Source organism: Lontra canadensis, unplaced genomic scaffold (assembly GCF_010015895.1).
Source record: "Lontra canadensis isolate GAN:19392208 unplaced genomic scaffold, GSC_riverotter_1.0 scaffold108, whole genome shotgun sequence".
Classification (NCBI taxonomy): domain Eukaryota; kingdom Metazoa; phylum Chordata; class Mammalia; order Carnivora; family Mustelidae; genus Lontra; species Lontra canadensis.
In genome coordinates, this window is record NW_022631102.1 from 3,590,737 (window position 1) to 3,661,456 (window position 70,720).

The 70,720-nt window shown below is 54.8% G+C and overlaps 1 protein-coding gene across 1 annotated transcript; it reads right to left on the bottom strand.

Moving 5' to 3' along the window:
* Positions 1-3,377: 3,377 nt before the first annotated feature.
* LOC116856219 lies at positions 3,378-36,861 on the bottom strand. The gene is given in 9 exon segments (XM_032839540.1): positions 3,378-3,741; positions 18,105-18,180; positions 27,084-27,197; positions 27,199-27,230; positions 31,216-31,329; positions 33,077-33,118; positions 33,265-33,841; positions 34,054-34,157; positions 36,737-36,861. Coding segments are annotated over 7 exon segments (657 nt in total). The 5' UTR covers positions 33,392-33,841; positions 34,054-34,157; positions 36,737-36,861; the 3' UTR covers positions 3,378-3,589.
* Between the last annotated feature and the right edge of the window lie 33,859 nt (positions 36,862-70,720).

Genomic DNA, 70,720 nt, shown 5'->3' on the forward strand with positions numbered 1-70,720 from the left:
TTGGAGCGGTGTCTCGATGGCATGACTGATGATACCGGATTCTCAGAATCTCCTGGTCTAGGGATTCAGAGTCCTCACATGCAGAGACCGCGAATTCTCTCCTCCCGAGGTTGACACTTTCCATGGCTTCAACTCCATGGAGTTCTCATGGCTTCTGAGAAAGTCAATGTTTTTGGCCTGATCTCTTTCATTGTCATGTCTCTTCAGCTTAGCAGACAGTCTGGTGTCAGCTGAGTTCCTGAAGGACCACAGCTATCAAGGTCCTTGCGGCAGAGTCCCAGCCCACAAGGCAGCTCCATCTGGGAAGTTGCCATCATGTCCCCATGTACTTGGAGGTGCCCCTCACCCCACCCCCATGCTGTCTTCAAACCCATCCTGATGGCCTGGCCCTGTCTCAGTCCCAACCTCAATGGAGCTTCCGTTGCTAGAAAGAGGCAACCAGATCTGACCAACCCCAAGGTCACAGCTTCCTGCCGGTCTGGCGAGTGGGCGTTTAGCACCTTCCCTTGGGAGAGGAGCTAAGCCGCAGAAACAAGCTTGGGTTACATTCCAGGGTCCGGCCAACTTGGCAGCCCCATGGGTCAAGGCTGGTGTGCGGCCAGCCATGAATCCAGCCCAGCTACAAGGCATAAAACAGTGCTTTGCTGCACAGATACCCTCTCACGGGCAAGCTTCGTCAGCAGTAGCCACCCACAATCCATGATTTTGGCTGCCATGCTCTTCCTAACAATGTTTCCTCCTGCCAGGAGCCCCCACTCCACATCTTTCCTAATGTGTCTGGAACCCAGCTTCCTATGGGATCCAAATGCTACCTCTGGTGTAGTGAGGAGAGCTGCAGGCCATGGGTGGAGAGCAGAGTCCCCTCTGCCATCTCCAGTCTCAACACACCTAGTCCTGCCCAAGCAAAGTCTTGTCCAAGAAAGCCTTGAGGCTTTCTCACCAGTTCTGCATGTCTGAGCTTCATCAGAGGCAGGAGCTGAGGTTTCAACTCTGAAACATCAAGGGGACCCTTCATCATGGACATCTGAGCTTCATCAGAGGCTGAAGTTGGGGTCTTGGCTCTGGAACATCATGGGACCCCCTCACGCTGGCTGTCCCAAGTTTCATCGAAGGCTGGAACTGGGATCTCAGCTCTGGAACATCAAGGGGACCCTCCTTTGGTTGCATAAGCCACAATGGAGTCTGGAGCTGAGGTCTTGGCTCTAGAACATCAAGGGGGCCACTGAGCATGGACATCTGAGCTTCACCGGAGGTGAGGGCTGGAGTCTCAGCTCTGGAACATCAAAGAGACCCCTCATTCTGGACACCCAAATGTCATCAAAGTCTGGAGCTGGGGTCTTGGCTCTGGAACATCAAGGGAACCCTCATTCTGAATGTTCAAGTTTCACCGAAGGCTGGAACTGGGGTTTCAACTCTGGAACATCAAGGAGACCCTCCTTCTGGCTGCAGGAGATTGATTGAAGTCTGGAGCTAAAGTCTTGGCTCTAGAACATCAAGGGGCCACTCGTCATGGACATCTGAGATTTATCAAAGGCTGGAAATACAGTCTCGGCTCTGGAATATCAAAAGGACCCTCATTCTGGATACAAGATCTTCACTGGAGGCTGGAGCTGGGGTCTCAGCTCTGGAACATCAAGGGTCTCCTTCATCATGGACATCTGAGCTTCATCAGAGGCTGGACCTGGGATCTTGACTCTGGAACATCATGGGGATTCTTCATGATGGACATGTGAGCTTTTTCAGAGGCTGGAGCTGGGGTCTCAGCTCTGGAACATCAAGGGGGCCCTTCATCGTGGACATCTCAGCTTCATTAGAGGCTGGAGCAATGGTCTTGGCTCTGGAACATCAAGGGGGCTCTTTCTTCATGGACATCTGAGCATCACTGGAGGCTGGAGCTGGGGGTCTCAGCTCTGGAACATCAAAGAGACCTCTGAGCATCTAAGCATCACAACAGCTGGAGCTGGGGGCGGGTCTCAGCTCTGGAACATCAAAGGGACCCTTTTTCACAGACATCTGAGCTTCATCAGAGGCTGGAGCAGTGGTCTTGGTTCTGGAACATCAAGGGGGCCCTCCGTCATGGACATCTAAGCTTCATCGGAGGCTGGAGTGGTGGTCTTGGCTCTGAACATCAAGGGGGCCCTCCATCATGGACATCTGAATGTCACCAGAACCTGGGAGTCTGTCCACTATGGGCAGGACTCTCCTGGCCCCTTGGCCCCATCTTGGCTGGGATGGACTCATCTCAGTGGGACACACTCCAGAAGCCGCCTTCTCCTTGTCTCCACGCTGCCTGGCCCATACTCTGCGCCGTGGGTGTTATCATCTCCATCAGGACTGGAGTCAAGTCTCCTTGGCTGAAACATGGCCATGGGCACCAAGGTGGTTCTTTCTTTCTGCAAAGGGGCCATGCTCAGCCCCATGCACTCATGGTGTGACTCTCCTGTAGTTCTCTTGGGGCACCTCCCTGTGTAGGGGTGGGGAGGGGAGGAGGGGAGGGGAGGAGGGGAGGGGAGGAGGAAGAGAAGAAAGAGGAAGAGGAGGAGGAAGGAGGAAGAGAAGGTAGGAAGAAGGTGATGAAGGAGTTAGTAGGAGGAGGAAGAGGGAGCAAGAAGGTAAAGGAGGAAGGATGAGGTGAGGGAGGTGGCAGTGGAGACGTTTCTGATGTTGATGGTGGCAGTGGCAGAGGTCAGTCTCTCCTTTTTCCACTGGTTGCGTGTCCAGATCACCTGTTCCTTGGCAAAGCCTGGTGTGCCGACCCCAGGACTCGATGGGGACGTGGGTCCACGGCTCCCTTGCCCTTGCTCCTCTCAGTCACCACTCGGCCAACAGCCTGACTTTCCTGAGCTGGGTCTCAGGGGCACCAGGCTCAGTGCCCGTGCTGGTGGGGATAGCAGCTGCTTCTGGGGGTCCACCCCTGCAGCCTCCTTGGGTCCTGCTGAGCTCAGTAACCATCCTGTGCGGTGAGCGTCGGCCCCAGGGCATCTGCCAGCTGGCCGCACACTCACTGTCAGCTCGAGCAGGACCACAGCTCTGCCTGGCCCCGGCAAGACCCTGGGAGGAGCGCCGGAGGAGGGGAGGAAGAGCTGCAGCCTGGGGGCAGTCCCCCTGGGGCTCTAGGGACCCCAAAACTGCGCTCAGCTCCGACTTCCTCCACTCCCCAGCTACATTCCTTTCTGGAAAGGAAACTGGCATCCCATAAACCATTAAAGGAGGGGGACCCACCCGAGTTAGTTCACCCCAACACACTCAGCCACAGGAGTTCAGTGTGGGATCCCCCGCCCTCCCCGCCCGCCACACACCCCGGGGGGAGAGCAGCCCCAGCCAGACAGGACACCCGACAGTCACCCTCCTCATATTAGTAGCACACCCATCACTGCTGTTGTTAAGGCAAGAAACACATTTATTGAGAGCACAATAGGGTGTGCCAAGCCCCAGGTCAGGCGCTTTCAAACCACATCACTCGCTCCTCACAACAACCCTGTGAGGTAGGTGTCCTCAGGTGTGGGCCAGTGAACGCTCCGCGGTTCCCCCAAGTCTCAGGGCTCCTGAGGGGTGGGCAGGGGTCCAGCCCACGTGTCTGAGCCTCAGATCAGTGCAGTCCATCAGCCAGAGGACGGGTGGCTACGCAAGGAGAGGCCAGGAGGGCTTGCCCCTCCTCGCAGGGGGCGGCCCTGGTCCAGAGTCTTTGGGTCCGGCCTGTCCCGCGGGGACGTGTGCAGGGTGTCCCTGTGGCTGCGGAGGCTGAGAGAGACACAGGTGCAGATGAAGGGGCCCGCTCCCCGTCTCACTGGCTGACAAGAGTTCTCATGCAGACAGGCAGGCCGGGGGGGCGAGGAGAGGAGAGCAGCCCCGGGACTGGACGCCACTGGACAACACAGGGAGAAGGCCCCGGCTCCCCGCAGCCGTGGGGGGCCAGGGGAGCACCCAGGCACCTGCTCCAGCCCCATCTAGCTAGTGCCTCTCCATCTCTGGGCTCCCCCACCCACAGAGACTTCCAGAAGCGTAGCCTTAGGACCTGACACCTTCCTGCACCCGTGACCTCTGCAAGTCCTTTCCTCACCACCCCCGGATTCCAGAACACTTGGCCTTTCTGAACACCACCCAAACCACTGCCAACTAAACTTGGATATTCTCTAAAATATCAGCCTCTCCCTCCTCTGGGGGTTCCTGAAAGTTCTCCCTGACCCCACCTCCCCCACCCACGCCGCCCCCTATACCTTTGGCCTCAACTCCCCTCCCCCCGAGCCTTGTTAAATCTCTGTATTTAAAAGCCAACCCTTCCCTCCCTCCCTCCCGGCCTCCCAGAGCCTGCCGGGTGCTTCCCTGACGTCCTCCACACCACACACCAGCCACTCGGGTCGCCACAGTTCTGGGGAGCACAGGGCTTTGGTGACCAGTGCCCACAGGCCACAGGGCACTGTGGTCAGACCCAGGGCCCACCGGAGAACAAGGGGTGAGGCCACCTGTGTGCCAGGTAACAAAGCATTTATTTTCACAGAAACAATGTCATTGAATCCCACAGTAACCGTGCCAGGGAAATGTGACTATTTCCAGGGTACAAGGGAGCAAAAATCAGCAACACCCAAGAGTGGCCTCGAACCCAAACCCTGATTCTCTGAACCAGCATACGGGGTGCAGCAAGGCACACTCTGCACTCGGGGCTCACCGGTGTCCTCTGAGCGGATTCTATTTTCCGTACCCATTCTACGGATGGGAAAACCAAGACTCGGGGTACCAATGACCTGCGCAAGGCCACCATGCTGGCAAACGGTGGCACCAGGACCAGAATTCAAAAGAGCAAGACCTAGAGAGTCCCGTCCCTCAACCTGTGCCCAGGTACCGTGCTTTAGGGAGTGAAAGCGGATGAAAGGAACCTAGGTCTGGAGTCCTTGTTTTGGGGGTGCCTCCAGCTGCATATCAGACTTGGCCCATGCCTTACAAGTTAATTGTCACCCACGGTGGGAACAAAGACATCTCAGGGGGAGACATCCACAGTCCCAGGGAGGGTGTGGGCATGACCAGGGCTTCCCTCCAGCCTGGGCATTACCCAGTGCCACGTTACCAGAATCACTTGGGCCACAACACAAACGAGGTCACTTGAGCCTAAATGAAGTTTTATTCTAGACATAAATACATCCAAAAATGTGCAGAAGACAGACATTTCTATCGGGAGGAACCCTCCTCTGGGCTGCACCTTCCCTGGACGGTGGGGGGAAGACCCCCAGCACACGTGGAGACCCTCAGGATTTGCCCTGAAGAGTCTTTGCCAAGAAAACACACTTTCCCCCTAAAGAAACAGTGTGGACTCAACTCGCCTATTAGCTGACTGTCAATTCAGTTCTTCCCGCCCATGAAAAACCCTGCCTTGTCAGTCCGTGAGCGTCTATTAGGCGACTACTAGTGCCTTGAAGGGTCAAAGCAGCACAGATCCTGCCCTCAGGAAATGGGGACCCAGCCCTGCCCATTTCTAGGGGTGGTTGGGATATCAACAATGGGTCACACAAAGGCCTAAGCTTCCAGGAGTCTGAGGCCCATTGGGGAGCAGACACCTGAACACAGACTCAGAGTCCCCTGGGAGGAGGGCCCTATCTACCTGTCCTCAGGAGCCTGGAGGCAAGCCCCACCCCCCGGCCCTGCTCAGACATGTTCTCAAGGATGTGGGATGTCCACGGGCCAGATGGCAAGAATGATACAGTGCGAGCCCCCACAGCGAAGCCCAAGGGAGGGGAGGGTGGGGGAGCTGGTCCTAGTGCCCCCAGCGGCAGGTGCAGGTCTAGCATGAGGCCAGACCTCACAATCAAAGGCTAACAGAAGGGGCGCCTGGGTGGCTCAGTGGGTTAAGCCGCTGCCTTTGGCTCGGGTCACGATCTCAGGGTCCTGGGATCGAGTCCCGCATCGGGCTCTCTGCTCAGCGGGGAGCCTGCTTCCTCCTCTCTCTCTGCCTGCCTCTCTGCCTAGTTGTGATCTCTGGTTGTCAAATAAATCAATAAAATCTTAAAAAAAAAATGCTAACAGAAGTGGCCAGGTGGCCGGCTGCGAGGGCCATAGAGTGGCCAGGTCCTGCCCACCGAGGCTGTGCAAGCAGGAGGCAGGAAGAGAGGGAGGCCAGTGAGGCTTCTGCTGCGGAAGGCGGGGCAGGAGAGAGGCTGGGGTGCAGAACTCCAAGCCACCCGGGCGGCAGGACGCTGCTTCCTTCACGCATCAGACAAGGGCCAGGCGAGAAACTCAGGGGTCTCCTGAGATAACCCCCCCACCTCAAATGACTCCCAATACCTCATTTAATGCGGCCAAGCTTCCCAGTCCCACTTGGAGCCAACCGAGCTCTGGAACACAATGGACCCCTGCCAGGGGTCAAGAACACGTGGGCCTGCAGAGGCTGGCCTCAGTCACTGGGAGAGCTTGGCTGGCAGGGTCAAAGGGCACCGTTCAGCCTGGCTCTGTTCCCCGCCCCCCGTCTCTGATCTCAGCTACCTCATTGAGAAACTGGGCCCACACTCCAGTCAAGCAGGAAGCTTGTGGGGTAGAGCGGTTAACAGCCCCGCCCCCAGACCAGACTGCAGACTGACTTCTCCACCTTCCAGCCAGAGAAGGAGGGAAGAGGGGGTGTGAGGAAATAAGGAACACAAGCCTTTCCCCTGCAGAGCAGAAGATGTCCCCTCTTCCTGCCTGGCAGACTCGACCTCAGGCACACACGGACATCTGCAGAAGCCGCCACAGACATGGAGTCGACAGGTACAGCAAAGCCCCAAGCAGTCCTCCCCAGGCAGCAACAACCTCCATGGGAGAAGCAGCAGCCAGGATGGAAAGTGGGACGAGGGGGGAGGTTCCAAGGAAGGAAAAAAGCCGTCACTCATTAATCAAACCAGTATTCACCCTGGGCCAGCTCCCTAACCACTTGCAGACCGCTCAGCCTCTGTCTTACACGTTCCATTGACTGCTGAAACACAACCGGCAAAGGTTCGGAACTTTCCAGACAACCCTCAGCATTCGACCATTCCCAATGAGAGCCGGAGTTTGGTCAGCTCTGTTGTAATGGACCTAGCCCCTGGCCTCACAACCACCCAGTGGAAGGAGCTTTCTGGTGACCCAGCGGAGAAAAAGAGACTGAGGGTCAAAGAGGAGAAGTGATTCGCTCAGCACTGCCCCGTTCGCTAGGTGCCCCCCCGGGGGGGGGTCTGCAGGTTCTAATTTGTAACACAGTACACGGACGGCTGAAGTTTCATCACACGGAGCCCCAAACGAGAATCCTGGTTTTCCGACAACACACGTCATACAGAAGTCCGTGAGATACGGTACAACGATTGTTAACAGGCTAATCAGGAGTGAAATATAAGCTCTTGGGAAGGGTTTTAACATCTGCCACTGGCGTGTGGTTACAGTTCACGGTGTGGGTGAAATGGAAGGTGACCCCTACCACTGGCTTGGTACTGTGTTAGGCACCCGGGCTGCTGGCATTTGAGCCCAAATGTTGGTAACTGAGAGAGGGGACGTGGCCGTGTCTTTGATGGCCGGTACCTAATATTCCGGTGGGCGGAAGCGGGGCGGGGCAGGGAGGGGGCACTGCTAAGGAGATCCCTTATGGAAACAGGCATGTGTGTTAAGTGCCGCCCACAGGCCAGACACAGCGGTAGGCAAGACCCAGTGGGTGCTTCCAACCTTTTACAGAGGTGAGCGTGAACGCGTACCCCAGGGGGGCAAGGGTGTTGCCCAAAGAGGCCCCCATCCCACTGGCATAAAGGTCCCTGCCAGAATGACTTCTATCGAACCCACGACGCCATGCCAACTTAGCACCCCATCCCACGATGCCCGCTGCCCATCTGGCGAAGCAATTTCCCGCTAACCTGCTGAGTCAGGCTGTCCCCCCCCCTCGGCCTGCCATCCACCCCCAGCAGCCCCCCGGGGGCACGCACACCGCCTGGTCAGAAACCCAGTTCAAAACCTTGGTTACAAGAATCCTCACAACAGCCCTGCGAGGTGGGTGCCGTTGTCCCCCCAGAAGACAGACTCAAGCTGTCACGGTCAGTTTAAACCACACACGTTTGTCCAGCTCCGGGGTCCTGGCTTTGCTCACTACGCCCTCTCTCCAATGCAATGAATAAACCGCAGAATTCTAAGGAGAGGCCCCAAGACTTCTGCCTTGTTCCATATGGGCAGCAGTGAGCTAAAGGGGGCAGGGGTCCCCCCCGGCCTGGGACCCGCGTCAACACCGGGGCCGTGTCCAGGTTTGCGAAGCACCACGTGTGTTGGATGCCCAGGTCTGCCAACAGATCATTCCAAGCAGACCCCCGCACGGGGCATGAACCCGGTCACCTTTGTGTGCAATCATCTCTCCCAATTTTCTCTAAACAGAACCCACCATTAACTAATTTTGAAAGGGACAGGAATGGCTCTAGGATCACCACCGGGCAAGACCAGGGTTCTTAATGACTTAAAAGCCAGCTCACGGCCAGAAGCAGCCGTCCATCTCAGACCCCCTAGCCGTCACTCTGGCCTCTTAAGGACACAGGTTATGATTTCTGAACACCTGGGTACACACTTTGCTGATTACCAATCAACCTAGTTTTGTAAGGAACAAAGTCAGGGAGGGCAATCAAGCTTCCCATGGAACTTGGGTCTTGAAGTTGGGGGAGCTGAGCCAAGGGTCAAGCCTTCTGCTGACACAAAGACGCGGCCCCTTGCAGACGGGCTCGTCTTTTCTTCCAGAAGGAGATCACTGGGATGAGTCCCTGGGAGCCAGCTCCAGTACAGCACCGGCTAACTTGGAAAAAATGGGGTGTGGACTGTGACGGAATGAAGGGATGAAGGAATGAAGGGGTGAGTTACAACCACTGCCGTCTGGTGGAGAAGCAGGGACGCTGAAGGCAAAGCTCGTGGCAGGGACCATGCACCAGGCAGGGCGGCCTGGGGAGGACTCCTCCGCTCACCGGCGGGGGGCCCTCTCGGACCCCGGCCCCGGATCCGCCGCGGTGGGTGATGCCTGGGAAAGCGCCATGGGGACAGAAAGCCGTGTGGGTGATGGTGGCAGATGAGTCCAGCTGGGACGTGCTCAGAGCAGTGACCCCGGAGGAGAAAGCTCTAATAAGGGTGTTCGCTTCATGACCACAGCCCAGGGCGCTGCACAGCCCGCCTAAGATGAAAAGGCTTGCTTTCAGGGAAGGGAGAAGCCAAAGCACCAGGTCAAGAAATGGAGGCCAAGTGCGCAGATGAATGGACGGATGGGTTCAATCAACGCTGGCAGTCACCGCGGGCCTCCCAAGCCTCGATGCTGGGACCCACAGGTGCGTGACTCATTCTGACGCAGGCAAACAGCGCTCAGTGCTGTAGTAGAGGGCTCTGCGGGAAGCAGCAGGGCGTGTTCTGGGAGGGAGGGCAAGCCCTCCGAGGGTGACACACCCTCCCCAAATGGTCTCGATGGCCTTTGAGCCCAGGTTAGTTTGTGGTGGGGCATGAGGGGAAACCCGAGAAGACCATGGGGTCCAATCTGCTCCTTGGATCACAGAATTTAATCGCCCCATTGAAGAAAACCTGAAGGGTTCTCCACCAATCCTGATCCAATATGTCCCATCCGTCTAAGGACTCAGGGACATTTGCTGACACATCACAGGACACTGGGAATGCTAAGGACAGCAGATGGTCTCTCCTGATTCCCTACGAGGCGGTAAATGACGGTCCAGGGGGCTGGCTCCCTCAAAAGGAAACAGGGCTGGGTGTCAGGGCTGGTGGGAAGTCACCAGCTCATGGCCCGAGATGCTAGGCATGGTTCTCTGGACCTCGGAGAATCAAAGAGCTATTCCTGTCCCACGAGAGTTCCAGAGGGTGCGGTGTAGTTTATAAGTCATAAATGCATGAACCCACCCAGGGGATACGATCTTAAATGTTGTCAGGCTGCCAAATGGAAAATGTCCCCACCCCCCATCTCCAGGAAAAAGCAAATCCTAGTCAAATAGACCTCCAAGACCATTTAGACCCACCCCCACACCTGCTATGTGAATCCCCTTTAAACTACCCCCATCAAGGGTCTGCCCAGCCTGCCCCTTGAATGCCTCCAGTGACAGAGGGCTCACTACATCCCCTCCCATTCCATCCTTGACCAGTCTCACCAGAAAGCCATGACCCAATGGACTTGGACAAACAGTTCACAGAAGAGAAAATACAATTGGTTAACAAGGATACGTGAAAATGCTCAACCTTCATTAGTAATCAAAGCAATGCAAGTTAAAATGACAGAAAAGCACTGTTTAACAGAGAGAAACTAGCAATATCTTAACAAAATGCTAATACATTGCTGGACATTATAAAATGGTCTAGGCCCTCGGAAATCAGTCAACACCCACACAAACTCCCCGGCCTTTCGCTCGAGCAGCTCGACCCCAGGAAAACCAGTCACATTCAGCACTCACGCTTTCACCCATCCGTCCACCATGCGCCATCCACACCATGGCAGGCACTGGGGGTACAAAGATCAATCTGGCAAGCTCCTCGCCCTCTAGGGGCTCACAGTCTAGCAGGAGAAACTGGCATGCCATGAAGCAATGGTCATTTCGGGGTGAAGGAAAGCAATTCGTTAAGAATGAGAAAGAGTGGATGTGCGCAAAGCCATTCGCCGTGGTGGGATTCAGAGCATTAGGGGAAGAAACAAAAAGATGAGTTATACGTCACAGTAGCAAGTAGGCATTGCAAATGATGACCTATAACCGCTCAATGGGACGCAACACAGCCAGTGAGGCGATGATTTTTTTTTCATGGAAAAAAGAAAAACGCTGATGACAAAAACATTGCATGGAAAATGCAGGATATATGTGGTGAAGAAGGCATGGTTTAAAGGTTTCAAAACTGAATGCTTATTTAAAAAAAAAAAAAAAGATGTCTATTAAAAAAAAAGTATGCCCACAGACAAGAATGCGAAGGGGAAAGAGACAGAGGCGTGACGTGGCAGCGTGATGGGTGACCTCCTGCTCTAGGTCATGTGCCATCCACACCGTTTACATTAGGAACACGAGGGGGGCCTTGGCCTGTCTGCCCCCTGAGGCCCCGCCTCCAGCCTCCAGCCTCCAGCCTCTGGAAGGCCAGCCCTGGGGCTGAGCTTCCAGAGGAGGGAGTTGGGAGTCACAGAGGAGTCTAAGACGAGCTCCCGGGTCACCGGGGGAAGGATCTGTGCACGGAGTGCATGCAAAAGTCCAAGTCCAAGAGAGAAAATTGGCTCTCGTTTTAGTAAGTTAAAAGAAAGAAAAACACACTGAAGATGTGCCCTGATCAGAGGGGAGCACTGAGATCCCAACTCGGAACTGGTGGGTGGGTCGGGAATGATAGGGGCCCCACAGGAATCCCCACTCTGGCTCCTGCAGCCGCTGGTGGGGTGGTGGGCACCAGAGGGGAAGCCCTGTCCTGAATCTCAGCACCCCAGAAGTGGAGACCCTTAGAACATCAGATTGAAAACTCTAAAGGGCCAAAGATTCTGAGGGTCTTGACCTGACACCCCTCACGCCCTCTGCATTCCCAAGAACAGACCATCGCCTGGATCCCAAACCACACACCCATCAGGGCACCCGCGGGTCTCCCTGGACCTTCTCCCATTGGCCCGTTTCCAGCCCCTGGGACCCCTCCACAGCCCCTCTGACACGGGGAGAAGGCTCCCCCAGAGGTCAGTTCCTCTTCCTCTGCTTCCCCCAGGTGTTTGGCTATGGCCCCCTTCCCCTCCTCCTCCTCCTCGTCCTCCTCGTCCTCCTCGTCCTCCTCGTCCTCCTCCTCCTCCCTGCACACCCAACATTTTAAAGCCTTCCTGCACCTCAACTGACTTCAAATAACCACAGAAAGGTTCCCCTGCCCTGCCCCCACCCTAGTGCCCATGGTGACATGTGGGCTGGTCAGGGAAGCTCTTTGGGGGGTCCCTGGGTTAGCAGGTGCCTCAGGCTTCCTGAGTGTAGGTCCCCAGGCTTCCAGCCGGCTGAGGCAGAGCCCAGAGCCCCCGGATTCCTAAGGAGGAGGAGAGCAGAGCCCTGCTCCCATGGCCCAGGCAGGTGGTCCTGGAGGCACAAAAAGTGGCTCCAGATGCATGAATGCCATCCTCCATTCCGGGCCACGCGAGAGGCGTGGAAGTCACCCTAGTCCCCCTCACTCCCTCCTCACGTCCTATCTTGAACTCTACAGCTATGAATCCTGAGCCCCGCTTCACTGCCCCAAGTGAACACCTTCAGCGTGGCTGCCCCACCCCCAGCAGCAGTACCCCCACCCCTGCGCCTGCTCCCACCCAGTGTCCAGAACCACTGCAGGCCTTAGCCGCGCCCCGGCCCTGCCCCAGCCCTGCCCCTCTGGGGGTCCTGGTGCTCCCCGCCCCGCACCTAGGCGGTACCTCCTGCTCAGGGCACTTGTCACAAATCCAATTTTGGTTTCACGTCCCAAAGGGACACTGAGAGGTCAACAGGGACTTGGGTTGTAGTTTTCGCAGACAAACAGGCACGTAACACACAACTGCACAAATCCTGTCCACTACAGAGAGAGAGGAGACCGGACAGACCCCGGAGGCCCCGGGGTCAGAGATGTCAGTACACAAGACCTTCCTGACCTGCCGGGGCCCCCGAGGGCAGGTCAGGAGGAGAAGGACAACTCCAACGCACATCCCAATGCAACCGCTGCCTGATACAGAAGACATCGGAGAACAGGCGAGAAGACAGGAGGCCTTGAAACGGGCTCTGGGGATGCCATGTCAAGGGGGCCGGGATCCCGGGACCACATCTGTACCCCGGGCCGAGGTGCACCTGCCCCGCACTGAGAAAGGCAAGCGGCCACCGCTAGACCAGGCTGGAGGGCGCGTGGGCACCTTCCAGAAGGTTTCATGAACAAGGTTTCTGGTGACCTGCCCCTGGGCACCTGGGTCATGGGGCTCCTGGGTCAACCTCCGCAGGCGCTCCTGGCCCAGTGCCCTCCTTTCCCCGCACACCCCCCTGCAGCCCAGGGGCGGCCCCGGGGCCTCCTGCTCCCTTGCCCTCTGCTGCCCCCTGGCGGGAAGAGCCTCCCTCACACGTGACCCAGCCCAGGGAGGGGCCGAGACCCCCACCTGGCGCCGCACCCCTTGTTCACGCAGCCTTCTGCAAGGCCCCCGCCCAAGCCTGCCGCTTCCCCAGGGCTACGGACAGGGCACTGCCCAGAGGCGGGTCGGCGTCTGCCCCCACAATCCATCCGAGCGGGAAGCTGAGGCCCTTCCAAGGTTACAGATGGGGACACTGAGGGTCGGAGGAAGGAGGTGAACTGGCCCTCGCGGCCAGGACATGCCCCAGCACTCTGCGGCCGGGCCCTCCTGAGCCGGCCCCTCCTGGCCAGGCCAAGTGCGCGCAGCAAGCACACAACATGCCAAGAGCCATCCCTCTCCCTACCCTCTCGCTCCGCCAGCCGGACTCAGGGCCCAAGAAACCCCTGCCTTCCTCCCCTTCCTCCCCTGCTTCCTCCTTCTGTGTTCCTCTCTTCCTTCCTTCCTTCTTCCTCTTTCCTTCCTTCCTTCCTCCTCCCTTGTTCCCTCCTTCCTCTTTCCTCCTTCCTTGTTCCTTCCCCGCCCCCCTTCCAGCTCCTCCTCTGTAGTCCTCCGCAGACAGAGCCTTGGGTGTGCAGACCCCCCTTCACAACCCTTAGCTAGGTGCTCACCTCGCATTTTTTTCCCAATTCCTTTCTCTTATTTCTTCCTAAATCTCACCTTCCTGACTTTCTATCACTCCTCCCCGCAGGAAGACGAATCCAGTTCCCCCATCCGGGGCCCTCCTTTCCCTTCCTGGTCCCCTGTGAGCCCCCTGCCCCGTGCACACCAAGCACCATGCCCCAATGCCCATCCGCAAACTCTCTTCCTGGCCCTGAGCCAACTACTACACCTAGGTATTTGTTCTTTCCTTTCCGAGCCGCCATTGCATCTATTTCATTAAGGTGAGAGAAGGCGCAGCCTTGTCATCGGGCGAGCTATTTCCTTTATTTTTCATTTATGCTCTGAGAGGAGTAATGCATTTATCTATTTAAGGAGAGTGTCTATAAACTAATTATAATCCCTCGTCACACAAGCTCTCCCAACTCTCCATTTGTCACTGTGGTTGTTTTCATGTTTATTATCTTCCATTTTTGGTCTTTTGCTTCTTTTTCCACTCCCTCCACTTCCCTTGTTCTAGAAACAGGGACTGATCAATCTCATGGACCTTTAGGACCAAGAAGCTCATGGCTAATCCTAACAGAGCCTGCTCTTTCGGACACACCGGCCGTGACCTTCTCTGGGGTCTTCCCCTCTGCCTCGGCTCTCCTCCTCTCTCTTCCCCTCTGTGGCTGGGTCCCTGGGTCTTTTTGCTCTTGGGGGGCGGGGGGGCTCAGGTGCCCAGAGTCAGATGAGTGACAGTCCCAAGGGCAGTGCTCTCCTGGCAGTCCCGCGCATCTCCATTTCTAATTCAGTCATCCCTGGGCCCATTCATTCTTTCTGTCACCCTTTTATTTCAATATTTATTCTTTTATTTATGGACCTCAGGTGCACAGAATTGGATTAGCCATAATCTGTGACTCCCGGAGCCTTCGCAGCGCCCGTGGACGTGAGGCTTCCTTTTGTTCATTCATTCCTCCCACTGGTGGTTCGGGTCAGGATTTACTTCCCCATCTCCAGAGCCCAGTTTCGCATCAGTCGTAACTCCGGGCTCGGGCCGCCTGCTTGTGTTCTTACTCTGGTGTGGGCTCTGTCTCTCGTGGGTCGTGGGTCGGTCTCTTTACTGATGGTCACGTTTTTATCATTTATAAACTCTGGGACCCCAGGTCTGAATGAATGTGGATGATCGGTGCTAAGCCAGTTCCCTCTCCTAGACCTCATTGTTTGACCTATTGATTTATTACTTTTTATAGTTGTTTTTTTTTTATTTTAACTTTTTCCCCTTCTTGATTGTTTTGTTTTGTTTTCCTCCCACTCTTTTAATCGTTCTCACTGCCTTTCACTCAGCTGGAAATCAGACACCTTCCTCACTGGGTATCATAAACCTTTTTTCTCTTCTACTCCTTCCCTGGAGCGCTCCCGTATCCATCCAGGCCTTCTCCCTAATGAAGTCACTACTCTTTTGCCCCTAGAGTTAGGTGTGTCTACACATAACTGCGTACCCGCTCATCTACTGCCCACCGTCCACCCCACCCCCAGCCCATTCTCATGCTTCTCTCTGCCTCGCTCCTTTCTTGCGATCTTTTGATCTCTGACACTCAGTCGCGCAGACCCCTGAATCCTAATGCCTCCTGCAAATGGCCATCCCCAACCTCTGTGGCTCCGTGGTTCCTTCCTTCCTTCTCTCCTTCCTTCCAACCATTCTCCCTTCCTGTTTTCTTTTTCTTTATCAGCTACTTGTTCCACTACTAATGGATGTAAGTGCTCAGACTGACCTATGACCGTCCATGGTTCGAGCCCACCCCCTCCCACGGATGTCTGTCCTGGCCCCCATCTCTCCGCCCTGGCCCCCATCTCTCTGTTTGGTTGCCAGCCACCCTGAGAGCTGTCCTTCCCTCCAATGCCAGCTTTGCTTCTCCCCTCCACTTGCCTGCCTTCCTTCTCCAGGGGCTTCAGGGCCCCAATGAGATGAATGACAACCCTGTTGCCGTTCCCGGCTCCCCTTCACTCTGCCCCCTCGGGTTTCTCTGGGTCCTGAGTTACTTGTTGATTTACAGACGTCTTACTTGATGGACAGCACCCTGGCTTGTGGAACTGGACTCACTCTAACTTCTGCTGCGTGACAGCCCTGCACCCTGAGTTCCACCGCCGTCTACCCGCATGAGTGTACACCCGTTCCTGGACTTCTGGACCTGCTCCTTTTCCTTCCATGCTTCTTGATTTTTATTTGGATATTTTACTTTATTCTCCCTTGTATCCTTTCATGGGACAGATTCAGCTCCCAGGACTGAGGGACACCACAAGCCCCTGCCACCACGCTCCCATCCGGGTCTAGGAGTTTCCACCAGTCACTCTCTCTTCTTGGCTTTCTTTCATTTGGTATTTATTCATTTACATGTGCCTGGAGTTAGAAAACTTCTGGTAAAAGTTAACTCACTTCTTTGGTGTCCTGGGTTCTCCCCGCCTCTTAATATATATATATACATATTTATATATATATAAATAAAATATATATGTGTGTGTATAGATATATATATATATATATATATATATATATATATATTTTTTTTTTTTTTTTTTTTTTACCTATCCTTCAAACTCTTGGCTGCTAATTTATTTGTCTATGCCAGGAGCCCACCTGCGGACTCGTTGTAACGCCTGGTCTGCGATCACCTGATGTACTCCTCCTTATATACTTGTGCATGCCCTAATTTAAGAAAATACTAGTTCTTCCTTTCATTTACTATTTACTTTTTGCCATGCTCTCCCCCCACCAATTGCCTGCTCCATCACACCCCCTCTCGTACCTGTTTCATTTTCATGGGACTCACCCTCTCGTTCTCACCAGGGCTTGGGCAATCCTTTCAGTGACCTTCTCCTTAGGCTTTTTCATTTTAATTGTGCTTTGACACACAAAAAGCCATGTACAGAACCCCAATGAGACTGGAGGGAAGTGTGCACCATGAACCTGTCATTGAGATCCTTGTTCTAAACCTACCCATCACCTCCAGAAGCTTCCTCCCGCCTGGAAGGATCGTTATCATCACCATCATTCATGATCAGAACACTTCACAGAAGATCTAGCCTCCTAGAGGGTGTGTAAGCACACGACACGGCCCTGTGGCTACTGGCTTCTGCGTTTCCACCTCGGGTCCTTGGCTCTCCTATTTCATTTTATTCTTTTACTGGTAAACTTCAGGGACTGTCTATTTGCATCACACCTATGTCTGGGTCTATGGTGACTGGGTGTCGGCTCGTGAGTGGCTCTCTTTACACACTGACTGAACACTTTACTGATTTAGAGATCGACGGCCTTCGCATCGAACGGGATCTCGGTCATGGCACTCTCGTCCCGGCCTGCTCCCTCCTTTACCTAGTTATGTGTTCATCCACTCCTTCCTGCTTTCACTCATCCAGCCACGGGCCCTTATTTGGATCAGGTAACAGATACCCGTGAAATGCCCTCCCAGTAGGAGAAACAGAACACCCACCGTATCTTAGACCCTCCTGCTTGCTCCCACCAAGCTGACCACCAAGGCACAAGCCACAGTCCCTAACACATACACATGGCAGACGCAGGGACAGGCAGAGTCAAGGTTAGTGCAGCCGGCCCGCCCCCACCACCCGCCGCCCCCCGGGCTCACGTCCTAGACCAACGGGGACAGATATAGAATTAGGGCCGGCTTCCCCAGATCCCCTCGGCAGGGCAGACGCATCCCCCTGGACCCCGGTGAATGGCCATCCCCATGAGAAACCTGTTTCAAGACCCCAGAGTACACAGAGACACACACACACACGTCGTACACAGTCTCCCCGGTGGGAAGCGACAGACATGGCGTTCTTTTCTAAACAGACGGCTTTGTCTGTAGCAATATGAAAATATTTTGGCCTTTCAAGGCAAATACAAAAGAAACTACCCATTACCATTGCTGAGTGTCTCAGTCCCAAACAATAAAGAACTTGAAGAGGTTTAGCCGGAAACTTTGAAGACAGAAAATCTGCCCATTCTGTTTTCCAGACATTTCAAGGGGGTGAGCGAAGGTCATTGGAGCTGGAAGCCCGTTTGAGAGGCTGGTCCCTCGGCCCGCGTTTTTTCCTTGGCCCTTTGAAGGGCCCCCCAGCTCACAAGGGCACTTCCATCCTAGTCTGCCCTGGGGCACAAGAGCCAAAGGGACACTCAATAATGAAAGGGCCATTCATGGAGAGGAGCTAGAGAGAAGGAATTCTTTGGGGGTCCGGCACTCGAAGCCGCCTATAGAATTCTTTTGCCACAGAGACAACACAAGGAGGCTGGGGGTCCTGCCTTACAACACAAGCCCCCCCCCAAAGGTCTGCAATCAGTTTGCCTCACTGGGCACCCACCTCCCCGTGAGCGCCCCCTTGGCCAGCGCTCACCAGGCCCCCCCCAACCCAGGCCTCACCTGGCCATGTGCTCTGGGCAGCAGCCCCCCACCCTCAGTGACGAGCCCACAGATGTGTCCCCCACACCCCAGCAACTTACGATTTGAACACCGGAGGGTGCTGGGTGGCGTGTCAAGGTCTCTCCTTCCGTGGACGATTCCGGATGGCGTCTTCAGCTGGAATGAGAGAGCGCAGGGTCACTGGGTGGAAACTCACCCAACTAAAGCAGGGACTCCCCAACTCCCCAGCAAGCGTGGAATTGGTGAAGTCAAGCATTTCTCTTTTCCGTACATGCTCGCGTGCTCACTCACCTGCCAAGCTCCCCACCCCAGCCTCAGCGGCGGGCAGAGTGGATGGGCGCAAGCCCAGAGACAGGCACGCAACTCCTAACCCAAGAGCCCTTGGCTTAGTGCGACGCATGGAACTAAGTGCCAAAGACTTTGAACGTGAATGACAGCTGATCTGAACACCAAAAGGGTGCGGAGCAGACTCCCTGGAAGGGCATCCCACCACGGAGGAAGAGCAGCGCTGAGACACAGCGTGTCCTCGGGCCGAAGTCGACAGGGCAGGGCGTGAACGTGGGTAGGACTAGAGCGGCAGGCTGGGGATCACAGACTGTGGAGTCTTGAATGGACAGTGTGTCCTAAAACTGTGGCACACAGTCAGGGGACAGAAGACCGTGGTGCCTGGAGAGATGCCTCCTCTTTAATGATTACGTGCACCTTTCAATCAGCACCGTGACAGGCTGTGTCCAGGCACATCAAACCTTATGTTTCAAGCATTTGCCTTAAAGTTAAAAAAAAAAAAAAATTGAGTTCAGTAACAGAAGTTACTACAGATCTGTCAAAACACACCAATGGTACAAGAGGAAAGAGGAAACCCAAAGAATGGCATAAGTGCTGGACTTCAGTCCACAGCAACGTTATCAACGACTGGCCAACCAGCTAATCATGTGCCACACAACGCCAGCTGTTACAGCTGTTAGTGACAGGAAAACTCGGGGACGGGGACAGGTATAGGAATGCTCTGTACCTGGCCATTCACTTTTTCTATAAACCCGAGGCTGCTCAGGAAGAAAAAAAAAATCTATTTGTTAAAACAAAACAAAACAAAACAGATTTTTCTAAGTGAGTTGACTTTAAACACACGTGCCGTGGAGTCTAGGGAGGGTGAGTAGCTGCGGCGGGAGGGCAGTCGGCCCGATGAGGTCTCTACAGCTCTGTGAGTTGGGTGAGGGCACAGCCAGAGGTCGGGGCCAGAGAGCGCACAGGCAGGGAGCTCCAAGGTAGGGAGGCAGCCCTGTGCAGCTCCCCCTGCCCTGACGTAAGCCCTGTGGGGTGCCCTCCACTGTCTACACCTCCCCAAGACTTGGCCGGGACACTGCAGGGTACGCCTCTTGCTTCTAAATCCTCATAAAAATTCCTTCCCTGGCCTCGAGCTTCCAAAACCCTGTTTTTTCCTAATCGGTTGATTTTATAACCAAAAAAACAAAAGTCACTAAAAAAATAAATAAATGTTAACTGAAGAGTCATAAGCTGGTGGACGGCCAAAGACAGTCTCTGGTGATACACCAGCTCCATCTGGAGCTGGAGACCACCTTAGCTCGTTTCCAGCCCTCCCTGGGAGCCTGTGAGCACCTGGGGTGGCCCTCTGCTCGTGATCACAGTCCCAAGGTGACACTGGGACTCCAGTGTCTGGACTCCAGTGTCTGAACACACAGCCAGACCCTCCTCTCCCCCAGCACTGCCAATTCCCGTGGGAACAAGGGGTAGGAGTGGGGGTGGGGGGAGGAGTACTTTGGTGTGTTTAATAGGACCAAGGAAATCAGGTCGCTTGGGGCATCTGTGTTTTTTCTCCTGCTTCTGCCCCCGGGGCTCCATGAGTGCCCCCCTCCCCGCCCCCAACCCCTGGAGCGCCTGACAGTCCTGGATTAACTTTGAGGCAGACCCAGGCTGCCTGCAAAGACATGGCGCTGGCCAAGTCAGACCCTGGGTTCAAAGCTGCATGCAGCACAGCCCTGGGTCTGCCGGGATCGAAGATAACAGAGCGTGGGGCTGGAAGGGTAACAGATGTGGCGGGGAAGCCACAGGGATGAGTCACTGTCTGGAGCCCAAGGAAGACACAGGGCTTCCTTATGGGGTCCAGAGACACCACGGCCACCAGCATTTGATCTCATCTCCTAAATGCCTGCCCTGAGCTCCTGATCCAGGAAGCCCTGGTGGACATCCCAGAAATATCCCAGTGGCTTCCCGGGATTAGCCAAGTCTAGCTCCAGGGGCGCCTGCAGGGCTCAGACGGTTCAGCATCTGCCTTCGGCTCTGGTCATGATCCTGGGGCCCTGGGATCAAACCCGGCATCGGGCTCCCTGCTCGGCGGGAAGCCTACTTCTCCCTCCGCCCCTCCTCCCTGCTTGTGTTTCCTCACTCTCAAATAAATAAATTAAATATTTTTTAAAAAAGAAAAGAAAAATCTAACTCTTCACCTCAAGATTTTAAAAGAGGCCAGCGGCCCTTTTCCAGCGGCCAACAGGACCTAACGGGTCTGGCATGGCATGCCTTTGATACAAAGAACTTATGGATGTTTAGAGCAGGGAGAGACACAAAAGGATTATTTTCAATCAAACGGTGATTTCCAGAACTAGAGCCCGTAGTTTATACAAATAATCAGCCTCGCCTCAGATCTCAGGCTTCCCACCTGTTGAGTGAAGACCGCCCTCCCACAACTTCCCTTACAGACACAGGCTCTTCGCAAAACTAATTTCCTGTACCTTTGTGAAGACCGGGCCCTGGACATTATGGACCCATTTATGAAAATGGGAGCGGTAATTGGGACATCTTTTGAAATCACGTCCCCTCTCTCGCCGGCCCCCGTCAGCCCTCTAATTTCCCTTGGCCGGACCACGGAGGATGTTTACATATGCCTGTTCCTGGAACCCGCTCTCTGCTACAGGAGTGGGCAATTAGAGAGAATTAGGGCCTATTTGGTGTATGTTTACGGTTTATGGCTGGAGTGGTGGAGGCAGCCTCAGGAAAGGCGGCCGCTCGTCTAATTGAGGCTAGCGATTTCTCGATTCCTCATTTCTACTCCCAGGTATTATATTAGCAACCAAGGTCACGAAACAAAGGCCGCAGCCCACAGTGGCAATAACCAGGCGCGGCAGCGGCCCAGGGCTCCGGGGATTTATTTACCAAGCACAGGCGAAGCACAAAGGGCTACCTAGAGGCAGCTTCTAAGTTGGGTCAGGGACAGGCAGCTGGCACAGGCCTGGTTACTGAACACTATTCCAGAAGTTGCCACCCTGATGGCTTTTTCAGTTCTCAGCTGAGCGGGCGGAGGCACCGGCAAGAGGTGTTGCCCAGCGTCTCATGACCAAAGGGCACGGGGTGAGCCCTAGGGGCTGGCACGGCCAGCCGCATCCTCCTGGGACTGCCGCCACGGGGCCCGTCTCGTTGCACACTGACCACTCCACAGCCCAGGGAAGTTTTCCAGGCCTGGCCAGCGGCCCACCCGTGTGGAAAAAAATGCTCCATAAAATGCCATCCTGGCCCCAGAGTATGTCGGCAAGCCCCTGGGAGCTAGCTTGGGGCGTGAGCGCTGTGGTGATCCTGTCCACGAAAAGCTGACCGTGGGGATTGACCCATGACTATGCTAGTCAAGCTGGTTGCTACCAGCAGTGGGTTTCACACCCAGGGCCTGCTATCCGAGACAGGGCACCGGCCCTCTCTACTCTCTGTGTCCTCTCTAAAGCAGAGGGGGTGGGACAGCAGGGCACCAGCGAGCTCTGATCTCCTGACTTGCAAACCAACCAACCAACCAACCACAGAGGACCAATGAGGCACCTGAAAGGATCCTAGAGCTTCAGGGGCCTCGGCTGATGGCGATCCTGCATTGCCCCATGTTACAGATGGGAAAACTGAGGCCAGAAGGCTAGAGACAGGATCCAAAGTCACACCCAAAGTTGGGGCTGAGCACGGGCTGGAACCAGGTCACCAAAAGACCGTGTCCAGAACACTCATTCAGAACCTTCTCCACTGAACACGTCGCGGGTAGTGGGGGTGTGCCCTTCCTCCAGTCAAGAGGCAAGTGGGGGCCCTCTCTGGGCACACCTTCCACCTACCACCCCCTCTGTTGAAACAGGGCCCTTGCCTTTCCCAGACTGACATCCCATGTTCCTTCTGCCTTAGAGAATACACAGAGCTGACTGCCCCATTCTACAGATGGGGAAACTGAGGCCCAGAAGCCAGCAGCAAGAGGCTCCGACCAAGACTGAGACGGGGACTCCTTTCCTCTCATGGCTGGGATTTCTACCCCAGTCACCCCAGAGGGGCCAGAGAGCCCTCAGGACAGTCAGGGGTCATGCTGGCGCAAACTCTGCCCTCCATCTGGCTGGGTCCCCTTGCTCAATGCTGCCCCTGGGCCTGTGAGCCATGCTGAGCCCCATCATCCTAAGTGTGGACACTGGCCCCCAATTCATGACTGCCTCCAGCATCAGGTGGGCCCGGAGAATGGGGAGAAGGCGGGGGGCAGGGGGAGGGAAGAAGGAGCAAGCAGCCTGACCAGCTGGTATAGACACACGGTCAGCCTTCAGCCCCTCGGACCCTCCTCCAGGTCCCCTCCTTCCCACCCTGGAGTCCTGTGTCCCCAGCCCCATCTGCTGGTCTGGTGTTCTCTAGGGCATCAGGCCCGGTTTGATCCAGTTCTGGTTTAGGGGCAAAGGCACAAGCAGTCTGCATCCTGAGACACGTGCAGAGAAGCCCTAGACCTGGGGAGCAGGAGCATGTCCAGGGTCACGCTGGCGGGGTGACTGGCTAACCGTGTCATTGTGCGGCCTCTCGTCTGCGTGGCGCAGCCCCCAAAACACACACACACACACACACACACAAGGAAGGGGCCACCATGGCCCCAGAAGGAACACACACACACACACACACACACACACACACACTCTCCAGTACAGGGAAGGTGACTGAGCTTTTCTCCTTTTCATCTGAAGAAAAGGCACCTTCTATTGAAAGAATGTATTCACAGGACCTGGGAAAACTCCTGTGCACTCAGCCCTCGATTATCCCCAGGTGGCTGTTCTCCACGGGGGGCGCCCCCACATTCCTTTCTGCCTGCGCCTTTGTTCCGCCTCAAACGGCCCTGGGAGCTCCCAGGCTAAGAGTTTCCTCCTTAAGCCCCTGCCAGAGGCCCTATTCACTGCTGGAGAAGGAGGCAAAGGTGGTGGGCAGCCTTCCTCTCCCCCGACCCCCAGGCTGGGAGGACTTAAGAACTCTCCATCTGGATTGTTTTTAAGCCCAAAGAAATTGGAGAGCAATTAAGAGACCCGGGGCTACACCCCGCCCCAGCCTCCTCTCCCCTGATTAATTCCCCTCTCCCACCCGCATCCCCAAAGGGGGAGGGGGGCGCCGACCCCAGCCTCAGCTCCTCTGCACCTGCTCCAGCCCCAGACCCTCGTGAGCCCGGGCCTCGGGGGAGGGGGCAGCTGAGAAGACAGAGATCTTTCTGCAGGCTTTCTCATCAGTCAGTTCCCAAAACCATGGCTAGAGCCGTGGTTTCCACTGTTTTTCAGTGAAGACTGGGATATGGGACTATGGGACAAGTGTCTGAAGAAGGCGCTAGAAATTCCAGAATGTATGGGCTCCTCAAAGATGGGTCTCTCACCCTGGCACAGTTGGGGAGTCCCCCACCACTCCGCACCTGCTTCCGCTTGGTCCAACTGAACTTGGGACCCCTCTCGCTGGTGCTGCTCTGTCCTGCTAGGGTGCAGGGCGCCGGGACCAGGGCGGTTGGTGGGGGACACCTCTGGGGGCAGATCTCCCAACAGAGTCCCCAAGGGCTCTCTGAACTCTTTCCTAGCTCTGAAACACAGACTCATTTCACATGCCCCTGCAACACCTGGTCCCTCAGACTTCCCTAAAGGGCCCGGCTTCTCAAGCCACTCAGGACGCAGGGCTGGTTCCCCTGGGAACCAGGCCCTATAGAGAGAGCTGTCCCTCCTTCCCTGCCCATACTCGTGTCTCCCTTTCAAAACGGGAAGATGGCCTCGTTTGGAAAGATACAACTCTTTTCCGGAATTTTCCATCTGCTCACACCCTAGATGGGAGACCAGGCGATGCTTCCTTGTTCTCTCCTATAGGAGAGAGGACAGGGGTTAAAGTCGTGGAGGGAAGGGGACTGCTCCCTCCCGGGATGGACTCACACTGTGTTAAACATGGGTTTTCTAAAAAGAAGCTGCCCCAGGACCGCAGGCCTTTCTCAATTCAGCTGACAATGCTAGTCTCGCCATCACCCACTGCCCTTTAACCCTTTGGAACCTTAATTTGTCTCTCTCCACACCCCCTTCTGTCGAAAGCCGCCTCCTTCTTTTCAAGGAAAAATTCATTAGCAAGCTCATTATAGATGGGTCGATTTTTTTTCTCTTTCTGGAAGTCAGATTGCTCATAAAAAACACATTGAAGTTACTTCATGTAAACGAATAAGAAACACATGCACCCCGTTGCCCGTTAAGTCTTGCCAGGTTTTGACATTATTTGGAGAAATGTGCTTGGAAATGCATTTGGGGTTTGAATCACAAGTCAGGAGGCATGAGGTCGGGGGCCCCAAAAGCTGCAGGGAGCCCCCCCACAAGCAACCTGCAGGTGGGAAGACGCAGGGCCGAGGGGGCACTCTGTGTCCTTCCACGAGTACAGAGGCTGAGCTCTGTTCTAGGCTCCGTTTCCCACCCACTCAGGGGGACGCCAGTGGGATGGGACCACCAGCTTCCAGACAAGACCACCATCTCCTCCACGCATCTGTGCCCTCCTCGGAGCATCCACTTAGAGGCAGGACAGAGAGACCCCCTCCCGCCACACTGACAGGGCCCTCTGCCCTCTGTCTAGCCTGTCTGGGACTCCAACCGATACCCGACTACTCAAGGGTGGGCCAATCCCTCTACAAAAAGAACTTTCCCAAAAATGATCATTTCTTTCAACACTTAATAACGCCTGGAATGTTCTGCCGTGAGGCTGATTATTGATGATGTTCTGTTTTAACTCCTTTAATTGAGAAGAATACTTGATCTAGTCTTTATTTTCTGCTTAACGACATGCAAAATGCAAAGTAACATGTGACACACACAAAAATGTATATTTGCCTGAGACGGAACGTTCACGAGTGTACCTGAGACACAGCCAGGCCCAAAGAGACACCATCCCACCCTGCTGGGGACGTTGAGGGGCAGGGCTGGCAAAGGCTGGGGGTGGGCTGGACACCTGCCTAAGCCGTGACTCCGCCCCTCAGCTCAGCCCACCTGGAGGGCCTGCTAAGATGTCCCTCCAGAAGAATCCAGAAACCATGGGCACTTGGCTCAAACTAGCTCTGTGGATCTGTCTGGGAAGCTCCAGATACGACACCCAACTCGACCCCCCCAGGCCCCCGCCCCCCGACCTGCATCCTGCCCTGTGTAAAGCTTCCCTCCCAGGCCTCTCTCTCTGCCACGTCACCCTGCTTGCTAACGGCTCAGCAAATGCCAACTATGCAGTAAATATCACAGGGCAGAGCCTTCCTGGTGCCCCTCCTTGGATTCAGCCCTGGGCACACACTCCCCGCCTCTAGGCAGCCCAACTGGCTCTCTAGGGAACAAAATCAAGCAAAGACAACGGTCCCTGGGCTCGGAGGCCTCCACCCCTCCTAGCCTACACTGACGGGGTCTGTGGAAAAGTAATATCCGCAACCCATTTCCCTTTCAGGGGAGAAGGGCAGGGCAGACCTATCTCTGAAACCTCCATGCGATGAGAGGGCATTACGGAATCTGCGTGAGAGACCCTGGGGATCTGCGGCACCTGGAGGAGGCCCCCCTCCCCGCTCTGCTCATCGCCGGCCCTCTCACAGACCCTGGGGACCCCTGGGACGAAGGGGGACACTGGCATCTGGCCCAGGGACACTGGGGGACCCACCCGAGGCTCCGGAAATATCTGTGGGCTCGACTTAGCCTCACCAGGCCATTCCCCATCTCCCACCTGGACCACCCCAGGAGTCTGACTGGCTTCATCTATCAGCCTAGGGGCTACCCCAGGAGCATGAGGCGGGAGATACAGCAGACACGGACGGAGTCAGCCTCGCTAGCGCGGCCCCCTGCTTTGCTGACTCTGCCAACAGCCCCCACCCCCAGGCCCCTTCATGAGACTCGGTTCCTGGGATCCGACAAAGGAAAAGTGCCCTCCGCCGAGCTTCCTTTCTTCCTGCCCATCTTGCTCAGAGGCCACGTGGGCCAAGTCGCTGCGTGGGATCTCCCAGGGAACCCTGCTAGACCCTCTAGTCCCTAAGACAAAGCTGGTCTCAGGCACCCCAGCAGAGCCCTAGCCCTGAGCCCCAGCGGCTCCATCGATGCGTCTGGAATAAGGAAAACCAGATAAACAAACGACTCGTTCTGGCGTGAGCCGCGCGGCTGTAACCCTCCGCTTTCTTTTCCCCACCATTACTGATCTTATTTAAACAGACACAAACATTCCCATCTCGTTGCAATTTCAGGGGTGAGGAAAACGGGCCAAGAGAAGAACTCACTCAAAAACAACTCTGTGATTAAAGGACATTATCAAAGCCTGGTGTGTAAGAGCTCACGAGGACTGACATAGCTTTGGATTTCAGGGAAAAAAGGTTTTCTACAGACAGACAAGCTTTCCTGTTTCCACGTCTCCATGCTGGCCCTCTGGCCAGGCCTCAGAGACCAGAGAGGGTACCTGTACCGTCCCTCATTTCCTTCCCATGCTTAGCCACGCTGCACTGGGGACCTACTGTGTGCCTGGCCCGAGCTGGTTCTTGGGGGCCCGTGGTCAGAGTTGTGGACACCCCTCACTTACCGTGCCCGGCCCACAGCATGCCACGGCCCCGGGGTGGGCCCCACGTGAGCTGGCTCCATGTGGCCACGGTCCCAGAGGCTCCAGGAAGCTTGCAGACCCCCGCCAGGCCGCAGGGTCGGTGGAGCAGATTTGCTCTTGGTAGTAGCCCCCTCCCCAGGCTAAATGTGTACCTTCTAGAATCGAGATGGGTGAGCTGAAACTAGTGAAATTCTGGTGTCGCGAGAGAGCAAGACACTCACCCCAAAGTGGGTGGAAGTGGAGAGGCACGGGACTGGCGACAGGCAGCTTGGCGGGCTCCCTGGTGCAGGGCGGCTGTCCTCTGGGGGCTGTTCTGGCCTCTTCCATCGGGTTCTTCCGCCAGCCCAGGCGATGTGCCGGGGACAGGGCTGACCTTGCAGGAGATGCAGGAGATTAGGGTTATGACAAGGCTGGCACTTCAGAGGAGCTACACACACACACGCACACACACACAGGCAGCGAGCCAAGTCTCACCTGCCGCATGGTTTTCGGTGGAAGCAGGTGGCTTGTGGAGATGAGCAAGGACACGAAGAGGTGAAGAAGCAATGGGCCAGTTGGTAGCCCCCATACCGGCTGTGAGGCCTGGGGCACGGCAGAGCCCAGGCCTCCCAGGGACAGGCTGTGGGCTAACACCCAGTGGGACGAGACGAGGGGCCTGGGGGATGGGGAGGGGCAGGACAGAGGTCTGGCTGCAGCCACGGTCACTTTGAACCCCCACCCCCACGGGAGGAAGCATCCGAGGATGGCTGCGGGAGGTGGCATGGCGGCAGGGACCTGTCCCGTGGGCCCTGGGGACCGGTTCTCTGGCCACACAGGGAAAGGGGCTCCTTAAGCTGGAGAAGGGGCCTTTACACCCTAGAGAAGGCCAAGAGGCAAGCAGGCAGGAGACGGACGAGGAAGCAGGCAAGACCAGGTAACCACAGGCGCGGGCTCAGCAAGGAAAACCAACCAGCTAGGCGGAGGGCTGGACAGCGGAGGCCCAGAGGATCAGGAGCCCAGTGATTCAAGTGCAGAGAAGGGGCAGATGGGTCGGGCCAGGTGACAGACACACTGTGGCAAGCAGAGGGTCAAGGTGGCCACCAAGACAGAGCAGAGCAGTTAGGCAACCGGGCAGAGGGCAAGCCTGCAGAGCTCCCTGGAGGTTTCCAGCCAACGCCTGGTGCACAGGGGCTGCATTTGGCCCCAGGACAGAAAGGTCCGGGTCACAGACCCCGACTCAAGAGGGAGACCTGGGGGGCCGGAGCCCGAGGGGCACACACACCCCACAGCAATTCCTGCGCCCCCGCGTCCGTCCTGAGCTGTAGGGCGGGGGGCAAGGGCAGCTGTCAGCACTCAGCTACGGGATGGGGGGTGGGATCTCCGGGAGGCAGAGAGGGCAGGAGGGGGCAGAGCCCTGGAGATGGGCACCTCCAAGTGTCCCCCAGGGCTTAAATGAAAGGTCACCGGGGCCAAGTGGCCCAAGGCAGGCCTACCCTCCACGCCTCTCTGCCGGCCTTCTCCACAGAGCCAGAGGCTGCTGCTGCTCCAGCGCCTGCGGTGGCACAAGGCCGCCCTCAGCAGAAGAAACCCCCCGGCCAGCCCTCCCAGGGAGGCAGAGGCCATCAAGGGACACGCTAAGGGACGCTGGGGCTGAGCCGGGGCCGGGCCATGGGCTCGTTCAGTAAGGATCAACTGTTGGATGACGGGATGGACGCCTGAGTGAGTGAAGGGGCAGGGCCAGCAAAGCCCGGCTCAAATGGGGCTTGGGGGCAGGGCAGTGCCCACGCTCCCCTCAGAGGAACTAATTCCAGCCTCCTCCCGTTTGCCTGATGCTCCTCGGTTCCCAAAGACTCCCGTCTAGCGTCTGGAGTACGGCGGTTCCTTCACTGACTCACCTGTCCAAACAGACAGCCCACATACTCTTACTGAACCCCACTTAGTGCCAAGCTGAGGCTGGGGCACCCAGAGGAAGCAATGGGCTGGCCTAGGGCACCCCCAGAGGACCGAATCAGGAAATGGGTGTTGGAAGGAGGAAGAAGGTGGTGGACACCAGAGGTGGGCAGGAAAAGGAGAAAAACAGAAACTCAGGATGGGGTGGTGGGGGGCGTCTCCTGGCCTCAGGCATTCTCTGCTTTTCCACCTGGGGAAGCCACCTCTTCCTAGAAGTCCAGAGCCTCCAGGATTGACTTAATGAGGGATGTTGAGACCAGTAGGTTTTGGTAGGATCCCTACTTTCAGAGGTGCTCAGCCTCACCCGGCCCCCTCACCCAGGCAACCTCTGGGTCCCTAGGACAGCCTCGGACGTGGTTCAGGTGCTCGCCAAGTTGGGTTTGCGGATTTTTAAACGAATTCTGGGCGGTGATGCCAGAGAACCTTTAGCCAACAGAGAACCGTGAGCCTCCTCCCCTCGCTCCCATCACCTCCCTTCTCCTTTAGTTCTCCATCTGGCTGAAGGTCTGGCTACAGTCTGATGCTTAACTGGGAGTGATCTGATCTTGATCGGTCTTGGGGTGAGAAAAGCCCAGAACTTGGGACACAGAGGGGCAGTGTTCAGACTTAGGGGGTGGGAATACCTGCTCTAAAGATATCGATGGGCTCTGGGGAGTTCAAAGATCAGGACAGAAGCTTGGTGGGGGTCCTTCCACTGGGGCACAGGACATATGGAGTAGGGCGGTATGAAGCGGGTAAAAGCAGGGGCTGTGGGTTCTGCTGCCAGATCTGAGTTGTAATGTCCCCTCTGTGCACTTGACTCCGAGTGATCCTGACAAATCCCCGGGCCTCTGAAGTTCACGTGCAGCAGTACATGGGAGGCAAAGGTGAACCCCAAACCTCACTACTCCAAGGGCAGGGGCTGGGGGGTGGGAGGGGCACCAGTATTTCTTGATGTGGATGGGGCTTTCCAGGTCAGTGTCAACCTCGGGACAATTCCATGGGTCCTACAGGTAGATTATGAAGTCTTTAATGATCTGTGAGCCCTGAAACAAGCCAGGGCCGTGCTCTAGCAGGAAACACGTACCCCTCCATTCCCGGGCTTCTCAGACAATGAATCCACGAGGCGCGGAGGGCTGGGACCCCTGCGACATCTGTGTGTAGTAAGGGTCGAACAAAGGAACTTTCTGCAAAGCAGTCCTATCTGCGGCGGGCTCCCCAAAGCAGCCTTCAACTTTCAACCCCGCTCAAAGGACCCCTGACTGGGACAGAGGCAAAGCCTTAAATGAGGAGCACATGAAACCCGGGCTCCAGCACCAGAATTAGAAGCGTGGCCTCAGCCCCGGTCGGCCCTGCCTGCGGACGCCGGCTCACCTCATTATGATAATCAGTGTGTTTTTCCTCCCCAGACAAAGAAGGGCTCCTTATGAGACGAATATTGGAATCCAGCAGCTACCTCATTAAGTCCGCGGCCTCTTCCTTGACAAGGCCCAAGATTAGCCCTGCGTTCATTAAGGGGAAAGGGCGGAAAGTGGAATAAAACAGAAAACCACCGCTGGGGGGGACAGGGAGGGCGCTTTCTGTGGGCCATTCATCCCTGAAAGGCGTCGCGTACCTTCGGGACTTAATCACCAGCGAGGGGGGGCTGGGGGAGGGCTTAGCCAGGATGCGGGACCTAAAGAGGTTCAACTTGATAGAAGGAGTTAAAAACCCAAAATGGGGCAATTTGACTTGAAAGCTTCCTGGGATTTGTCACTGGGATAATCAATTTAAAGCCTTTTTCCTGTTTACTTTCTTTGAGCCAGACCCGACCCGAGAGGAAACCTTTCACTGGATGGGTTTTTGGTAGAGTTCAGTATTTTTTCTAAGGCTCCCTTCCCCACTTTTGGGGGCCACTAGTGTCTTTTCTTACTTTTTTTTTCTTTGCTACGCTTCCCCCATCTCACCCCCGCCCCCCACGTCTTTCTTCTCTCTCTGGTTCTCCCCGTGGGAACTTAACCTGTCAGAAAAGCGGACGGGGACTCCAATTTTCTCACGAACATTTTATTGACCTTATTTCAAGTCCCTCGACTAGTGTCTGGTTCTTCCCTGTGACACATCCACCTGACCTGCCAGGTCAAGAGTAGTAACTCTATTCCAGAACTGAGAAAAAAGTGGCTTGGAAGAACTGACTAACCCCTAGGCCTCAACACGAGGCGGTTCAGCAAGGCCTTGAACCCTGCAAGACGGTAAGAGGCAGGCTCCCAGACAGGAGAGCTGTGGATACCCCAGGTCCTAGGAGAAGCGAAGAATGAGGGAAGCCAGGAGCTGCTGGTTCTGTGAGGAGTATAGGCCAACAGGAGGGAACCAGAGCCGAAAGCCACATGAAGGCCAAGAAATGAAAATGTGTCCATGTGTCCATGAGCTGGAAACGTGTCCAGAGTCAAGTGACAGAAAAGTCATTACCTGAGGTAGGGTCGTTCGACGGAGCAGAACAAGTCAGGAAGCAGTGGGTTGAAGAGGAAATTGGAGGTGAGGAAGGAAGACAGCAAGTGTAGACAGGCCTTTCGAGAAGCTTGGCTGCGAAAAGGAAAGAGACAGGCTGTAGTGGCTGGAAAGGGGGGACAGTGAGGGGGCCTGGGAGGCTCCCGGCTGTGGAGAGAGCAAAATTAGGAATTGAGAGGAAAGAACTAGTGAGTGCCAGGAGGGACAGGTAGGCCTGAGACAGGAGAGACCAACGCTGTAGACACCTCTCTTCCTTCACTACCCAAGAGGTGATAGGGGTGCAAATGTGCCGTAGGACCCCAACCTGGAAGAAGACCTTGATGACCTCTGTTCCCCTTGGAGGTGGCAGGCCAGCCCCGGGGTCGGGACAGGGAGTTGTGAGGTTCAAATGAATCATGATTATCAAAAGGCCTTTGCGGACCGCAAAGGGGGCCGTAATGTTCGCTCTAATTACTCACTGGGAGCAGGACGCGCAATCGTTAGGCCCACTCAAACCTCACGGGGCCTGGGTTTTCACTGACCATAAATTATGCGTCCTTACATTAAGGATGTAAAAACCAGTGGTAAAAGCTCCCGGCAGCCCCTGGAAGACAAAAGGTTCCCTCCTAATAGCCTGGATTAACTCAAAGCGGCTCTCCGCCCACTTCATTTGTCACCTTCCAAGTCACCCTTCCACCTTCTATTTGCCACATAATCCAATCAGGCCCTTTTAGATGCCCGGGAGCTATTGTCTCCATGGAGCCGGGCGTCTCTAAAGCGCCCGAGTTGTTTTTGTCTTGTCCGGACAAAACTGGTTGGCTTAAAAGGGGACGAAAGAAAGTGCGGGTCGAAGGAAGACCCCAATTAGCTTCCAGGAGACTTGTTTTCATCATCTTTGGATCACATACCAGGCCTGGTGTGCTGGGCATATTGTCGGCGTTCCAGAAAATGTTTGTTGAATTAATTCTGCTTTTATTTACTCTGGAATTTATTTATTGAGCGCAAACACATGCAGCACCTACTGGGTGCCGTTATTACTGAGGGAGAATGGGGTTGGGCATGTGCACCACGAGGCACTAACGCTGGGAGTTAAGTATCTAGCAATTTCCACAGCGATTTACAAAGCACTTTCACGGTGGTTACATCATTTGGTCTTCAAAAGCGCCCTGTGGGGTAGATAAATGCGGGTGCTTTTTTTTTTTTTTTTTTTTTTTTTTTTAAATCCCCATTTAACCCATGAAAGGGACTGGGGCTTGGAGAAGTTAAGTGACTTGTTTAAGGTCACACCAGTCATTGAGAGGTGGAACCAGCACATGGCACCAGCACAGGGCCACCCAGATGCCCTCCACCCCCCACCCTCCCCAGACCATGCTTGACAGCTGGGATTTCTAAGAGGCTATCCCACTGTCAAATGCCTGATTGGAAATCAAAAGGCTCTTAGTACAACTCTGGGCCCAGGGGAGGTAAGGGGCGGCCACAAGGGCACCCAGGGTCCAACTCTGACCCCTTCTCTTGCCAACAATGTGACAAAACACTTACACTCCTCCAACCTCAGTGTCCCTGCTGTGAATGTGAGCGTGTCCTGTGCTGTGGGAGGGGGCACTTGCTTCTCCTAAGTCCTCTTCTTCCCCCACCCTGCCCCCAACCCCTCACCCTGACTCTTTTAAAATCCCTTCAATCAATGTCAAACCCATTCTCATCTGTAAATGCTGCTTCATTCATATGTGTGTACAACATGGAAATAAGACACTCATAGAACATAGAAAGTGCTCTGGAAATGACCACATGTGAAGTTCATGTTCGTACTCAGGTCTGCCCAACGCCCATCTCGGTGGACCCCTACCTGCTTCAAGGAGAGCCCTGCGGACAGGGGCTGCCTGGAGCGCTGTGGGAGAATAAATGAGAAGTATGAGACGAGAGTGACAGGGGTGGGAAGGGACCGACCTACCAAACTTTTTCAACAGACATTTGCTGACCACCTCCTCTATGCCCAGCCCTGCCTGAGGTGGTTTTATATCATTCAATACTCACAACAACCCTGGGAGGCTGCTCTTCTTGTCCCCATTCCCCAGAAAGAACAGGGAGATCTGAGAAGAGGTGGGGAGAGGTGGGGAGGCCCTTGGCAGTTCGGTAGCCAGGCGTCAGGGCACATGCTCATTCCAGAAGCCCACCCCGGGCCTTGGAATTGCCAGTGAGATGCTGGTCGAGCCCTTGGCCCAGGTCCCCCTCCTGAGAAGTTCCCAAAGGGATCCTTCCGTTCAGTACATCATACAGGCAACAAGGGGGTTGTCATCGGAGAAAGACTGACAACTCCTTGGGGAGGGAAACACTCCAGGTGGCTGGCAAGTGAACACAAGTAGAGACTTATACAAAAGTATTCATAGCATCAAGGCATAAGCATAGCAAAGGTCAGAGGTTAATGACCAATGCCCCCTCACTAGGGCATTGGCTTAAACATTCGGCCAAGAGGGAAGAGCTGGCTGGTCGGTTCTGGTCCTCTTCATCCTCAGTCATCCTCGTCCTGGTGGTGTGGGCGTGGGGGGGTGGTCTCTGCCAGTGGCTGCTTTGTATGCTGGTGCCATCCAGGGGTCGGAGCTCCTAGTGGCCTCTGCAATTGATCAAAGGTTAGAGGCCCCACTTAAAAGCCCAAGTCTACGTAGTAATTAAATTTAAATGAATTATAACTAAAACTAATCAGTTAAAATTTAAAATGGTCTTTTAATTGCTAATGGGTCTGGGGGTGTGCAGGGAGGGCGGCAGGGGTGGGGATTCTGCCCGGCAGGTTGAGTTATACAGGTCCTCAAAGAGGGGCCAAGGTACCATCAGGGGGAGGTGATCAGCGAGCACCTTGGCAGCAGCGTGGCATCGGGAGGTGGTCCTTGAAGACAAGGAGGTGAACAGGTGATGTCATCCCTGAAGAGACCCTAAGGCACGGGAAGGGGGCCGGATTAGAAACCATCTTGATGACCTCTAACGGTCAGCACAGGAACAGCAGAGAGAGGGAGGGGGCAGTCAGAGGGAGAGGGAGGGGGCAGTCAGAGTCGGAAAGGGAGGGAGCAGTGGGAAAGAGGGGGAGGAGGAGGGAGGAGTTAGGAGGGAAGAGGGAGGGAAATCGAAGGAGGAGGAAAGGGAGGGGGAGGAGGGGGGAGGGGGGAGGAGGGAGGAGGGAAGGGGAGACAGGAAGGGGAGGGGAAAAGAGGGAGGAGGAAAAGCAGAGGGGAGGAGGAAGAGGAGAAATGGGAGGGGTAGAAATGAAAGAACTGAAAAGGGGAGGAGGGAGAGAAGTGGGAGGGGGTAAGGAAGACTTGATTGACAGAGCGCAAGTGTTAGCAGTGTGCGCATGCGCAACCTGGAGCCAGGTCTAGCGGGCCGCGAGCCATTTGCAGGCACAGACCGCTAGGGGGCGCGCGTCCAGCACCCAGGACTCAGGAGCGCAGCCACCTGCGGCGCGCGCGCGCAGCAGAGCCTCCCGCGCCCCCGCAGCGCCTGGCCCACAGCTGCCAGGGGCACAGCTGGCATAGAACGGGGGGGGGGGGCGCCCAACAGGTCTGGGGCTGGGGTGGGGGGAGGCCCCAGCCCACACCAGCACATCGCGCAGGGCCACTATGTCCTCGAAACACTACACCCGCCATAGCATGCCAGAATCCACCTGTGGACATCGATCAGCGCCCCCACAACACACGTCCAGGGGACCTTCGGCACCCCCAACTGTGAGGGGGGTCACCCTGCATCAGAGACACGTAAGGCTACCGAGAAGGCACTCGCCAAGGATCTTTCCAGAACACGATTCCACTTGTATTAAGTGAAAACACAGAAATCTTGGCTCTGACCTTCGGTAAGTCCAATTAAACATAAATTAATTAAAATTATAAAGACCCAGTTCTCGACACACCGTTTCCACTCATTCGCGGGGCTTTCTGGACACACGATACAAAATACTATCGCTAAAAAATAATACGCAGGCAGCCAAACCCACCTAAAATCGTCCAGAGCACCACCGACCCCCCCGCCCCGTGATCTCAGCTCGCCACAGCAAGAACCTCAAGACCGCGCGACACCTACTCCACAACCTGTCGACCCCTTCATCTTGCTCAAATGCGCCACATCCTCTTGTTAAGACCCCCAAAACCAAAGCCCGCTAAAATCAACTAATCTGCGTCCACGCTCATCCACGACCCCCTAAGTCACACAGCCCGCGCGAATCACGCCATCTCCACCCGGCGCCAACGCTCCAGCGGCTGCCCAGGGAACCCCGGGATCTTAAAACATTTCCCCCTCAGGTAAACGAATCCAGAATTCTCCAGTAAATCCCGCGCTCGACCCCCTCCAGCAGAAGAACAAAGGCCACCTCCCCTCGCCACCCCGCCCCCCAAAATTCCGCAGTGCCACCAGCGCCCTCTGGCGGCCAGCAAGAGAACCTTCCAGAAACCTGCCACGTAGCAACCCGCTCGCGCCCCCCCCCGCCCGAGGCCGCCGGCCCAGAGTGGGGAGGGGGCGGCGTGGGGGGGCTTGACAGGGACAAAGGAAACGGCAAAAGACGACTTTATCAAAACTCAAATTCCCGCAACATGTCAGAATCTTGTAACGACCATCATGCAATGCTAGAAAGACCCCCGGCCCCCATTTCCCAACTCCCAGCGCCTTGACAACCCCAACACGCCCCCTTTTCTGTATTTCTCTCTTCCCTCTAGATTAGCCTCCCCCAGACCCAAGAACACGGCCTTCTCTGCATCCCAACCCACCACCCTGCTATTCTGCCAGTGCCCCCAGTGACTTGACCTTCCCCCCAGCGGCCCTTCTCTACGGAACTGGTCCTAGGGGGCTTCTGATGGGTCTGCACTTGGGCGCCATATCTTTCCACTAATAAAGTGACTGATCGGGGGAACCAGATGATTAACAGTTAGCAATTTTACTCTAAATTTTGACTGTCTGCTCTGCACGAAACCTGGGTATTTGGATTCGCAATCCCTTGCGGACGGGAACCTACACCCCTCACGCCTATGGGCCACCAAGAACCTGGCCAAAAATTGGGGGGGCATCTACCTGGGAGACTCTTCTTTTTAGGTGCTCTTCCCCCCCCCCCCGACTCGGGGGCATGCATAATGCACCCGCCGCCATAGCTCCCACCCACCGGGATTCTAAAGGTGCCTTCGAGCACAGAAAATCGGGGTTTTGGACCCCGGTGACTGCGGTACACTGGATTCTAACGGGGATCTGATCGGATTCGGGCTTCATCTAAACCCCTACCACCCAGCCGACCCTCAAGCTGAGGGTCTGCACGAGAAAAGGGCCCTGATTTCCCCCCCCAGGAAAATGTGCCTCGAGATCTTTCTGCCTGACAGAATTTTCATCGCCGACACTCGGGGACCAGGCGAGGTGGCCGCCTTCGAGAGAAGGTCCCCGGCGTCTGTCATTGGCGTGTCCAGGAGGACAGAGCCCAACCTCGAAGGGGTGTCGTCTTCGATTTGCACATCCTTCCAGGCAAGGATGGCCAACCACTCACCAGGTGGGGAGATTCTCGCGTGGGCGCCCCGATTCTCCCGAGGAGCTGCAGCCGAGGCCAGCGGGCCAAGGCGCGCTCCATCTCCGCTCTCCGCCGTCTGCGCTAGGGGCTGGCTGGGTGGGGTTTATATGGAAGCGCAGAAGGGGTGGTCTCTGACGTCAGCGCATTCTGCTGCAATGCGCTCATTTCTCCAAAAGTGATTGGCCGGAAAAATGAGCCCCCCAGATTCTATGACAAATTGCTCTAGCCGCACCCAGATTGCAGCAAAGAAGGGAGGAAAAAAAATCTGCCGCAGTGCCCCTCGCCGCCATGACCAACACCCTGTGTTCGCTGGTGCTTTTTGCCCTACCCGAGCCCCGCTCGCCGAGCACGGCGATCTGGCTGCACAATTTGCTGGGAGAACGGGACAAGGGATGGTTTTCCTCAGGCGGGCCGAGGGTAAAGCTGGGGCGCTGGGGGCGGCACATCACACACCTGACTGTTTCGGAACCTCTACCAGAGGATGCGTCTTAGGGAAAGGAAAATGATGCTTTCTGCTTATTGTCCCGGAAAATAAAACGCCCCGAGCAAGAGAACCAGTACCCACATGTAAGTGGTGGCTGTCACCCCCTTTTAGCCCACCCGTCCATTTCTGATTGGTTATCTTTGACATGGAAGACTCGGCACAGCCTTGCATCTCCGAGTCAGGGAGGGAAAAAAAAAAAAAAAAACGGGTTTTGAGTCCCGGGCTTTGCCGCTTACAACCTGTGCACGAGAACCTGGCAATGTCCCTTCCTCTGTCAGGGGGTCCGTTTCCTAGATGTTAACAAGGGGGTACCCCCCTCAAACCGGGGTCGTAATAATAATTCAGACATGAACCGTGTCCCTCTAGGGAAAGTACTTTTCGAGGAAGATCGTGTCCCACGTGGAGACGCGTGGGATACCCCCCAAAATCGAGGTGATTTCCCCCGCACGGACACTTTGAAAAGCCAGCCCCCCTCCCTGTGCCGCCCCGGGGAAACAGGCAGCGACACATGTTGCGGCCGAGCATAGCTGCACGGCCTCGTGCTCCGGGACTTGGCACATGAGATTTAATCCGTAACAGGTGGTGCCTTCAGCAGCTCTGCCGGGCACCGAGTGGCAAAGCGGGCAGGGCCGTCAATCAAATGTCCTCTCGAAAAGGTCAAAATGCTGTTGAAAGGGACTGGGGATCTATCTTAGGGTGACAGGTGGGTGGCAGCCGGGAGGGCAAGGATGAAGCGCCTAGTGACAGAAGAGGGGTGAGAATGAGCGATGGGTCCCGAAGGGGAAAGGCAGAGGGGCCTGCGGGGACTATCAAGTTAGAACAGCTCCGTCCCGCACTACTTGGCGGGGGGTGGGGGGGGGGCTCAGAGCAGCTTCAGAGCGACCCCCCTCCGCCCCCCGCCGTGCCCAGCGATCCTGCGCGGTGGCTTTCACACACACAGGAGACTCCGGGGCTGAAAAGAAGGGACGGAGCTCTGCGTAAGGGAGGTGGAAGTGACCACCAGGTCACGAAAGACCCCGAGCCTTGGGTGGGGGGCTCGTTTATAGGTGAGCGGTTGCGCCGCTGGGGAGACGAAGACAGAGCGCGCTTTAGGGGCATAGCGGGGTGCCAACCCTAAAGTGTCAGATAATGTTGGGGGGGTAGAACACCCAATTTACAGCCTGCGGAGCACGCCAGGAGTCCCAGAGACTAGCGTCCCCCATCAAAACTCGCGAGACAGAAAGGCCTGCACCAGCCGCAGACGTCAAGAAAGCTTCAAAAAATCATGGCTCCGAGCATCCTTGTCAACAGGAGAACGCTTATTAGCCTCAGTATTAATAGCTAGGAAACAGCCGGAGCGGCCCGGGACCAATCAGCGTCCAGGAGCCCCTGTCGTCAGGCCTGCGCAGCCAATCAGACGCCGGCAGGCCCGGTTGCTAGCCTCTCGGGGGCAGAGGCAAAGGGGTGCGCATTGTCACGGGGGCTCCCGCTCGCCCTCCACGCGTGGGAGGCCTGCGTGGGAGCCCAGGCGGCCACCAGAGAGCGTCAGTAGCCACGCATTCAGGGCCCCTGGAGGCCGCCCTAGAGACAGTGCCTCCTGGCGTCAGCCTTGCAGCCCCAAAAGGAAGGAGCTGATGCTCTGGGAGGAGCCCCCGGCCTGGGTTGGGTGCCCCCGGGAGGCCCAGGAAGGAGAAACTCCAGACGTCCATGCGCATCTCTTCTCAGGGCCTGGTGCCCAGGAGGAAAGTTGGGCCTCCTAGCACAATCAGCCTCTCTGTTTTTTTCTTTTTCGTTTTTTTTTTTTTTCTTCTCTTTTTTCTTTTTCTTTCTTTTTTTTTCTTTCTTTTTTTTTGGGGGGGGGGCTCCCTGGCTCCAAAGCCCCAAAGCCCCGTGCTCAAGAATTTAACAGTAAAGCCCACTCCTCTTTTTCAGGGTCTCACTGACAGGCCAAGGTAAAGGACCCTGGAAATTATGTGTTTCCGACAAAAGTGCGCGGGGGGGGGGGGGGGGGGGGGGGGGGTTGAATCCCCGCTTTGCTCCCTCCTAACTGGGAGGCTGAGGTCCAGGCCTCTCCCTGGGCCCCTATTTCCTCATCTGGAAAAAGGAAAGAGTTGGACAAGATGGTCCCCAAGGAGCCTTCCAGTCCTGCTTTGCTTGATTTGAATGTATACATCAGGCGAGTCAAATGCCTTCCAGAACATTCTGCATGACAGTAATTAGTATCAGGTGTATCCTGCAGTCCATGTGGCTACTTCATCATTCTGCTTTTCTTTCCATTGTATTTTATTTTAAACAGAACACCATGGCAACATGTTTATCCTCCTGGCTTCCTAAAAGAAAGAAAGAAAGAAAGAAAATGATAGAAAAAAAAAGGCAGAGAGAGAAAGAAAACACTGCTGTAAACTCATCTCTACTGAGTATGGTTTTAACCACAATAAAAAAAGATATCCATATGTTTAAATGTTTTTGTTGGCTTTTCTGGAGCTCAGAACCTAACTTTTTAAATATTTATTGGTCCAAAGCAATGGAAGAAATAACTTAAAGAGCCAAATCTATGGTAATATTTGGATCCAAACTGTTTCTCAATCTGAGTGATGTTGTGAATGCTTTCCTTGCTCAAAAAAGGACATTTAAGGGCTCAGATTGATATCAATAGGGCCAAACAGACAAGGAAATCCAGGCTTGAGAAATGACTCGTTTTCTTTCTGTACATGCTGAAACCCAGCTCTCTTGGAAGGGCCCTGGAGGAGAGCCAGTGTCCCAGACACATGGTTTAGCCCTGTTGCCTTTTTTTTTTTTTTTTTCACATAGATCTAATTCAAAGCACACATTTTTCTTCTTTTTTTAATTCATACTTGGGAGCCCTCAAAAGCTGTGTGAGCAGCCTCCTACCCACATGTACATACTTGTGGGCAAGTGTACAAATGTCCTAAGATTTGGCCAGGAAATGGAGACAAGGTCCTCCTGTATCTCCCAGCCGTGGTAAACGCACTCTCGTCTCAAAAACCACACTGTGAGCTTTTACAAAATAGCATCCCCTGAGTGGCTACCTTTCTAAGCAGATTTTCCCAGTCTTCCGGGTACCCCGAAAATGGTAGTGTTCCCCAGAAATCTCTTGAGGCCCCTTCCACACTTCCCACAAGTGGCTACAGTGAGGCTGGGCGTTCCTAATCGCTAGTATACAAAGCCAGCCTCTGGCAATTTCAACGCGCCAAAATCACACATCTCTGAACTCCGTACCATCCCCCCCCGCCCCCAGACCTGAGCCAAAGTCAGAGAAGCAGCCTGGAATTCAGAGGACCTTCCCATGAAGTTATTTGGGGGTACAGACACCTGGGCATTGTCAGGAACAACCTCTCTGCCTCCTAGAAGGTGAGAGATTGGACCTCAAGCAGTCAGGATTTGGGGGAAATGATTAAATAATGGTCCCATCTTACAGGGTCTTGCAATTGACGGTGGCTCTTCTAGAATGCACACCAACCCCTTGCTCTGATGCTAACAACCCCTCAGGAAGGTTAAAGTAGGTTCTGTACCCAACGTGGGACTTGAACCCACAGCCCTGAGATCGAGAATCGCGTGCTCTACTGACTGACCCAGTCAGGCGCTTCTCTCAGGATCTTGAGTCTGCCCTCAAAATGAAGGCTAACGTCTTTCCCATTTAAGGGCTTGGACAAGGGGCTGGCTTTTTATTTATTTATTTATTAGCCAAACAATTCATACCCACACTCCCTGTGATTTGGTTGCTTGGGGGTCTCTGCCGGATGTCGTGATTCTGGGGTTGGGAAATGGGGAGCCGTACACCAGGGGTGCCCATGTACTTCTGGGCCTCTCCCACCCAGGGCACCAATATCAGGAACGCCCCTCTTCCCGGAAACCTGAGTTTCTGGGTGCAGCCTCAACCTTTGCATAGAGGAGTTTGTCAAATTGTAGATATTAAAAGACAAATAGAAGTCAGCGCCTCTTGCAAAAGGCCAAGGATAAAGCTTACTTCCCGGTAGGCTGCTGGGCTTCAAGGCAGTGCGTGTATGTGTTTGGCTCTGGGGGTTTGTGGTATGCGGATGAGAGGGTAGACACTGTTCCTTACCAATACTTTCCATGATTAGAGCCAATGAAAAAGAACCAGAAGGTAATAGCCCAAAATTACCCTCAAAAGCCCCCTCAAGAAAACCATCAGTTGTTCTGGGTGAATAGACTCTGGGAGATTTTTCTTCTACTTTTATGCATGTCTCTATTGCCTGTATTGCTTTTTTAATTGCATTTTTTTTTTTAAATGCGGCCATGCAAAATGACTGGCCATCTGAGCATCCCCCTTCGAGATGTCAACTATGGAATTTCTTTCTGAACTAAACACAAACCAAGAGCCTCGGGGCTCCCCTCCTGAGTAGTTCAGGCACAGTCCCTGGACGGAGCTTTCAAGATTAGGGGGTGGGGGGTGTGCTGCCCGCAAGGGCTGGGGCAGCCCCACAGCCACACCCAACTTCTGGAAGGGCTTTCTCGAACCTGCACCAGAGGAGAGCAAATTCTGAGCTGGTAGCCACAAAACCAAGCGAACTTCACTGGTTTCATTCCTACAGGAGGGGCCTAAAGAGATCCATTTAGCGGGGGATTGAGGCAGGCCAAGAACGGGATCTCGGCGGAGCAGAACCCCGCCATGGCTTGGATATTAGCAGTTACATCCCGACTCAAGGAAAAGGTGGCCACGTCGACCCGCCCCACCCCCACCCAGCCCCCCTGGCTTTGGGTGTGGGCCAGCCCCCGGATTCAAGCGAGGGGTTTTCTTGGCCCAACGCCATGGAAATATTTCCTTCGGTGGAGCAAAGAACTGCTTCATTCAGCTGCCCGCGGCTAGGGAGGGGGCTGGCTTTACCGTATTGGCAGAACCACTGAGGCCTGGGGGAGGGGCCCCCAGAGGAAAATGTATTCCAGGTAGAACAGGACTGGAAAGTTTGCTTTCTTTTTTTTTTTTTTTTTAAACTGAAAGATCGCTGACAGTTGAAAAACTGCCACCCCACCCAAGAGGCTCCAAGAGAAGACATTTGTACTAGATTTCAGTGATGACTATAGCAAGACCTGTCTTAACTGCAAAGGGAAGGGGGCCAATTCTGGGCAGGCTTTCAATTTAAACATTCAAGGTCTCGATCTTTCCAGAGAGCACAGTCGTCCTCTCTGGGCCAGGCCTGGTGATATCTGTGTCTCAGCCTCACCCAGAAGCCACCGTCTCCTTGGTGGGAAGTCAAGGGCGTCCAGGAGACATGGCAATTGGGGGCCGTCTGCACAAGAGGCAGGGGTCCCAGGGGTACACAGTCCTCTTTCGCAGCGTCTGGTGGGCCAGTCTCGCCTGGTGGTTGAGGGTTTGGGCCCTGAGAGCAGGCCTCGGGTGCAAGTCTATTGCTTCCCATGTGACTTTGGCTTAGTCGTTCAAGCTCCTGGGCCTCATTCTCATGGTCCATAGAATGGGGATAAAATGCCTCCTTTTGGTACTTAGATTAAATGGGGAGAAAAAAATGAGTGCCGTGGGGCGCCTGGGTGGCTCAGTGGGTTAAAGCCTCTGCCTTCAGCTCAGGTCATGATCCCAGAGTCCTGGGATCGAGCCCTGCATCGGGCTCTCTGCTCAGCGGGGAGCCTGCTTCCTCCTCTCTCTCTCTCTCTCTCTCTCTCTCTCTCTCTGCCTGCCTCCTTGCCTACTTGTGATCTCTGTCAAATAAATAAATAAAATCTTTAAAAAAAAAAAAATGAGTGCCGTATTCACTGTGTGTCCCCAGCTACAGGACACAAAGAGTGCCCAAAAGAGATCTTCTTGATTTTTTGTCTTTTGCCTTTATTTTATAGGAAGAATCAATTTATTTAGTAATTTAAAAAAAGTAAAGACAGTCTTTCCCTTGCTATCCTGCCTGCCACTCCCTTGTGGTGTGTTCAGTAAACTTCCACCTCCTTTAAAAATAATAATAATAAAATTTAATTTAATTTTTTTAAAAAGTGAATTCAGTAAAATTACTAGGTCAGTGAGTGACAGATCTGTGCTCTGTGTGCACTAGGGGCCTGCATGGACATGAAGATGCCCCTCTCACGTGTGTAGGACAGCCTTGAACATCATTCTCTCCAAAGTGCCCGGGAGCACGGCTGATGAACCCCCCAGTTTGGAGACAAGCCTTCTTCGATCCCCACGATCCTCCAGAAAGAAAAGAGAAACCAGCCTCCCCACTTGCAGCCTCTTTGCTGGGCCCCGTGGGCTGTCCGTGGCCCCGGCCAGCCACCTGAGCACAGCCACCTGGCCCAGCACCCTCCATCTCCAGCACCACCAAGGAACAGCTGTCTTCTTCAGTGAGACCTCCCCTCTCCAAGTCTGGGATCTGAGATGCAGTTTGCCAGCTCAGGGGGAAAAGAGATCTTTCCAATAAAAAATATCCCCAAGACACGTGGCCCTTCTCCTCCCCCTCCTCTGTGCTGTCTTCTTAGACCTGGGAGGACTCAACAGGCGTGGACATTTGGCAAGGAAGTGGTGAGACCGGGTGGGCAAGAACACAGGCTCTGACCTTGAACCCAGGTTCAAACTCTATTACTGCTGCTCACTGGCTGCTTGGCTCTGAGGGTGTCTTTGGAGACTCTGTGTCTCAGTTTCTTCATCTGCCAAGTGGGAATAATAATGGCATCTGCCTTTCAGCATGCATCTTGTTAAGAAGATTGAATGAGGCCGGACCTGGGAAGCCTTGGGTGCAGGGAGGGCTTGGGGAGATGTTCAGTGCCTGGGGTGACGTCCTTCCACCCCCTACACACAGCCACACTGCCCCCAGGGGAGCAGATCTAGCAAGACAGCCCTCTACGCGGAGCACGGGGCCTTGGCCACGGCCTCGTCCCTAGTTGAGGCTGAACAGCTCTGGGCCTGGCAGAGGACAGTCGTGAGCCCCTCGGTCCTGGCAACCCCAGCAGAGGGGCAGGGGCAATAATTCTGCGGGCGAGGAGATGCCGTCCATGCCAGTCCCTGCAGCATATACTCTTTCTAGAGCTGGAATGCACACACGTCTTGAAACCGCAGCCCACCGAAAAACTTTGTTCCCCCCCTACACATTGGGGTAACTGTATCACCAAGGGGGCTGGGGGTGATAGCCAGGCCCTGAAGGTCATTTCAGAACTCTGCAGGCCACGGCGGGCTTCGGAGTCTCAGCCCCATCCACCAACTTGCTCTGGCTTACGCTCTGCAAACCTGCAAACGCTTTGCCCTCCGAGACAGGGCTCAAATGTTCAACATACCCTTTAGGTGTTTGCAGAAAGGATGAGCTTAAAGGCGCTTGCCTTTAGGTAAACGGAACTGCCCTTGCACTTTTGATGATAAAGAAAAGCAAACAAAGGCCGCCTTTCAAAGGCCTGCGTGCTCCCACCAGCTCCCAACCTAAAGACACCTCTCCCTCTGTGAACCTGTGGGGGTGGAGGGCTTCGGGAAAGTCTCCGGACCCCTTGGCCCGCTGGAGGAGGGTCCTGCCCGCCTCACCCCATGGAGCCTCAGCAAAAATATGAAATACTCAGGCCACAGTTTTGCTAACACAAAAAGCCTTGCACATTCTCTGGAGGGACCCTGGGGGTCAAAGTCCCCAGCTGGAGCGGTGGAGGCCCTGGGGAGCCAGTCACCTAGTAGGTGACACACGGGCCGCAGGGCCAGGCCAGCAATCTCAAAGCGGCCTGCCCCCCCGCCCCCAAAAGAGGCCAGCTGAGGTTTTGACCTCTTTAGCTGAGTTTTTATCAAATTTGAAGGGCAATTCCAGATATCTGCACATGCCTTCATCCCGTTCAGGGAAACTCTAGGTTCCTGGGCCTGGCACTGTCTTAGCTGCTGGGGATGAAATGACAAGCGATGGGACAAGTCCCCCGGCCAGAGCAGCTGAAGCTCCGGGCACTGGGCTGTGCTCCTACCATGTGCCAGGCCCTCCTCCCGCTGCCCCTGCCTCTGTCTTTCAGGGAGACAGTGTGCTCAGCTCAGGCCCAAAAAGGAGCCACTCTGCCCTCCCTGGGAAGAGGATTCGGCAAATAGAAAACCGTCACTTAACTCAAGGACAGAGCCCGGCGGGGGCTGGGATGACCGTGAAAAGCTGGTACGTCTCGCCCCAGGGCTGAGGCTCAGGAATTCTGGGCCCGCGTCTTTCCCAACAGTCTGGCCTTATGTACATTTCCCAGAAATTTTTACTGTTTACTCTGAGGGGCCTCTCCACAGCAGAAGCCGTTCAAACCCTGCTTTCAGCCGTAAGTCACTTTTCTGGCTGGCTCCGGGCACAGACATCTCGGAGCGTTGAACGTATGGCCACGTGGCCACCCAGAGATCCAAGCAAAACTGTCTGGCTGCCCAGCCCAAGCTGCCCCTGAAAGGCTTCAGTGTACGGCCAGGCCCCCTCCTCCGGGGCCCTCACACACGCCCTGAACAGCCTGCGCACACCCAGGCCCACACTCGGGGCTGGTTTCTGCCGCCCAAAGAGGGCCCTCATTTGGAGAAACCTGAGTGGAGCTGGGCCGATGGGGGTCAGGAAGTGGGGCTTCCTGGGGTGCAGGGGTGCGGGGACTGTGTATAAGCTGTCGTCTCCCACCAGGCTGGAAAGGAAACAGAGCAGAGGGTGGGGGTAAGAGGTGGAGAAGGGCAGACGAGGGAAGGGGGCAGAGGGATCAAGGCCACCAGCCCATTCAGTGGCAAGCCCACCCCCAAACCCTCTCTCTCTGGGTGAGGTTTCTGTACGGGAAGACTGTATCCACATGGAACCTGAAGGCTGCTCTCTCCCCAGTCCCAGGATTTTATCTGGAGGACGGAGTAACAGTCACACATCCTGGGGTGCCTGGGTGGCTCAGTGGGTTAAGCCTCTGCCTTCGGCTCAGGTCGTGGTGATCCTAGGGTCCTGGGATTGAGCCCCACATTGGGCTTTCTGCTTGGCAGTGAGCCTACTTCCCCCTCTCTCTCTGCCTGCCTCTCTGCCTACTTGTGATCTCTCTCTCTGTCAAATAAATAAATAAAAGCTTTAATTTAAAAAAAAAAAAAAAAGGAGTCACATGCTCTAAAAAGGAGGCTGTCTAAGCACCAGGGAAAAGAGCCACAGGTAACAGCCCTTGGTCACTCCAGGCCTCCCTATGACCCTTGCACGTTCTGTGAATTAAGAGCAGGATTTGAGGGTCTCCAGGAAGGCGGCCCCAAAGAGTGGGGACTGCTGTGCCCTTCCTGCCCAAGAAATGTGAGGGTCTGTGGTGGAGCAGAGGATGGGAGGCAGCTCCCATGAGAGCGTGTCAGGGACACCCCAGCACCCAGAATCACTGCAGGGTCCGCAGGAAGGGGGGCTGGGCGCTTGGCAGAAGTCATCATCACATTTCCAGACGTTAAAGGCGACACTGTGCCTGCCTTTCCAACCTCAGTGGAAGGCGACGTGAGGCAAAAGCAAGATGTGAAGGACTTTAACATCTGCTAGGGGAGCCCCTGAATCGAATCAAGATGGCCTCATCCCCAAAGGCTGCGCTCCTGGCAGGCTGGGACCGGATCTCTGAGCCCGGGATCCGGGATGGAGCCGCCTGGCAGCTCTAGGAATCTGTGCTGAACAGAGCACAGAGGCAGAGCTGTGTGCCCCTAGACTGGGGCTCGTGAACCCATGTTCCCTCTAAATAAAGTTAAAAAAAAAAACAAAACAGTCTCGTCCCTCCCAACTCTGCGCCAAGATTCACTTGCACAGTGAGACTCTGCGCAGAACCTGGCTTTGCTTTATTTCCTTGCTTGGCCAAGTTCAGCTTGTGACTCGCTGGCACCCCCACCCCCAACCTGCAGCCAGGGGTGGTGGCCGGGGAGGCTCAGGGTCTATAGAAAGCACAAAAGGGTAACGTTTGATTAGGACCTGTCAAAATGTGCCTGCAGGATTTTGTTTTGTTTTTTAAAATTTCCACTCTTGTATTAAACTTTTGAGAGACTTAGCATGAAAATGCCACGACTGGCGTGCAGGGTTGGCTCAAGTTGGTGAAGCGTCTGCCTTTGGTTAGGATCATGATCCCAGGGTCCTAGGATCGAGCCCTGCTTTGGGCTCCCGGCTCAGCGGGGGAGTCTGCTTCTCCCTCCCTCTGCTCCCCACCCCGCCCCTGCTCGTGCTCTCTCGCAAATCAATAAATAACATCTTTTTTTTTTTTTTTAATGCCACGGCCACCCCGCCCCCAAGAGCTCCCCTCACCAGCTTTAAATTGTGTCTGCGGTGGAAAGGGGCACGACGTCTCTGTTGGGCATTCTGGTCGCGCAGACCAGATGCTTGGTGGCACGTGAGCCCCAGCCTGGCCTCTCCCTTTAGACGCGGTCCCCACACAAAGGACTGGGCAAGTGTGTGAAGGTGCAGAGAGTGGTGGTGTCTGGTCGGCAAAACGACCACCTCGCTTCCCCGCTTTTCCTCTGTGCCTCCTAATAGCTCATTTCATTTTCACCGGAGAGCCAACGGCTCTCGGGCGCCTGATTACAGAAAAGGAAACTGAGGCACAGAACTACAGCCAGTGAGCAGCAGACCCGGGGGGGTGGGTGTATGCCAGGAAGCACTTCCTCCCCCTGTGGCGTTGCATTCACGTTTCTCCCGACCCCTATGCCCACTCCCCCAGGGCGAGCAACGCGTAAAAGATGAGGTCGGCGAAGACAGAGAACCTTAAGGTTGGAGGCTTATATGGGCGCAGCTTTGCAGTCTAGGAGTTACTGGTCTCTTCCCCTGGAGATGAGAGAAGGCCCGTATGCCCACCACACTTGACCCGGGAGGGGGGCACTGCAGGGCCGGAAACATCGCCCCCAAAGGATTCGGAAATCCTTTTGACCTGACCTTCCGTGGGAGAGCTGGGTTTTGCTGCCCGGAGACTAAGGCCTGCAGCCACTCCCACCCAGCTCTGAGGCAGCTACTAGGAGGGGCGGGACGTTGCCCGCGTCCTTGACCGTGGAGGTGCAGGCTCGCCACGGGCCGGAGCACAGAGAACCCCAGCCCCACTCTTCTAGGGCTCCCCAGCACTTTGGCTCTGAGTGAGCCCTGCCCTTGGACCCAGAGGCCCCACGGCGAGGGCAGCAGGGGCCCAGGCCCTGCGGGTGGTGCCGCGAGTCCGGCAAGCCATGGCACAGCCACGCGAGGCAGGTGGTTTTGCAAACCAGGGTGTGGCAGCCAAGTGAGTGACCTGGCCCCTCACTGGCCCACTGATGGTTCCCGGCTCGCTCGCTGGTTTGGAACCTACAGCATTCGCACTATCCTATTGTCAAGGCCACCACGCAGCCCCCAGCCCCGTTGCACATTTGCATGTCCCAACGTTTCCATCCATTTGCTGGGGGGAGGAGCGTGGCCAACAAGAAATGCCAAGAGACTTCAGCCTCCGCCCTCGGGGTGAAGCCCCAAGTGCCTAGCCTTCTCCGAGACTCCCAGACACTAGAGCCGATTTCTCTGTCCTCGGGGCTGAGCAGCCCTTGGGGGATGGGCAGCCTTCAGCCTCACCCCTCCCCCAATGCCGACACAGTCATTTGCAAACTAGCAGGACCAGGATGGGGGCCTGAAAACTGCAGGGCTGGAGTTCCTTCCTTTCTTAAAGGGACAGAACAACCCCAGGGGGGAGTAGCCCGGGGACCAAAGACCACTTCCCTTGTGGGAATACCTTCCCATCCACTTCCTGGGCTCAGTGGCATCAGCCATGACCCTGGCTGGGAGAAGGAGTCCTTGGGACCTGCTAGAGCTTGGGAAGGTGCTGGCACCTGACCCAACACCTGGAAGGGTCTGTGAGGGTTCTTTGGGGGTTCCTGGGGACAGAGCTCAGCATTCCCCCCTCACAATTTATCAGGACTTCGAGGATCACAGGATGGTGTTGTATTCTTGCTTTTATCCCCAAAGCGTACCCATCAAAGCTTCCATTCTTGTGTTCTACAGATCCCTCAGCCGAAGTTCCCAGAAGCCCAGAGACTTGCCCATATTCCCCAACTCTGGTCTGGCAGGCCCCAAGATAAGGGCCAGTTTGTGGAAGCCAGATCCTTCTCCTCACTGTCTCAGCCAAGTCACTAGCTTGAGGAGATGTTGGGGGACAAGGAGCCCAGTGCATAGGATGCTGGGGGCCACTGGGCTAGATCCCACAGAATACTCTCTCCTGGTATCACTAGCAACAGGTCAATGTCAATGGTCAAATGTCAAAAGGAAAAGGGACTGGGGCACTTCCTACACCTTACAGCAGGTGAGAAAGCAGAGAGCCCCAGGGAGTGGGGAAGGTCAGGGACAGAGATTCTTCAAGGGGTGACTTGTCCACTGAAAGAGACCCAGCTCTCACGAAAACGTCGTCCAATGAGATGGGCATATCAGGGCGCACAGAAACTCTTCTCGGTGAGCACCAGTCTTCTCCCTTGCCAGCCTCTTCTGTCTCCTCTGATGGCTATTGCCTTCCCTTCTGGAAAAGCGGAACCCAGGGCTCTGCTTCAAGATTTGCTCTCTCCTGAAGGAGACCAAGAATTGCTCCTCCTGTAGGAACACAGGGCTTGAGTCCCTGCACCTTTGGGTATAGGAAATGGTGAAAGTCCGTCTCCGGAGATGGAGGGGGGCCAAAAAGAAGCTTGTGTGTGCTCACACACATGTATACGCATGCTCGTGTGTGTTCGGGTGAGCATGAACTGATTACAGCCCACGACACGGTTCCGGCCGTGCCTGTGAACGCGATTTCCAGTTTGGCACCATATCTAAGCTCCGGCAGGGTCCCTAGGACTCCACCACCTCTGCTCCAACAGCCCAGGGGGCTGAAACCTGCCAGGGGGAGGGGAAAGATTGCGCCCCTATCCAGCTCCACCATCCCCCACCGAGAGCTAATAATTCACTGGTAACCAAGAGCCTGGGGGGAGGGTCAGCTAAGAGTCAAGTATCAATTCCTCTTGAAATGCAGAGTTTCAGATGGGGGAGGTGAAAACCAAGGGCCTGGAGCTATCTTGCCGGAGCCTTTCAGCAACTACCACAAACCTTGCACAAAGTTGCCCGAGGGCCATAGATAACCCGCGGAACTGAGAATCGTGGAGATCCGTGAAATCACAAACCGTGGCGAATCGTGGTGAATCACAGTTGAACTGTGCTGCAGAGAAATGCTTCGAGGCAAGGAAGGGCCAGGAAGTGGGGGGGTCGGGGCAGACTTCTGTGGCCGGTTACGGCGCTGCAGGATTATGGTGTGGCGACAGACTGCGGGCAGCTGGGAAACCACCGGCAACTTGGGAACCGCGGGCGACTGGCGGACCGCGGGCAACTGGCGGACCGCGGGCGACTGGCGGACCGCGGGCAACTGGCGGACCCCATCCTGGCAAGTGCAGTCTTCTCTTACAGGCCCACAAATTCTTGGCAATTTCTGTGTCTGAAACATGACTGTCCTGCGGGGCCCCATGCTGCCCAGAAGCCCACCCTCAGCACGGAAGGGCTGTGCTCTGTTTGCTCAAAACGTAGGGTTTGCTACAGGTGCCAAATGGGACTCCGATCCCTAAACTCAGTAACTCAGATCCCTGGCCTCCAAGGTAAGGGTGACACACATCTCATTCTTGGGGCCAATCCGGCCAGCCCCCAATGGCTCTGGCTCCTGCTGGGGAGAGCCATTTGCAAAACTATGGGGCGGCAGTGGGGGTGGGATGTGCAGCTCTACTCCTGGAGTTTGGGCGATGAGTTGGTCTGTTCAATTCTAGACTGTCTTTTTCTTCTGGAAGGAATGGGGTGACCCAGGCAGGTGGTAAGGAATGACCCCAAGGAGAAAATTTACGGAGTCCATCTTGATGTGGCCCCAGCACTGGAGGACCACAGAGCAGACACAAGACGTTCAGAAGCCACGCAGGCAAAGCCATTCTGGTTACACTAACCTCCGCAGACATGGGGAGAAGCTAGTGTGGCCACCCGCGCCCCACCTGTGGGTCAAGGATTTTGTGGTTCCTGGTGGGGTTGATGTTGCCACACTCACAGTTCATAGTGTTTTCAGTAACTGTACCCTGTCACTCATTTCATTTACTCATTACCACAATGCTGGGAAATCGGTCTTCTGCCGTCCAGTTTTGGAGAGTCCCGAACTGGCCCCTCTCGGGAACCGGGCTAGTGCCAGGACCATGCAAATCATAAGGGAAGAGAATCGGGGCTTCAGATAGGCTCTCAGCAGGAGAACAGGATCTAAACAGTTTTCCTAAGTTAGGATGAAGGTCAGGAGCCATCGGCAGTGCAGAATTTCAGCAGGTCCTCGAGAGGGTGCACAGAATTGTCCAAGGACTGCTGAGATGGACATGATAACGTACAGATCCCTCCCCGGGAGATCCTGCACCCCTGAGAATGGCAGAAACCCATAAAGTCACAGCCAGGGTGAATAGTAGTGAGTCCCGGTGAACTGTGCTACAGAGAACTTCTTCCAAGCAAAGAAGGGACGGGAGGGGGGTCAGAGCAGGTCCGGTGTGGCAGTTATGGTGCCGCGGGATGACGGCACAGAGGACCGCGGGCAACTGACGGGCCACAGGCAATGGCATACTGCAGACAACTGGGAGACCAGGGACTACTGGTGGACCGCAGGCGACTGGTGGACCACAGGCTATTGCGGTCTGCAGGCAATGGGGGACCGCAGGTGACTGAGACCATGGGCAACAAGGGGACCACAGGCTACTGGGGACCGCGGGCAACTGACAGACCATGCGGGCAACTGGGGCACCACAGGCAGTGCGGGACTACGGACAGCTAGGGAACCACGGGCAGCTAGGCGGACCATGCAGGTAACTGGGGACCCCGGGCATCTGGGGACTGCGGGCTACTGGCGGACCATGCGGGCAACTGGTGGACCGCGGGCTACTGGCGGACCATGCGGGCAACTGGGGTATCGCGGGCATCCGGGGGCTGCAGGCAGTGCGGGACCGCGGGCAACTAGGGAACCGCGGGCTACTGGCGGACCATGCGGGCAACTGAGGGACTGTGGGCATCTGGGGACCTCGGGCTACTGGCGGACCATGCAGGCAACTGAGGGACTGTGGGCATCTGGGGACCGCAGGCATTGCGGGACCACGGGCTACTGGCGGACCATGCGGGCAACTGAGGGACTGTGGGCATCTGGGGACCGCAGGCATTGCGGGACCACGGGCTACTGGCGGACCATGTGGGCAACTGAGGGACTGTGGGCATCTGGGGACCTCGGGCTACTGGCGGATCATGCAGGCAACTGAGGGACCATGGGCAACCAGCAGACCATGCAGGCAACTGGGGGACCACAGGCAACCGACGGACCGTGGACTACAAGGTGAAATGCAGGCAGCTGGGGGACCGTGGGCAACTGGGACCACGGGGAACCGACGGGCTACGGGTCACTTGCGGACCGCGGGCAACTGGTGCACCATGGGTAAATGGCGGACCACGGGCAACCGGCTGACCCCGACCGGAGCAGATCGTGCTCTCTTTGCCCACAGGGGTAGATGATAATCTGGGGAAGATGCTTCAGGTGCAAAGTCTCTCCCCGAGCCCCCATATACAATTCTTTGGATTCCAGGACTCCAAGAGGAGAGGGCCGCAGGGCCCATTTTCAGGGCAGACTTGCCTCAGGCAGAGAAAGTCATTTGCAAAACAGTAAGGGGAGTGTGGATCTGCCTCTGGAATTCAGTTGGCTTTTGCAATTCCTTTAATTAAAGGAACAGGGCATTTAGGGAGCTGCCTCAAGGATGAAATTTACCAAAGTCGCCCGGAGAGGCTTTGCAGCTGCCATTATTCTCGCTCACTCTCTCCAGGTGGGAGCAGCTGGAGACCAGTCCCCCGGACCTGGGCAATGGTCACACGCCACTCCAAGTATCAAGATTTGAGCAAACACCAGTGAAACTTGGCAAATCGTGGTGAATTGTGGCACAAACCACAGTCTGGTAGGGGTGGGGCAGGGAGACCAGAGGAACTGCGGTGGACCTCAGCATTTGTGCAGGGTTATGGTGCTGGCTGCTGCGGGACCGCGGGCCACTGGTGAGCCACAGCCCAGGGGAAGTTGCCTCTCATAGGCCAACAGACTGCAGTCGCTGTTTAGGACCCGGAGCATGAAAATCTCTTCACTTCCTAGCCACCCCGCAGCCTGCCCTGCCCTGGGCTCAGCGCTCTTGGAGGTCTTGGGGGAATGCTGCAGGTTCCAAACCTTGTCAGGACTTCCCAAGCTCAATTTTACAGTAACCAGGGCTGGAAAAAAGGAGAATTGTGCTCTCTTGGACCCAGGGGTGGTTCTGTTCTCTTTCTTCGGGAGCACTTTGCTAGTCCCAGTACTCTCGCCTCCAGCGGACAGAGCCATTTACAAAGCAGTGGGAGGGCGGCAGGAATATGGCGTTTCTTTCAGCGCGTCTTTTCCAACTCGGTGGGCCCTTTCTTCTTAAAGGAGCTGGGTCTCTCCAGACGGCCTTAAAGGGGGCACTTTAAGATTGGAACTTACCGAGTGCTGCCTGGGAGGGCGGCCTGGGGTCGGGGGGCACACGTATTCATCCTATGCTCTCCCTGTCGGGGGTCCACAGAGTAGGGTCCGCAGATTTTTGGAGTAACGCGGGCTAAGTCATTCTGGCTAAAGTGTCCTTTCCTCATGACCGAGGGGGGTGTAGCATGGTATCCCTGCCTACACCCCACTCTATCAGAGATGTGGGGGGTTCCTACAGGGGTGGGTTCCTGCACACCCTTACAATGTATGATGCTCTCCTGAACCGTAGCGTTTACTTAACACAACAGATCTGGGAATGGATATGCTAGTCTCCAGCTTTGTAGAACCCCGAACTGGTCCATCTCAGGCACCGCCGGCCCCCTGATCACAGGGGACAGTTTCAGGGCAAAGACCTGCAGCAATTTCTGTGTCCGCCCCCCCCCCCACCCCGCTTCTCTCCCTCCAGCCGTGCAGCAAATACACTTGTAGAGGATGTGGGACTCCCATGCCCCGAAGCATGACACACAGGGGTTCAAGGTCCCAGAGCCCCCGGCGGACCTCGAGCATGTGTGGGTATCAGAGCACAGCTGGTGATGGGCAGCCTGTGAGTGCAGCACCAGGAACGATGGCAGGACGACCCATGCCAGAAGGTGACCTGGGCAGGTGCCACCGGTGACCAGGGAAGCCAGCACATCGTGGTACCGGGACCCGGCACACCTCGGCACCGCTGGCTTGCCGCTCTCCACGATGTCCCAGTGACCAAAGTCACCGAATGCGGGCCTAGGGCCTTCTGTGCCTCTTATCCCCAGGGTCAGCAGGCAGTCCCACCGCGCATTTGAGCATCTCGACCCAATCTCTCTGCTCCAGGGGTAAGTACGGTGGGCAAAAAGCAGCCAAGGGGTGAGGGCCAGCCTTGGGGCGGCCCCTGCTGGCACCTAAGGGTCAATACTCCAATCTTCAGCGCCCTGAGGTCTCCAGTCCTCCCTTCCCCACCCTCCCAGCCCCCATCCTCTGATGTCTACTAACCAGCGCCACCAGGTAGAGGCAAGGAAAACCCACCTTCTGTTTGTGGGAAGCTCGTGAGCACAGGTGACTACTTCCCCCTCCTAAAGGAGGAGCCTCGAGCTCCTGAGCACCACCTTCCGCTGGGGGCGTTTTGCTTCCTCCCACCTCCTGGCTGAGCTACCGCCCCTTGTCCTGGGCCGGGAGAGGGGCCCCGCAGATTGCCAAACCCCAGAGCCCACCCGTTACGCACTCCTTCTGGGGTCCTGGAAGGAGCCACAAGGGAGGAGAGCTCTTCTGGGGGCCCAGGCGTCTGGTCGTTGCCAAGTCCTCGATTTCCTGGGATAGCAGGGTCTTTACTTGGCATTTATCTCACTGAATTCTCCTGACGGTCCCCCGGATGTATTTTCTGTTCTCCAACATCGTGATGGCCTAAACAAGAAAAGGGGCGCCGCTGGGCCTCCCTCACTGGCAGCAGGAGGGTTGGGTCCCAGGCTTGTGATGGCCTCAGGCCCAGGCTTGTGATGGCCCCAGCACCCGGTGCAGGTGAGCAGGCCGACTCAGGGGGCACAGGCCACCTTAGCGCAGGACCCCGACTCACAGACCGGGGCAGGCAGTGGTGAGGAGCCCTGTGAGGAGCCCTCACCCACTGACGTCGAGGCCACGGGTTAGGGGTGCAGGGCCTGGATGGGGAAGGGAGCTGGGGGTGGGAGTGTGGCAGGGTGAGAGAGATGGGCTCTTGTAGCCAGGGCGGCACCCCCCAGCCCTTTAGGACTGCAGAGCCCACTCAAAGACGGAAGTGTGCCGTCAGGACGCGAGGCCTCCCTGGAGAACCCAGAAGGGAGTCTGTCGGGTAGAAGATGCCAGGAACCAGCATGGATGAATGACAAGATTCGGGACCAAACAGCTCCCCACGGGCCACTGAGGCAAAGGACCCTGGCAGGCGGCAGAAGGGCTGTCCTTCTCCTGCACGGTCTGAAAGCTCCCGAGAGCCGTCCTGACGTTCGCTGGAGTGTCGTCATTTCATTCTCCCAATGGCCCGATCAGGGAACTGTCATAATATTTTAACATTTAAGACAATAACAGGGATAATTCTTGTTTCTTGTTGGGGGAAAAAAGAAGAAGCCCACACAACACAGGGCCAAAGAACGTGCGGTGTGTGACCATGCAAGGTGTGACCCTCACTCCCCTTCTTGAACCATGGCCGCCAGCCTGCTCCCCAAGAGGTGGCCCTGGGCCAGTGGGGTCTCCAGGTGCGACGTGCATAGAAGGTGGTCTTGGAGGGAAGTGCTGCTTCTCCCTAGAGCACCCCAACACTGCTGGGGGGTAGGGGCATGTTCGATTTTGGGGGGGAAGGGGGTTCCCCTTGACCAGAGAGGATGCTGGCCAACAGAGAACCCGTCTGTGTTTTGTGGAGGCTGTTCTCCCCCTTCCTGCCCTGCTCCTTCCTTCCTTCCTACTCCCAAGAGTACTTGATGGGTCCTCCTAGGTCTGGGACCAAATGAAATGGTCCCACGCAGGGCACCAGCGACGTCCGCGGGCTGCTTCGCAGATCCCCTTTTAACAGGGGAGGAAATGAGAGGCAGCTGTGTTCAGTACAAACCACTCTGCTAAGCAGAGATATGGGGCCTGGGGGGCCTGGGGGGCTGATTTCCAGCTCCGTTCCTTTCACCTTGCCCAGGTGTCTGCCCCCAACCCAGGGAGGAGGTTCGTCAGGATCTGAGGACATTTTCATTTCCCTGCCAGGGTGTCCACAGGGGCCAAAGTGGCTGTTGCTTCAGGTGGGACTCCGGGGGATGTGGAGGCAGGATGCGGTGGGCGGTGCGGGCTGTGCCAAATGCCCAGATCTCATCACCTCCCTCCACAGTGATCCCCAGTGGTTCAGGAGAACAGCAACCCCCCAGAAGGGGCTTGAGAATAAGTAGGCCCTGGGGAAACTGCCCCAAACGGAAATGCTTTGCCGGAACCCAGAACCACCCTGTGATCCTAGGAACCTCTTTCTGACCACCTTCTTCAGACACAGAGGTCTAGACGTGTCCGCTTCTCGAATGGAACCCTTAGGTCGGGTCAGCGCCCAGGAGTCAGGGTTGGCCCAGGCAGCAGGGACTGGGCACTGGAATGCAATCCCTGTCGCCACTCAGAGTCGTGACCCACAGATGTCACTGGCCCAGCATCTCCCGAGAGTAAAAGAAGGAGACAAGGGAGGCAACACTCACTGGGGGTTTTCTAGGTGCAGGGTGGCCGTAGTTTTAAAGATTTTTATTTATTTATTTATTTATTTATTTATTTGACAGACAGAGATCACAAGTAGGCAGAGAGGCAGGCAGAGAGAGAGGGAGAAGCAGGCTCCCCGCTGAGCAGAGAGCCCGACACGGGGCTCGATCCCAGGACCCTGGGATCATGACCTGAGCCGAAGGCAGAGGCTTTAACCCACTGAGCCACCCAGGCGCCCCTTTTTTTAAAGATTTTTTTTTTTTATTTATTTGGCCGTAGTTTTAAGGTACAGTTGACAAAGGTCACTCATCCTGTCTCCATGAAAATGGTGGACAGTGGAGAGGTTTTTTTTTTTTTTTTTAAGATTTTATTTATTTATTTGAGAGAGAGAGAGCATGAGAGGGGAGGTCAACGGGAGAAGCCGACTCCCCATGGAGCTGGGAGCTCGATGTGGGACTTGATCCTGGGACTCCGGGGTCATGATCTGAGCTGAAGGCAGTTGCCCAACCCACGGAGCCACCCAGGCGCCCCAATGGAGAGAATTGTGAGAAAAAAGTGCAAAGAGATGGAAAGTAGAAGACTCCAGCTCTACGTACCCATGCGGACAGATGTGGATTGGTCTGGACCTGGGGGAGAAAGGAAGAGCGTTCTGGAAACAGCACACTCCCTCTGTGTTTTCGTTTGTCACAGGCTCCCGGGGACAGAGTTACAGTGGATCCAGAAGTCTTCCACTGAGTGGGCGCTTCCACTGAGCCACCCAGGCGCCCCTATTTTTTATTAACTTTTTAATTTTATTTTATTTTTTTATTAACTTTTTAAAAGATTTTATTTATGCAAGTAATCTCTACACCCAACGTGGGGCTCGAACCCACAACCCCGAGGTCAAGAGTTTTACGCTCCACCCACGGAGTCAGCCAGGTGCCCCCTTGGAATTTGTCAGAATGAACTTATCCGTTACTGTTTAAAAAAAAAAAAAAAACCCTGCTGAGATTTTGACCGAGATTGTGTTGATATATTGATTAATTTGGGAAGAAACAACATCTTACCAACACGGAGCCTTCCAACCTGGGACAAGGCGTAGCTCTCTGTTTATTTATATCTCTAATTTCTCTCAACGGTTTTGTAGTTTTCCTTATGTAGACCTTTCACATGTTTTGTCAGATTTAGCTATAAGAATGTATTTTGATGTTATTGTAAGTGGCATTTTCTTTTCAATTTATGATTATCTGTTGTTAGTGTATAGGAAAACAATTTCTTATATTGATCTCTTAATCTGCAGTCTTGCTAAACTAACCTATTAATTCTGGGGACGTCATTGTACTGGATTCCATGAGATTCCCAACAAAGATGATCCTGCCATCCACAAATACAGTTTTACTTCTTTCTTTCCAATCTGAATGCCTTTTATTTTTTATTTACTTATTTATATTTTGAAATAGAGAAGCTGGCTGAGATTAGGACCTCCAGCGCAGTGTGGAATATAAACGCTGAGAACAGACATCCTTGTCTTGTTACGGTTCTCAGGGGGAAAACATTCAGTCTTTCACCATTAAGTACAGTATTAACTGTAGGGTTTTTATTGATGCTCTTTGTCACGTTGAGGAAGTGACGACTCCTCGTTCGCTGAGAGTTTTTATCACAAATGGATGTAGAGCTTTAATTAAATGCTTTTTCTGAGTTCATTAAAATGTTCTTACGGTTTTTCCTTTTTTAGTGCATTAATATGGTGAGTTGCATTGATTGATTTTCAAATGTTAACCCAATCCTGCATTAACGGAAAGAATTCCATTTGCTCATGAATATTTTCCTTTTTATACATTTGTTTGATTCAATGTGCTAAAATTTTGCTAAGGGTTTTTGCATCTATAGGAATGAGGGAGATTAGCCTGTGGTTTTCTTTTTTGTAATATGTTTATGGGCTTTTCATACCAAGTTAATGCTGACCTCATAGAGTAAGTTGGGATGTATTCCTTCCCCTTGAATTCTCTGAAGAATTTCTGTAGTATTGGTATTATTTCTCCCTTAAATGTTTGCTGGAATTCTCTGGTGAGTCCTCTGGGCCTGGAGCTGCCTCTGTGGGAAAGTTTTTAGCTACAGATTAAATTTCTTGAATATATATTCAGCTATTTAGGGTATCTGGGTTTTGTTTTCGTTTTTGTTTTCGAGTGAGCTTTCGTAGTTTGCTTCTCACAGAGAATTTTTCCACATCATACAAATCGCAGAATTGATAGCATAGAGTTGTTCACAATATTGCCTTATTATCCTATTAACAGCGATAAAAGCCGTGCGGTGTTGTCTCCTCTCTCATGGCTGATATCGATTTTCCCAATTTTCTCTCTTTTTTCCCTAGTCAGCCGGCTAGAGGTTTATCAATTTTACGGATCTCCCAAAGAATCAAGCTTTTGGTTTCATTGATTTGCTCTATCATTTTTCTGTTTTATAGTTCGCCGATTTCTGTTTTGATCTTAATTATTTCCTTTCTTCTGTTTACTGGGAGTTTAATTGGCTGTTCCTTTTCTAGTTTATTAATTTGGAAGTGGAGGTCATCGATCTCAGATTGTTCCTCCTTTTAACCCCCGGGACATCTGATGCTATAAATTTCTGCCTCACTTCAGCTTGAGAGACAACCGCTTCATTCTGATACGCTGTATTTTCATTTGCACTCAATTCAAAGCACTTACTACTCTGCTTTTTAATTTCTCTTTGAATCCTGAGTTATTTACAAGTGCCTTATTTAGTTTCCAAGGGCTTGGGAATCCCCCCTCCCGCCCCCCGACCTCTTTCTGTTATTGATTCTTAATTTAATTCCTCTGTGGTCAGAGAACGTACTTTGTATGACTTGAATCCTTTTAAATATACGGACACTCGTTTGACCGGCCAGGCTATGATCTATCTTTGTCAATGTTCCACGCACACTTGAAAGGAACGTGGATTCTACGGTTGCTGGGTGGAGTGTTCTATAAATGTCAGTCATGTCAAGTTGGCCGCCCGCGCCGTTCGCGTCGGCTGGATCCGTGCTGATTTCCTGCCCACTTGTTCTATCCACTCCTGGAAGGGGGCTATCCAAACACCCAGCGATAATCACAGATACAGCTATGTCTCCTTTGGGGCTCTCTTCTTATTCTTAGTCTTTGTTTTATGTATTCCGAAGCTCTGTTATTAGAAGACCGTGCTCAGGATTGTTAGGTCCTCTTGATTAATGACTCTGTTATCGTTATAAAACGAACTTGTTTTCAGCCCTCGTGGTATTCCTCACTCTGAACCCTCCTTGTCTGACACTGATGGAGCCCCCCCCACCTTTCTTCTGATGAGCGTGAGCACAGGATAGCTTTTCCTACCGTTTTTGCTTTTCCCCAGGGTGTGTCTTTGTACTTCAGCGTGTCAAGAGGAACATCAGTTCCCGCTCATCTGTTAACAGTTTAAACCACTGATATTTACTATGATTATCAATTTTGCTTAAGTTTAAGCCTATTGTCTTACTATTTGCTATTTGATCCCCCAACTCTTTGTTCTTTTCTTCTGCATTCTTTTTTTTTTAAGATTTTATTTATTTATTTGACTGACAGAGAGAGAGATCACAAGTAGGCAGAGAGGCAGGCAGAGAGAGAGGGGGTAGCAGGCTCCCCGCTGAGCAGAGAGCCCGATGCGGGGCTCGATCCCAGGACCCTGAGATCATGACCTGAGCTGAAGGCAGAGGCTTAGCCCACTGAGCCACCCAGGCGCCCCTTCTTCTGCCTTCTTGAAACTAATTGTTATTTTTATTATTCCAGTTTACCTCCTCTGTAGACTTACCAGCTCTTACTCTAAGCTGTGTTATTTTAGTCATTATTTTTTTAAAGGTTTTATTTATTTATTTGATAGAGAGAGAGCACAAGCAGAGAGAACACAGCACAAGAGGGAGAAGCAGATCCCCCCCCACTGAGCAGAAAGCCCGATGCTGGGCTCGACCATAGGACCCCGGGATCATGACCTGAGCCGAAGGCAGAGGCTTTAACACACTGAGCCACCCAGGCGCCCCTATTTTAGTCATTGTGCAGGTTTATACTGTTCCCCATTAATTTATCACAGTTCGCCTTCTAGTATGTACCACTTAGTACAAGAACCTTATAAACTCAACTTCCATTTCCCCCACTCCTACTTCCTTACTGTTGTCATAAATTTTACTTTTACATATATTACAAAACCTACAGTAATTGTTCGTCTTTTAACTGTCAATTCTCTTTTAAAGAAATTGAAAGAACACAATACAATCTTGACTATTTCCTTACAGAGTTACCATTTTTGGTGTTCTTTCGTTGACATAGATTGTATTTCTGTCTAATACCATTTTCTTTATTCCTGAAGGACTCCTCTGACATTTCTTGAGCTGTAGACCTGCTGGGGATGAACTCTTCTTGAAGCTTTTGTGTATCTCAAGAAGGCTTTATTCCACCTTTGTTCTTGCAAGATTATTTCACCAATTATATCAGTGAGAATATTCAAAACGCATCGTTTTTCCCCATTTCAGCATCTTAAAAATTGTTGATCTGTGTTTCCTTGTTTGCATTGTTTCTAGTAAGAGCTATGCATTCATTGTTATTTTTAATTCCTCTCCACTACATGTCTTTTGCCCTCCTCTGACTGTATTTAAGTTTTTTTTTTTTTTACCTTGGGGGCATCTGGTTGGCTCAGTCCATAGAGCTTGCCACTCTTGATCTTAGGGTTTTGAGTTCAAGCCCCATGTTAGGGGTAGAGATGACTTAAAGATAAAATCTTAAAAAAAAAAAAAAAAGATTTTTTTTCTTTATTACTGGCTGTGAGCTATTTGATTATGATGTGTTTTGGTGTAGCTTTCTTTGGAGGCTTATGCTTCGGGTTCATTGAATTTCTTGGATCTGAGGGTTTACATCCAATTCAGAGAAATTTTGACCATTATGACATCAGATATTTTTTCTGCTTTTCCCAGCCCCATTTTACAGTCTTCAGTTACCTCTGCATTAGGCTGCTTGAAATTGTCCCACACCCATTGATCCTATTTTAATTTGGGGGATTGTTTTCTCTGTGTGTTTTCTCTCGGACAGTTTCTATAACTAAATCTTCACACTCATTTGTCTTTTTCATTTGACAGTGTTTCAGTGGCCAGTATTCTCACCCAGTGTCGGTGTCATCACATACATTGTCATTTTCATCTTTAAGAAGTTCAGTTCTGGGGGGTGCCTGGGTGGCTCAGAGGGTTAAGCCACTGCCTTCGGCTCAGGTCATGATCCCAGGGTCCTGGGATCGAATCCTGCATCGGGCTCCCTGCTCAGCGGGGAGCCTGCTTCTCTCTCTGCCTCTCCCTGCCACTCTGCCTGCTTGTGCTTGCTCTCTCTCTCTCTCTCTCTGACAAATAAATAAATAAAATCTTAAAAAAAAAAAAAAGTTCAGTTCTTCTTTTGTATCTTCCAAGTCTCTCCTTAACCTTTAGAACGTAGAGGCTCCAGTTAAAACCGTTCAGTGTCTGTATCTGCTCCTGCTAACAGCTGCGGAAGTTCTAGGTCGGTTTGGACTAATCCGTTAGCCCCCCTCATGGTGGGTCACGTATACCTGCCTCTTTGAACCCTGGGAAACTTCGATAGGATGCCTGGATGTTACAGACTTCCCCTTGTCCCCTGCTTTGTATCTTTGTACTCCCATAAATATTCGGGGCTTTGTTCTAGGATTCTGTCACATTACCTGGAAACAATCTGATCCTCAGGGTCTTGGTTTTATGAAATGATCTGCTGGGCAGGTTGGAGGTGGCCTGAGTCCAGGCCCAAGTGCTTGCCACTGCTGAGGCAATGGTACCCACTACCCTGAGAACAGGAGTTTTTCCTGTCTTGTCGTGGAAACAGACACTCTCCCCAGCCCTTTGTGAGTGCTGGGATTTTTCCCTCTAATCTTTTCAGGTGGTTTGAGATTGTTTTATTCCTGGATTTGAACAAATTGGCTTTCCCGGGCTGAGATGGCTTTTTTTTCTGGGCAGGTGTTTCTCAGTCCCCTGCTAGACACTCAAGGGGACCTTTGCAGCCCTCAGGGCTCTCTCTCCCCTCAGAGCACAGCTCTGAGAACTCCAGAGTTTCCGCTCTCAGCTCCTCCTGGCCTGAGGGGTGCCCCGGGGCTGCATGGTTTACCCTCTCCCCAGCACCCGGAAACATTTCTGAGACTGCCGCTACCCTCCCCAGTGCCCACCCTGCCCCACAGCCCCTCGGCTTTCGTTCTAGATAGATTCTGTTCCGCCTGAGGAATGGAGGAAACCTGCCTGTGTTTGGCCAAACTCCCATTGTTTGGCCATGAAAACAGCCTCCTTACTTCATCCAGAAAACCAAGAAACTGTCCAGGCATCTGGGGCTGACTGGGGGGGGTGGGGGTGAGCTCACAAACACGCAAACCCCAGCTCTGCAGGCCAAGAAGGCGGCAAAGAGGAATCGCGTTTGTGTCCCGGGTGGAAGGAGGGTGGAAATTCTAAGAGGGTTGGGGCAATGGTGGTTGTGGTTTCTGGAGGGTCAGAGCAAGCCTGAGCGAGGCTTTGCACAGCATAGGAGAGAACAGCTCTGTGGGGACGGGGCACTTGGGGGAGACAAGGACGGCAGCACATGGTACGTGTTTCTGCCTTCTGGCCTGACGGTTTGCACCAACCACTCGTTTTCCTCCAGCCAGGACCGGGAACCAGGTCTGGAAGAGGGGCCAGAGTGGGCCAGGCTCCACTGGCCAGATTTGTTCCCCAGCGTCCCTCTTGCCGCTGAGCCACGGGGAGGCCTGGAAGCCCCCACCCTCGCCGGGTAGGAGCCTGTCAGGACAGAAGGGCCAGCCCAGGGCTGAGGCAGGGCGGGCTGGGGCCTCACGCGGCCTGGAGACTGTGCTGCCCGAGTAGGGGAGCTGCCAAGGTATCAGTTAATCCCCACAAGAGGCCGGTAAGGGTGGGTTCTTGGCCCCATTTTACAGATTAAGAGCCAGAGTTCCCGAGTTACTCAGCTGATACGTGAGGCCAGCTGAAGGGCCGGCCTGAAGCCTTCCTGTGTTCCAGCCATCAGTGTCCTCCTCTCTGCCCTTGAGGGCTCAAAACCTCTGTCCCCAAGTTCCCTGTCTGAGTGGCATCTGGGAGGGTAGGTGGTCATGGACCCCAGGCCCCAACTCTTGGCCCGCTGCCGTGTGCCTTCACAGAGCAGGGACATTCGAGACCCTCCGGTGTTCCTCCAGGCCTTATAAGTACAACAAAGCCGCAGTTGCCTCCTGGCATCAGAGATGGCCAATGAAAGATTGAGGGATGTTGGCCTGCGACTGGGGCAAGGGTCTATCCTAAATAGGTCATGTTCAGTCCCCAGCAGGATACTCTGTGCCCGGGAGCTAGAGACGTGTGGGTCTAAAATTGGAAGGCGTGGAGGTGGCCTTGACTTTTTCCGGCCTTGGATCATCTAGCCCCCGCCCTCAGCTGGGAAGGATCTGACAGGTGGTCCCGGCCCCTGGACCTATGTGCCTGGATTCCTGTGCTCTCAGCAGAGGCCCTAAAATAGCCCGGGACAGGACACATGGCGCCCGCGGCGTCCTGCCTCCCTGAGAGGGGCTTTGGGGTTTCCGCGCAGACTCCAAGAGGCTAACTCCTCGGGTGCCCCAGCCTGCGGGGGGTAAGGGGAGCCCAGGCAGGCCTGCCCTGTTCTCCTCAGCTGCCCGTTACCTGGGTGTTTGGGGCAAGTCACCTAAGTCCTCGGAGCTTTGTGCTCTCGTTGGTTCATTTTCTCTGCCCTTCCGTGTGTGGGGCCTGGACACCTGCCCTTCTCCCTAGTGCCGCGACTTGCCATCTTTCTCGTTCCCCAAATCCCACAGACATCACTTACTTTCCTCCATCCACCCAGAACCCCCAGCACTCCGCTGCGTCCAAATTCGCCCTGTGCTCTGAAGCCTGCAATTTACTTCTGCCTAAAGCCTCTGTCCTCTGTTGGATTCCTAATGTCCCCGCTGACAAAGGCGGAACAGAGCCGAGGCCGCCTGCTTCTCCTGGAGCTCAGGGCTCGTGATTCACCACTCGTCGTCTTCGACAGGCTCGGGGGGTCCGGCCTCCCTCTGGGCAGGGGGACAGGGGAGGGCACAGCTCTTACTAATGGCCAAGTACGCACACCCGTGGTGCCCCATTCTTCCAAGAGCCAGGCCAGACAGCTCACTGTCCCCTCCCAGCTGAGGACACTGAGTCACAGAGCTGAGAAATAGCTCGCTCAAGTCCACACAGCCCACAATGATCACATCTGACCCTTGTACTCAGTTCCATCTCAGTCCAAAAAGCCTGCTCTTCCCTTCTAGGGCCACAGAGACAGCTAATAATGATTTCTTATTCCTAGCCTGAAGCCACCAGCTGCCGAGATGTTGAACGAGAGCTTCCTGGCACCGTGTCCCATGTCCCAGGCTATTTTAGGTGTCAGGAATCCGTGCACATTGAGCATGTGGCCAGGACCACTGGACACTCTCTCCCGCCCTGCCGGCGCTCCTCAGCCCACCCCAAGACCCTCGTCCATGCCCTGGTGGCCCGGTGTAGGGAGGCAAGGGTCTTGCCCTGAAAACCCCCTGCCCCTGGAGAAAGTCAGGTGGCTCAAAGCCCAGGACCTGTAGACATCCGCTGACCTTCTGCTCATGGCCTGTGACCTCTGGACGGCGCTGGAAGGTTTCTCTAAAGTGGTGGCCTCCTTGAGACCATAGAAGCCGGCCAAATAGTTGGTCCTGTCTCTGGGAAGCCTAGTGGCTCCAGTTCTGTCCTAGTGTGACTCTTTGGGCGCAGTGACAGTCCACAGTCTCTGAGCAGGCCTCATTTGTGTTCATATTCAGGCCAGGGGGTGCCGGGTAGGTAGGGTCCACAAGGCAGGGGGCCTGGGCCCGTGGGACCCCACACTGTCGGTGAGCGATGATGTGTCATCTCGAACACGCTGTCCCTCATGCCCTTACCAACCCCGCGAGGAAGGTCTCCTGTCCCCACCCCACACAAGAGAGTGCCAGGAACGCGACTATGCCCACAGTCTCAGAGTCCACAGCTCCTGTCTTTTGGGGTTCAGCGTTGCCCACCTTTCCAATTCCATACCAAAGCCACCTCCTAGCAGGCGCCCAGGACAGCACCAATGTGGCCTGCCATGTCCCAGGCTATTTTCAGGCCCTGCTTGGGTTACAAGCATCCGAAGTCTTTCGACAGGTGGTGGGACCACCCGAATGTCCCCCGCCTCCAGAGGAGCAGGCGCCGAGGGGAGTGGATGCAGCGGGAATGTGGAATGTGGACGTGCCCGGAGTCTGGTTTCAGCGCCGCCTTCCCTCGCTAGGCCCATAGGACCGCCTGGTGCAGAACCAGCCTTCGCCCGCGGCCTGCGGAGGCTCGGCTCCCTGCCACTTTCTCTGGGCTCTCTCCCGGGGCTGTAGGGGGCACACACCTGGAGGGAGCCTGTGGGGGGAATCTTCTAGTCCCAGGGGCCCCTGGAAGCCCCCCTGTCACATGGGAAGCTCAGGAAAGCATCGCGGCTCTCCTGGAGGCCAACAGGGTTCAAAATCGAAGGGTTTCAGAGATTTGAGGTCAGGGGAGGAAGGGAAGGCCACCCAGCCCTCGGTCCCCCCAGGCTCACAGCCCCCTGCTCCTTTGGGGGGCGAGGGACAAGAGTCTGCGCTGGGCTTAGACCTCCCCTAGGAGGTCCCCTGTGGACCCAGCTCTCTGACCCTGGGCTCCTCTTCCCTGCGGGACTCTCTGTTCAACCCAGCACAACCTTGGCTGTGTACCCCACCCCTGATGTCAGGGAGTCAGGGTTCATCAACCCCGGGCACTCCTCACAGTTCCCGCTGCCCCCCTCCGGATCCCTGCCGATGGCAGGACCATGGGACATCGTGACTACTTGGGAAGGAACAGCAGCTCCAAGTCAAAGGGCTACATCCCGAAAACGGGGCAGGTTCCGGGTGCAGGAGGCCCCCGTGCCGACCTGCTGTGTCCTGTTGGCGGGGCTGAGGGCTGCACCCGCTTCCACACGACTTGGCTCGGAGCCGGGGCAGGGGCGTCTCCCAAAAAACTTCTCCGGTCGGCCACTGCTCTCAGAGCCCCGGGCCTGGGGGCCATCTTTGTGCCCACATACACCCGGATAGGCTTTGCAGAGAATTTCGATTTATCTTCCGATGAAGAGAACTTGGCAAGTGCTTCTCCCAGGGTGGGAGAGCCTGGTGGGGGACGGAGGCCTTGGGGCGCACAGGAGAGGGGGTTACCAAGGACAGCAGGATGCGTGCTGGGGGGAGCCCCCCCGGTGCCCCCGCTCCCCAGACAGGCTGGGGCAGCCACCAGGGTGATTGGTCGAGGCCTTCAGGCCATATGGAGGCCCCACCTCCAGACGTGCCTGGCTTGGGTTTCCCGGCCTTTGGCACTGGAAGGCCACACAAAGATGGTATTCATGCTGAGGCCTTAAATTCTCTCCGGAATGAGGCAGGGTTTAAATAAATACATAAGAAAGTTGGATCCTGGGGCCGGACTGGGCTTGCCCAGGGGGTGGGTGCTGTTCAGGCTGAGAGACAAGGTGCCCCTCCCCACTCCACTCACAACTTTGTGCTGAATTAGTAAAAATGCTTCTTCCATGTCTCCTGGGGTTGGGGGGGGCTCCCATGCTCCTGCGTTCAGCAATGGTCAGAGAAGGACTTGTGTCTGATGATGGCCCTAGTGACCAGGACAGTCCCCATCCCATGTTAGAGGAGGAATTGAACTCAGGTTGGTCTAGGGCTTATCTCTTCATCCCCTTAAAAAGGAGGACAGGAAGAGGTGTTGGGGCTCCAAAACACACAAGGTTCGTGCCCAGGTCAGGGCGACAACCGATTAGAAGACCAGATACAGCCTTCTGCTCCAGAGCCCGGCCTCCAGCCACGCACTTGGATAAGGGACACGGGCACCATGGGCTCTGTTCTCTAGGCCAGGAAAGGGAAGCAGGCACTTGTGGCAGGAAGGTGGAGATGAGGAACTTCCAGAGGAAGATGACCCTGGGGTCATGTGTGTGCTTGCAAAAAGCCCAGAAGCCTCCATCAGCTGGCATCTATACATGGGGAGGCCACCGGGCCCGAGCCAGCCCAGGACTAGCAGCAAAGTTGTCTGAATGACCTTTGACTTCTGAAGAGAGCTATCCGGAGGAGGGTGCCTGGTGACCCTTGGATTGAAGCCCAGTGCCTCATTTTATAGCTCTGGAGGGGATGGCCAAAGGGCAGAGAAGGTGTTCCGCGTGGCCAGGCCCAGGGCCCACAATGCCTCATTACCCCACATGTCCTGGGAGTGCCTCCCTCTCCCCAGACAGGGGCCCATTTCAGTTGTATGGTTTGCCGACTAGAGAATACAGAAGTGGCTTCCTGCTCCCCTTGGTGGGTCTGAGGCCCAACAGAGGGGGAGATTTGGAAAGAGACATGACATCCCCATTCTGCCACGTGGAGCCCCCCAAGACAGGCCTCCAAATGAGGACAGCAGAGGGGAGGAAGCGTGGGGCGAAGTTCTGGTCTCCTTTCTCATCAAAGTTAACAGAATTCCCTTGGAAATGGAGTTTGGTTAAAGAGGCTCGGCCTCCTGAAACTTCAGGCATGTTACCTCTCTTGAAAGGGGTCTCTTAAGAAATGCCATCAGCCTCCCAGGAGGGTCCACACTCTGCCCGCGGTCGACAAACGAGAGGGCAGATGGGTGGGAGGACCCCTGACAGGAGCAGGGGGGTGGTCATCAGACCACGGAGGGTCGCGGCCACCCCCTCTGTCCCTGAGATATCAGACCATGGACCCCGGAGCAGGGCTCAGCTTGGAAGGGAACCTCTAGGGGAGAAGGCAGCCTTCCCCGGCTGATACTAAGTTTAAAAAATTTATGTCAATTTAGCTTCCTATGCCATTCTGTAGCCTCGCTGGTTTTAATCTTATTTTTTAAAATCACACACCATTATCGAGTGCGGATCCGTGTAACCTTTCCAGAAGCCCATTTCAAATGCTCTTTCTCATGGGGCTCTGCTGAGATAGATGTGGTGTTTGGGGCCTTTTTTTTCCCCCGGCACTATTTGTAATTATAAAAAATTGCAGCATCCTCTTTGTCCATCATTAGAGAAATAGCTGGATGAACCATGGTGACATCCATTTAAGGAATACTGTGTGTGCTCGGTTGATAGACGGAGTGAAGCGGAGCGACGTGTACGGGCCTGGGGAAGCACTGAGTGGCTTGTCAAGAGAAAAGACAAGTTGAAGAATTGTATGGGTTGGATGATCCCATCTGTTAAAAAAATGTGCATATGTACATATTTAGTTAAATGACTGTATATGCCTAAAAATATTTGGAAGGAGCCACAGCAACTAGCTGATGACTTCTATGTGATGAGGAGCGCACATTCTTCTGTATTTGAATTTGTTACAACAAGCCGGTACCATGTCTGTACCATGGAGATTAGAAACACATCGCTTACCTTTGGGGATGATCAGGGCTCCGGGAAAGCGCCCCCTACCACCCCTGCATGTTTTGGCCACAAACCCACGGCCAGCACATCTACATGTCCAGCTGGGGAAGCATGCCCCCACCACGCGTGGCCTGGCCACCGGGCAGCTCAGAGGGTCCCCAGCATGCCCACCGGGCCGGACACAGGCCTCTGCCTGCCAGCCTGGCCAGGCACCAGGAGGACATTGTCCAGTGATGGCTTCTGTTTGGGTTGGCTGAGTCCTTCCCTTCTTTCTGGAAGTGGGTGGATGGCCGGGCAGATGCCTCTGAAAGTGCCCCCAGAGGAAGATAATGGACCCCATTGTCTGCGGGTAAGAGGACTCTGGTCCTTGCCCCCAGCTCTCATTCAGCAATCCAAAGGGGCCCCCAATGATGACAAAGACACACAGTTCCTGCAACTCACTGGTCTCTTCCCTCTGTCTTGAGAAATTCACAAGCAGCCACCTCTGGTTTTTGCCAAAAAAGACAGGGCAATTGTCCGATCTGCTCCCCAGGCAGGGCTGGGGGTGGAGGAGGGGTTTGTAGGATCGCTGGGACCAGATGCGTGTGCATGACCGGTACTGCGGGTACCAGCACGGTGCCTGAAAAGGAACACGGCTTCTGGTACCCGGGCTCGGCAGTGCCCCTGCTTCAGTTTCTGGGACCCGCCCGGGGCTGGAGAATGTGCCGGAAGCCAAGGCAAGGGGGGGCTCTCAGCGATGGCATGTCGGGAGTGCCTCACTGTACCCAAGGGAGGGCTAAAGACACTGCAGTCCACACACTTGAGACATTCCCATGTTTCAGAGGGAAAGGAACATGGTTATGACGAAGAACAGGCAGGAAGCAAAGTCAGCTGCTCATGGTTGACCGGGCTGGGCCGGCGACTCGGCGAGAGCGGAAGGCCGAGGACGGAAGCCCAGATAATTACAACAGTAAAGGGCAGGAGGAGAGGCTGAGGCAGGAGGCCAGGGATGCGGCCCAGCAGGAGAGCAAGGAGACTGGGGACAGGGGACTTGCAAGGAGGCCAGGGGGTGGCAGTGTCCCAGGTGTCAGATGGATGAGAGTGTCCCCTGGATGGGTCATGGGGCATAAGGCGCGGGGAGCAGAAGGCCTTCGGGGAAGTACGTGTGGTATGAAGTAGAATAGAGACGAAGCAGCCATGTGTGCACGAGGAAGCCGAGAGGGACAGGCCAGAGGCAGTGTTTACACCAAAGGGTGGTCCGATCTCCAGTGTGCTTGCAGGCCAAGAGGAAGCTGCTGCAAGAGGGAAAGGGGTTGAGGAGACAGAAACAGGCCTGGGGACATGAAGAAAAGTGGAGGGCCCAGGAAACGGTTCCCCACCCAGACCAGCGAGTGTGCTGGGAGCCAACAGGGCAGAAGGTGGGATGTGGAGTTTGTGATTTCTGCATCATAGTTCCACCTTGGGGTGAGGCTCTGGGAACGGGGCTGAAGGGGCATGGAGACAGAGGTAATTGATCTTGAGAAGACGAGG